Source organism: Furipterus horrens, unplaced genomic scaffold (genome assembly GCF_987537825.1).
Source record: "Furipterus horrens unplaced genomic scaffold, mFurHor1.1.pri manual_scaffold_10, whole genome shotgun sequence".
Classification (NCBI taxonomy): Eukaryota; Metazoa; Chordata; class Mammalia; order Chiroptera; family Furipteridae; genus Furipterus; species Furipterus horrens.
Genome location: NW_028327180.1, coordinates 1,360,930 through 1,420,372, shown reverse-complemented (window position 1 = coordinate 1,420,372; position 59,443 = coordinate 1,360,930). Strand labels below are relative to the sequence as shown.

General features: G+C 60.0%; 1 protein-coding gene across 1 annotated transcript; it reads left to right on the top strand.

The window, feature by feature from the left end:
- The first annotated feature begins 3,112 nt into the window (after window positions 1-3,112).
- SEC24D (SEC24 homolog D, COPII component) lies at window positions 3,113-55,640 on the top strand. Its single transcript, XM_090288383.1, has 23 exons — window positions 3,113-3,303; window positions 5,227-5,385; window positions 11,895-11,994; window positions 13,809-13,957; window positions 15,081-15,347; window positions 15,637-15,764; window positions 17,860-17,971; window positions 18,979-19,106; window positions 29,472-29,610; window positions 32,486-32,601; window positions 38,938-39,062; window positions 42,932-43,123; window positions 43,678-43,771; window positions 45,243-45,359; window positions 46,023-46,193; window positions 46,907-47,003; window positions 47,115-47,260; window positions 48,101-48,239; window positions 49,311-49,429; window positions 50,329-50,508; window positions 51,297-51,488; window positions 53,448-53,537; window positions 55,355-55,640. Exons 2-23 carry the CDS (start codon window positions 5,268-5,270, stop codon window positions 55,493-55,495), a joined length of 3,060 nt encoding a protein of 1,019 aa, XP_090144509.1. The 5' UTR covers window positions 3,113-3,303; window positions 5,227-5,267; the 3' UTR covers window positions 55,496-55,640.
- Window positions 55,641-59,443: the final 3,803 nt, after the last annotated feature.

The following is a 59,443-nucleotide window of genomic DNA, read 5'->3' as shown; positions in this document are numbered from 1 at the left end:
GGCCGGCTGGGGTGAGCCTCAGGTAGCACAGCAGTGCTGAAAAAGTCACGGCCTGGGCACGTTTCCCACCAGGGGGGTCCCAGGCCGGCAGGGACCCTGTGACTGTAGTCCCCCCGCCACGCGTAGTCTTAGTCCTTGGCGTTGAGTGACTGAGAGTGTGATTGCTCCGGGGTACGTTGTTTATTTGAAGTGCCCAGGAAAAACGAAAACTTGCACGTGGGTGTTCATAGCAGCATTATTCATACTATTATTCGCACTGACATGTATTCCAGCATGGACGAACCGTACACACAGGCTGCTAGGTGAGGGGACTGTCACAGAGGACCCTAGCTTGTATGACTCCACTTACAAGAAGTGTCCAGAATAGGCTCATCTGCACAGACACAAGGTAGGTCAGTGGTTGCCCAGGGCTGTGGGATGCGAGCTGGGGGCAGGGACAGGGGGACATGCTGTTCCTCAGTGCAAAGCCTGAAATGGCTGTTCTTTTGCTCAGTGATGAAAATTGTTCTCACTTGTGGTGATGGCTGTATAACTCTGTGAACATCCTAACAACCTTTGGGTGTACACTTTCAATGGGCGACTTGTTCATTCTATCTCAATAAAGCTGCCATTTAAAAAAGGAGACATGTCGTTCCGGAAGCAGCTTGTTGTCGGGCCTGATGAGCACCTGAGCTGTTGCTGCTGTGACTGGGGGCTGCTCAGCAGGCCTCTCGTGTACCCCCACCCCCACCCCACGCACCTGGGCCTTGTTTACTGTGCTTACTGGGACTCAACATACCGGGATCTAGGCCATTGCCAGTATTTAAAATACAACGCTCCTTCAAACCGTTTGCAGCCTTGGAATCAGAAACCTCCAAACTACGTAAGTTACGGGACATCATAACTCTGACTTTCCAAAAGCCACTTCCTGAGTACTGTCAGGAAATCCTTCTCCTTCTAGAAGTCTCTTGCAAAGCTGACTGCTTTCTTCTCATTTTAGAGTTGGAACAGAAAGACCCTACAGAACACGGAGCTCCAGCCCATGGCTTTCTTTACGACCTCACCTGGTGGTTAAGGCGTGGTTCCTGGGTGACCAAGTTCATTACACACAGAAGGGCAGAGGCTGACCTCAGGGGACAACAGGGCAGGTCGGACCGGGGTGGGCGTGGGGGCTGGGAATCCTGGCCACCCCTCGAGTCTGGTGAAGGCCAGCGGCTCCACCCCAGGAGCAAGGTCAGGAGGCTGTCACTTAAGGGTTGGGCGCTGGGGCCACCAGAGGGAAGCAGTACCGAAGCCAGAGTCCATTTCATTGGAAAAAGAGATCTGTGATTAGGAGGGCCAATCACTGGCGGAACTGTGTGATCCATTAATATTTTAGTTATTTGAAATCTTGACGATAAGGCTGTTGCGGGAGAAAGAGAGCCAGTTAAGAGAGAAGAGCAAATCGGAGCAGCACCCAAAGGGGGAAAAAATGGGGTGCAAAGACCTTTGGAATTAGAATCGGCAGGCATGTCTTCCAACCAAAGCGGAGACGTCATTTTCCTTTTCTGAGCCCCAGTGCGCCGATCTACAAAACGGGCTGAACTCAGCCTTCACTGAAAACGGAATTGCATATGCGTACCTCTAAAATCCCTTTCAGCTTTAACGTTTAAGAACCAAAAGATTCCCCGGAAACCACAGGTTACCCTGGTGCCCCCACGCAAGGGGAGAAAATGAATTTACAAATTCAAACTTAGTGGTTTCATAGGGACAACAAGCCCACCAGTCATCCCACGGTGTTCCTATTTCCAAGCGACTGCCCTCCTGCGTGGCGGCGCAGCTGAGATGTGGCAACGATTATTATTGCCCGTACAAGCTCTCCAACTTCAACAGAGGCCAGAGCTTCCTGAACACCATCATGTGTTTTCATCATACCTCTGAGGATCTAAAAACACATTTGGAACAAAAGTTTCATTGTGGGTTTTTTAAGCTGACCCGTGTTGAAGCTGGCTGTAGGCAGGACATCACACCTTCAGATCTGAGAGGAGGGTGGGTTAGGGACCCTGGTCGTTTCCGCCCTGGGACAGCCCAGAACGCCTGCAGGGCTCCTGGGGCATTTCAGCAGTGGTCCCGTCCTCGTGGGAGTTCTTACTGAGCATCTCACCACTAAGGGGGTTTGTCAAGTAGCTTATATATTCTTGTCGCCTGGAAGAAAGTATATTTTGGAAACAAAACATTGGTCTGGTTTTACTGTTGTAAGTTTGATCTGAGTGGTAGTTATGCTAAACCTAGGGTTGGTTGAAGGCCTATTTAGCAGTGGGGTGTGTGTGTGTGTGTGTGTGTGTGTGTGTGAGAGAGAGAGAGAGAGAGAGAGAGAGAGAGAGAGAGAGAGAGAGAGAGAGAGAGAGACGGAGGGAGGGACCAGGCAGATGGTCCTGAAAAGCTAGAGAAAGGCGTCAGACTCAGACCCCGGGCTCACAAAGGTGGCCTCTTTCTCAGCTGTCTCACAGGACAGCGAGCTAAACGCTGGGTGTGATGATGGCGGCAACCCCTGTTGGGGGGTGGGATCCGCCACCCTGCTTCCCAGACAGGGACCACGTAGACATCCGTTGAAGGCACACAGGCAAGTCTAGCAGTGCCCGCTTCAGTGAGGACAGCTGCCCCCACACTTTTCCGCTGGGACATCTTTTCCTCCCCACTTCCCCGCGGCCAGGCTGCCTCCTGCGCAGGGCACCGCGGACCGCGGCCGCCACCTGTGTGCCGGCGCCGGGTTCGCCCCGAGCCGGCCCCCGCGGAGGTCCGGGATCCAGCGCCCTCCTGCCCTGGCGGCGCGGCGCCTGCGCTGTCCCAGTTACTCCAGTGACACGTAAGGAGTGAATGGACGGACCTGCGGCCTGCGAGCCAGAGAATGAATGAACACTCCCTGCGCGCTGCCTCCATCCTACGGGCTCCGCCGCGGGGAGCTTGCGCTGACTCCGAAACAGCCCCGGAAAGCTTTGACCTGTTGACGGAAACCAGCCAGCCAACCACATAGGAAAGGCGACCAGAGAGACAGGGAGGATCGGCGGCCGAAGCGCCACCCTGCTTGGTGGCTGGCCCCGCCCCGGCCGCCCCGGCCCCGCCCCTTGGGCGTCCTCGCGCGTGCGCCCGCGGGAGCGCGGCCCTGGGGGCCGTCCGGCGCCGGGAGCGCGGCCGGGACTTTTGACGTGGCAGTTGCCAGCCGGGCTGAAGTCCGCGCGCCGCGAGCCTTTGGGGACAGCCACCCACTGAGGCGCAGCGCTAGCAGCGGAGCCGGGACCCGGGCGCGGGCACGGGAGCAGAGCCGGGCAGCGGCGGCTGACGCAGGTCCGGCGGGACGCGCCCGCACAGCTGGAGTGGGCGCAGCTGCGGGGGGCGCAGCTGGAGTGGGCGCGGGGCGGCCTGGAGGGCGGGCGCGCGCGCCCGGAGCCCCCGCTCTGCCCCGGGCCTGCCGTGCGGGGTAGGCTGGGCTGGAGGGGGGCGTGGGCGTCTCCCCGCCGCCCCAGCTCCGCGCCCGGGACGCCGCGCTCCGGCGGCGCTGGGCTCCGGGTCCTCGCCCCCTCTTCCTGGAGGAGGGCAGCGCGGGCAGCGCTTCGGGACGAGCTGCCGGAGGGACGCGGGCCGGGCCGGGTCGTGCGCCCGGGATGCGCCCGGGCCGGGCTGCCGAGCGCGCCGGGAGCGGAGCGCGGGCGTGGATGCTCTGCCCGCTCGCAGGCCAGGGGGCGTCCCGCCAAGTCGCCGCCGCCGCCGCTGACTCAGGCTTCGGCACTCGGCCGCGCGAGGAAGTTAGACGTGGCGCTGGCTGCGGAGGAAGCGGGCTCCTCCGGGCCCCGCCGAGGCACCGGCCGCGTCCTGCGCGCGCGCCGTGCCGTCCTGTCCCTGCTGCCCCGCGTCGCCCAGCAACAGGCGGCTGCGGGCGCGGCTCCCGCCGACTTCCCCGAGCGCGCGGCTGGAGACGCGGCGAGCGCAGGCTGCCACGTAGCCCTGTGCGCGGGCGGGGGCCCCGGCGGCCGCCCCTCTCCGCCCCGCCCCTCCACGGAGGAGGGCGTGACTTTGCCATATTTTTACTTGGTTGCTGTAATTTTGGAAACTTATAGTTTAGAGGAAAAACGAAAGCAAATGAAGAATGCGGCTTCCCGAGTACAGCTCTAGCCAGGCCTTAGCAGGTGTCACCCACCTGGTCCTTTGGAAGCTGTGGCCGACAGAAGGTAACAAAAAGACTGTCCCCGTGGTGGGTGAGGAAGCTGGAGAGAAATCGCAGAATCAGCGATTCGTATCGAAACGGGAACTGAGGCCCCAAAGGCTTATCAGCTAGTCCGAGGCGCACAGCTCAGTGTCGGCCGGTTTCGAGCGAAAACCCACTTCTCTTGCTAGCACTCAGAGCTTTTTCTGTCTTGTAAAAAAAAAACAACAAAAAAAAAAAATTAAAGAATAGCCAGTTCTGTGAAATGCCTCTTATTTTCTGAACATGGAAAAATGGAAAAGTTCAACAAATTGACGTTTGATTTCTGAGTAGAATCAAGATGGATCTGTTGCATGTGCGTGTGTGCGCGTGCCTGGCTCAACGCGCGTGAAATGGACTTTTTCTCCGTTTCTGAAATACATGTGCATGTGTTCTTAGAGATGTGATATTAAATCAGAAAGAAGGTCTCTCACCTTTGCCGGAGAAACCACCGACCGCTCTCAAATGGCTGTCGGCTGCCACCTGGCTTAGTCAGCTGATGACTCATAAGCTCGCGATCAGCTTCTTTATCTTATGCTCTGTTCGCTGGACTATTGATTTCTCCCTGTCCTCCCTGCCTGACTGAGGTGACCAATTAGGATAGCACTGTAAACACACACGTTATGAAACATCTGATTGCAGGCTCCTGGCATGTCGCTGGACTGGCCATTGACTGGCCCCGATGGTGGCCAGAGGCGTGCTCTGGGCCGAGATGGGGCCATGGGGACCAAAGGCACAGAAATAGCACAGGCACCTCGGAGACACTGTCCCCGAGACATTTTAGTCTTCCACTGACAAAGCAGCGGGACAGGTGTTGGGGTTTCACACCTGAGCACGTGCCCTGACGGCAGAAGGGAGTTCCTGAGCTCTGCGCAGCCACGGTGGGGGCTCTTCCGGGGAGATGCTGTGTGCTGACGTAGAATGGTCCCTTTCCTCTCACCAGCAGAGACGGTTCACGGCCCTGACATTTTTAATCGCATTAAGTGACTCAGCTTCTCTTGTTGACATCATTTTCTCTTCTGTTACAGGATTCTTTTGCTGAAGTGTCTCTTGGAATGAGATTTTCATAATGAGTCAACAGGGTTATGTGGCGACACCCCCCTATTCTCAGTCCCAGTCCGGAATGGGCCTTTCTCCACCGCACTACGGCCACTACGGGGACCCATCTCTCGCAGGCACTCCACCAGGTAAAGCCTGGGGCTCTGACTTGTATGTGACTGGTGCCCTCTCGGGCTCAATGCCATGAAGGCTCTCAGCAGAGGCTTTGGGAGCGGGGGACGGCCACTGTATGAGGCGATGGCTTGAGGTCACAGGACCACTTGGAAAAGGCTCTCGGGGAAGAAGCCTCCATCCGCAGTTTGGTCATTGCATGCGATACAAGGAGTTTGGTTCCTAACTGTAGATTTAAACAAAGAGGCTTCCTGAGTGTTTTATTTTAAACTTAGTCTTGCTTTTAATCAGTGGTGCGATGTTATTTGTAAACACTCAATAAAAAAACAAAATTTATATCTATATATATGCTAAAGTGGGTTAGGCAATAATATGATAAAATCAATTTTAATATCGGGAAAATATCATTAGATTTGCACACTAAAGTTTACTCAATGATAATAACAAGATAAACATGGCCTTGCCTTGAAATTATTATTGAACAGTATTGGTTGCTTTGAAAGATGATGCCCAGCAGGGAATCCTGGGTATAGGGACCAAAGTGGGGAAGAAGCAGGACTAATAGGGCAGGGCTACTATTGCTCTGGTTTCAGTTAACACCATGAAGCCACCTCCTTTATCGAGGGGTGACTCTGATGGACCAGGTTGCAGGGTCAGGAGTGACCCTGTTTCAGGTCTGCTGGTCCCAGCTTCCCTGGAAATAGTGTGTAAGACACTTACTGGGGCTTCTGAGAGAACGCTGAGGACTTCAGCCCAAGCCCTTGGTGGAAATGCACCGTGTGTCCATCAGTGAGTGTCCTCAGGGTTCGCGAGGCCAGACTCAGACACACACGGTCCCGACTGAGTGGGTGCAATGGCAGGCATGCCCTGCCGAGTCCCGGAGGTCCGTGGGAGCAGCCACACACCGCGTGCTGCTGAGGGTGCTCCAAGCCTGGGAGTTCCCTGTGGAAAGCCCACCTTGGGAGTCAGCCCACTCTCAGTTTTAAAAACCTCCAGATGAGGCATCCTCGTCTGGTTTGGGACCCCTCCTCCCTGTGATGGGTCTTGTCTCCCTGGCTCCTTTGGGAATGATTAACCCATCTTTCTCAAGGATCTCTCTGTCTGGTGGATCATTACCCCCAGGTTTATGTATAATGGTAATTATGTAAATTACTCTTTTTTGAGTGCTCACCATGTATCAGAAACTGGTCCTGAAAACTTCATGCGCCTTATCTTATTTAAGGCTGTGCTGTAGGTGATTAGCCCTATTTTACAGCTGAGAAAACTGAGTGGTTTGCTGTGACTTGTCTGAGGTCACGGAGTGGGCGGTGCAGGCAGGGCTCGGGCCCGGGGCCCTGGGAGCACACAGGAAACTCCGCCGCACACGGAAGCGTGACATCAGCCCTACCCACCCCCCTTTCCTCTCTTCACAACCGGCTTCTTAACCAGCTGCCCGCTTCACTTGGGGACTCTGTGCCCTCGCCTCTCAGTCCCCCCTGGCTCAGTGTTGTTGCCACTGCCCAGTGTGGATGCCACCCATGTCCCTTCTCCCACCAGGTCCTCGGTGGCCTCCGATTCCAGGACGCAGGAGTCACTGTCCTCGCCACTCTGGAAGCTGACACTGTTTATCACTTTCCTTTGTGCAAAACCATCTTCCCTTGTGGCTTCGGTGACACAATCCTTTGTTATTTTTCTTGGTGGCTTTTTGGACACCTCTTCCTAAGGAGCCCCCTCCTTCTGCGTGGCCATTAAGTGTTGCTGCTTTGTCTTTGTTCTGACTTCGCGCTCCTTCCTCCCGCTCTGGGGGTTCCCCCGCCCGCCTCCGTCTGCATGGAGGACCCTCTCGGACGGGCCTCCTCGGCCCGCAGGCCTCTCCTGCGCTCCGCACCCCAGTCTCAGTCGCCCACCGGCTATCGTAGGCACCTCACGCTCATGTCCTAGACGATCACAACTTAAAGAGAAGAAACCCATCCTGTGTCTTGTGCATTGGCAGCATCTTTCCTTCATTCCAATCGGACACTTTCACTATTTAAAAAATCTCTCCCCTTCACCTTCTCCAGCCCAACTGGTCTCCCAGAGCCCTCCGGATAATTGTCACATCTTTCCCACCTGCGTCCTGCCCCTCTCCTCCTGCCACTCCATCTGTCCAGTCACCCGCCTGTCACCTGGATTACTCCCACGGTCCCCGCCCACCACCTTCTCTCTGCAGGCCTTCCAGCCCTGGGCTGCACGGATTTAACCCCAAACCCAAGTCTGACTTTCTTTGGCTTAACCCGTTCATGGCTTCCCATTGCCGTAGGTCAGAGGGTCAGCTCCCCAGGCCCTCGTGGTTTGCCATCTCCTTTTCTCAGCTCATCGGCCCCAGTCCCACGCCTGTCGCTGCGGTGACGCTAAGCGATCAGTCCCCTGGAGGCCGGTTTGCCCTGTCCGCCCGCCTGTCCACCAGTGTCACAGCCGCCTCTGTCGGACTGAGTCCCTCCTCTTGAGCTCTTTCTCCTTCGTCCATTCTCAGGGGGACACCGGGCCGAGCCTCACGCCTCTTCACCTTCGGGCGTTGCGTGCCTTCTTTTCTGGTCCTTGGGGGGCTTTTGTGGCTTCTCTGACAGACGCGGCAACCTGGCTGTGGTTTCTGGAAGGACCGGGCGCTGCCAGCTCTTGCTGCGGCCTCCCCCCATGCACGCCGCCACCCAGCCTTCGTGTGTGGCCCGTGCGCGGAGCCACCACCCGGAATGAGCTTCCGGAGCGACAGCAGCTGCAGGTCCCCTGACCGCCGTCCTGCGCACTGGCCGGCGTGGGGGACGTGCGTCAGGCGGGCGGGCAGTGGCCGAGCCGGGGCCCTGGCACCCGGAGTGGGGGGTGGTGTGGCCGCCTGGGGCAGGGGCGCGGGCCAGACTTCGGGGTGACCTGAAGGGGAGTGCTGGCCAGGTCGGGAGGCCGCCTGGGTGGGGATGGGGGGTGGGGGCAGCACTTCAGGGCACCTGTAGGGGGTCAGCGTGGCCGGGTGTCAAGTGGAGCCGTGAGAGGCGCCTGGGTGGCAGGGGGGCCGCCCGAGGACTGTTTCGGGTTTATTTTGAGGGCGGTGGTGCCCGGGAAGCGGCTCACTGGGAAGAGGCGCCCTGGGCCGCCTCAGCACGGACACTGGGGGCCCTGCCTCCTGCCCGTAGGGCCGCGCTGTGCACGGCAGGACGCGCAGCCACCAGGTGCCAGTGCCCGCCCCCCACGCAGCCCCCGCTGTGGCTACGGGAAACCCCTGACATGGCCGGGCACCCCTTCAGGGCTGCCGCCGCGGGCTGAGGGGCAGGGACTGCTGGGGTCCTGGGCCGGGGCCTGGTGCAGAGCACGCGTCTGTGGGCGTGTCCCCCCCGAGTGCCCGTCCCCCCGAGTGCCCGTCCCCCCGAGTGCCCGTCCCCCCGAGTGCCCGTCCCCCCGAGTGCCCGTCCCCCCAAGTGCCCGTCCCCCCAAGTGCCCGTCCCCCCGAGTGCCCGTCCCCCGAGTGCCCGTCCCCCAGAGTGCCCGTCCCCCAGAGTGCCCGTCCCCCCGAGTGCCCGTCCCCCAGAGTGCCCGTCCCCCGAGTGCCCGTCCCCCAGAGTGCCCGTCCCCCAGAGTGCCCGTCCCCCCGAGTGCCCGTCCCCCCAAGTGCCCGTCCCCCCAGAGTGCCCGTCCCCCGAGTGCCCGTCCCCCAAGTGCCCGTCCCCCCGAGTGCCCGTCCCCCGAGTGCCCGTCCCCCAGGGTGCCCGTCGCCCCACGGTGCCCCAGCACACAGCAGTCCGCATGAGCCTCATCTTTCTTTATTCCGGATCCCACGTCTTCACAAATGGTTTTTAAATGCGGGTCTGGTGTGTGAGAGGCAGGGCCCCATCCCAGGCGCGCTTCTCCGCGGGGTGTTGCCGCTGTCAGAGGCCCGCTCCCAGAAGGGCTTGCTAGCGGGCAGCAGAGGCCACGGGAGCGTTAGAGGGGGCCGGAGGCCCAGGCGTGGCACCCACCCAGGACTCGTCCCCCGGCAGCCGCCGCCTCTCTCCCCAGGGCCATGCCTTGGCCCGCCGGGCGCCCAGAGCGTGGGTGGCCCTGCTGCGTTTGGAGCCCACGGCTGCCCGGCTCATCTGGGAGGCTGGGAACACAGGTGGCATCTGTCCTGCTCGGGACTGGACGGAGGGGCCCGCGGGGGAGCTGGGACTGGTCTGGAGAGCCTGGCTGCGCGCCTGCCGCCGTGGGGGCGCTGGCTCCGGGCTTCGGTGCTTGCTGCCGGCCGGGCCCCTTGGGCTCTCTCCCACGGTCCGGTTTCCCTTCCCCGTTCAAGTTCTCAGGCTGTCCTCTAAAGACCTGATTTCTCTTTGTCTCTGACCCCCTTCAAACACTGGCAACGTGGCCAGGGGTGTGCCTGCAGATAACACGACACCTCCCTCCCTTTGCCCCGGGGCTAAAGGCCAAATGCGCCAGGACTTTGCTGCCTGACCCCAGCCAGCCTGGGCAACCCTTGCTCGGCCCTTCCCCGCCCGCGGCCGTCCCGCCCAGCCCTCCTGCCCTGCTCAGCTTTGCTCCGGCCGGATCCCCTGAGAAAACCCCGCTCGCCCTTCACGCTTTCCCTCCGCAGCCCTTCCTCGGGGCTTCTCCCGGTTACCTGGGCATCAGGGAGCCCCACTGCTGTGGGAGCGCCCCGCGCACGCGCCGGCTGTTGCTCATGTGCTGCCCCCGCCCCGGGAGCCCGGGTCTCGAAGGTGCAGCGAGCGCATGTTGAAAAGGATGAGTTTGAACATTGCTGTCGCATTGATTTCCAGGAGCGAGAGGCACAGACAGGGCAGTCCCGTGCGACGGGTGGACAGCACCGTTCCGCTCAAGTGCGAGCGAACTGGTTTCCCATCGGTCTGTTTGTAGGGGCAGAAGTTTAGGCACGTAAGCCGCCCGCCCGCACGCGTGAGCACCAGGCAGGAGCGGCTCCGGGGCCTGGGGTGGGGTTGTCCAGACTCGGGCCTGAGGGCCGTCGATGTGCTTCTGTTTCCTTCCTTCCTACTGAAGACTGAGAACAGCTTTGGTTTATTGTAGTGCACGGAATCGGTCACTGTTTCAGCGTTGTTAGTTTTCTACAGATGTCCAAAATAACGCTTTAAAAACGAAAGTGCACGTGTGCGTGTAATTGCGGTGTATGCGTGTTGTTAGACTGTAAGTCCCTGAAAAGATGCGGGTCGGGCACGGCCAGGGCAGCAGACACGGGGACCGGGCCGGGTGGCCATCTTCCTATAGCAGGCGCCCGGTGGGTGCTCCCGGGCCTCCGCCCCCCGACCCTCAGCACAGCCCGCGGGGGCGTGGCCACGGTCACGTCCAGGTCCCAAGGGGCTCAGCTGCCGTGTCAGGGTCACGCTGTCAGCAGCGGGGAGGGGCTCCGGCCCGCCTGGCACCGCAGCCTCATGCTGTCCTCATGCGCTGGCCTCGGGGTTGGGGCTCCCCATAAAAACGTGGTGTTGCGAGAAGCAAGGCTCGGTTTTGTCCTAGATGTGCGGACAGTCGCTAAGTAAAACGGCCACTGCAGAGCTCACGGGAAGTTTCCCTCCGCTGCGAGGAGACGCCACTTCTGTGAAAGCCTGGATGATCCTCAGGGACCCTGGCCTGTCCCTCCCTGGCTGTGTCGGTTCTAGTCGTCCAAGCGCCTGAAAGCACGCGCCGGAACGTGTCATGGCGGCAGCACAAGGAAGTCCCGGGGCGACCGCAGGGTCTGGGCGCCCACTTTCTAGGGGCGATGCCCAGCGTGAACTGCCCCCCGGAGGCCCGAGGCAGGACGGAGCGGGCAGAGCCCACGCCCGCTGGGCGCGCTGTCCTCGCCCTTTCTGAAGGCCCGTGGCGTCCCGGCGCCCATGGAAGAGGACGGCGAGGCCTCCAGGGTGCCTTCCAGCCCGGCCCACAGTCTCTCTCGAGGGAAGGAGAAAACGCTGAGGGCGGGTCTCCAGAGAAGCCGCGATGTTCTCTCCCTGCCGGGAGCTGCTTGTGTGTGAAGTTGTGGCCGCGGCCCGGAGCACGTGGCGTCACCTGCGGTGACCGCGGCCCCTCGAGGGCTGCCACCAGGTGTTTGCGTCCCGGAACCGTGACCAGCCCCGAAGGCTGGGCTCCGGCTCGGAGAAACAGAAGTGCTGTTCCCTCTCTGCTTTTCCCGCGCTGTTACCCCCACTCAGGTTTTCGGGGGGCTTTCTATCACAGCGAGAGCAAGGGTACTTACGTCTTATCCTGGGCTTTTTCTGGGTTGATCTGCTGCTCCCAGGGGCCGTCATCATTGTGTGTTCTAGACGCGCGATGGTGGGTCCCGTTAAGGTGCCCCCACCAAAGGCCGAGGTTGTCACTTCTGATCTCGTTCCCACGGCGTCTGAACACGGTTCCTTCCTTCTCTGCGTGCCGTCGGGACGACGGGCCGAAGCCTGTGCAGGGCCTGGGGTGGACGGGCCTGGGACGGCTCCGGGACAGCCTGCCCGTCCCATGTCTGCCCCGCGCCTCCCAGTGTCTGTTTTTCACCCGCTGTCTCTGCGCTTGCGTCCCCTCCTGAATCCATGCCCTTCCCTTGCAGGTATGATGAAGCCAGCAGGGCCTTTGGGGGCTGCGCCCCCTCCTGGACCCCATCAGCTTGGCCAGAACGGAGCTCACGCCCAGAGTCAGCTTCCCCAGAGGTGAGTGGGGCAGATCCTGCGCTCTTTCCTGGGTTCTGCTGTATTGTCGCTCAGGCCCCTCTGAACTTGCGTGTTTATTGGTGAAGATTGACCTCTGGGTCCGGCCACACCTTTGAAAGGATCTACCGGAAAAGAGCCCTGCGGGGACCAGTCCCCGTCCATACACAAATCCATGAAGATTGCTGTGTCAGTACCTGAGATTTTGCTGTTGGGTTAGGTGCGTCTTATTTTAGGGTTTGTGTTCATTTCTCATTCCTTCAGGTCCCTGTGGCCGCTATTCCCCAATATAATTTTAAATCCCTCGTCTCTCGATTCCTTCATGGAACTGAGCTCTTTGCTTTATAAATATTTTAAAAGTTAAATCAGACTGTGAGAAAGACTGGGTTTGCTGTCCAGGGAGGGACTCTGGATGGGCAGGATGGTAGTGAACACCGCACGGATGGAAGTTTTGGGTTCCCGTTCATGATCGATTAAGGGAGGGTGAGTGGGAGGAGGCCTGAAGCAGCCGTGGTATGTGACGGACGGACGGTTGGACGTAGAGCTGGCCACCCTCACGGGGCTGTCCCCGGGGACGGGGCCTGCGCCACAGCTCCCCTGCCTGGACCCTGCTGCTGTGCGCCCCACGAGGCATCGCCGTGGGGGGTGTGGGGCTGGGGAGGTGCTGAGGCTGGGGTTTCTCCAGGGACCATGCAGAGGCTGCTGTGTCTCAGGCTGCAGGGGTGGGGGAGTGGGGCCCGAGCGCCCAGTGTGGACCTGACCCAGGGGAGCTGATGTCATCGAGTGAACCCCCTGACCCGGCACTGGTGAGGCCGACACTCCCGCCTCTCATTTGGCTGGTGACCGGCCAGCGAGGAGGCCGCCGAAGATAAATGCAGGAAGCAGGATGTGTCTGAGTGGTTGACGTGGGCTGCGGTTCGGGGCATGATCGGAGGTCAGAGGACAGACTTGGGACCTGCCCTGCTGCCCCTTGTTGGGGAGCCTGAGGGGGCAGCAGGAAGACTGAGACCCAAGAAGCGTCCTGGGAGTCTAGGGTAAGAGAGAGAGCTCTCGCCCCGAGGACAGGGTGGGGCACCAGGAGGAATGCCTGGCGTGCGTGACCTGCCGCGCCTCTCAGGGGCCTTGTTTTCAGAAATGCAGAGTCCCACAGCTGCTTTGAGGCTGAGAGGTGTGGGTCACTGGAGGGAGCCAGGGTAGACGACCCTTGTGGTCGGGATCCGGAGCGCGGCCTTGGCCCGCAGGCAGCCCCTGGCGGGTGGCAGCTGGGAGGGCAGCACGGGGCTCCGGCCTCAGGACGCACTCGCCGGCGTCAGGACGCACTCGCCGCCCTCGGCTCAGGCAGTGACCGCGGGCCAGGCGCTGCCCCTCCGTGCCTCAGTTTCCCCCTCGCACCTGTGACTAGTCGGTGTGGCTGTGAGGGTGCGGGGCGCCCGGGGGAGCCCCCGGCGGCGCCCAGAGTCTGCGGGTCTCCTGTGCAGCAGCAGCTGCCATGCCGTCTGCACGGACGGACACTGTTTCCTCCGCGGCGTCCGTTCCCGCCGGCCCAGGCCGCACCGGTGGCCGTTTGCTCCCTCTCGAGCTGGGAACGGAAGGTTGGAAATGGGGTGGAGATGAAAGAGTTGGGGAGGGGCCTGGGGTTCAGGCGGAGCCTCCGTGGTTCCCAGGGTGACGCTGCGTGACGCGGGGGGCTCACCCACAGCACGCCACTGCGCCCCCGCACGCCGGGCTGGGGGAGCCTCACCGGTCACTGACGTGCGCTGGCCGGCGCTTGCACCCGAGACTCCGCGGTGCCCTGAGCGTCCTTCCCCCTCTCTCAGGTTTCCAGGTCCTCCGCCTGTCCACGGCGCGGCCGCCGCCCCGGCCCCACGCGCGCCCGCTGCTCAGCCACCGTACCCGAGTGCCGCGTCCGCCCCGCCGGTCGCCCAGCTGGGCGGGCAGCTCAGCGCCATGCACATCGGCGGCGCAGGTGACTGCCCCGTCCCCAGAGCCCCTGTCTGCCTGTGTCCTGAGTGTGGTTGGTGAGGAGGGCTTTCTTCCCGACAAACTGGTGTAACGCTGGCATGCTGCCCTGAAGTCGGGGCTGGGACGTGCGTGTCTTCGTCCGTTTTGAGAGTGGCTGTGGTTCATTTGTTCTCTGGTCACGCTGCCGTTTACTTCAAGGTAATTGCAGGGCCCTGAGGGTACGTCACGTTCAATGTGGAACGACAGAGACAGAGATGCTGAGGCGCAAACACGCATGAGAACAGTGCAGTGACTTTGGAAACAGAGGGTCGTTTTGAGCTTGTGTGTTCACCGGGGGCCCCACGAGGAGCAGCAGCATGCTCGCTGTGCACGGGGGGTCCGATGCCGCACTCAGAGGGGGGGCTCCGAGACCACGAGGCAGCAGGGACACAGCCGCCGGAGGGGAGCGGGGTCAGTGTGGCGGCCGCCGGGGTCGCGGACGCTCCCCTGCAGTCCCAGCACGTCAGCCCTTCACCTGCGTGAGGAACGTTCCCCTCAGTCAGAGCGAGGGGTTCAGAACTGCCGGTGAAAAGCCACTCAGCACAGTTCCCCTCTCTCTCACTGACCCCACAGTGGGCGAGTCAGACGCAGGGAAAGTAACTGGCTTCCCAGCCGTTCCCAGTGTGGCTGGAAAGCCTCTTGGTGGCCATCCCTCCTCCCTGGTGATTTCCAGCCGGTTCTGAAATCCACAGGGTCGAGTCAAGCACAGGGCGCAAGTAACTTACCGAACGTGTGTGGCCTTACAGCGCCCGCTGCGTGGCGACATGTGTTCCACGTGGCTTTTAGGTGGTCTACCACATACCATTTCTTAATTAATGGCACGTATCATATAAAGGTCATGCACCCGAGTGAACATTCACCCACTGATTTTCTCACTAAAGTTACTCGTGGCGCTTTCACCCTCTGGCAAGTTGCCCGTGTAAAACGCCCGGGTAGCATCCGTGCCACTTTCCGAAGGGAGGTTTCGTCCTGTGGCAGAGCAGGAGACATCGGACTCGCTCCGTGTGGGCCCGTGTCCCCGCCCCGTGCTCTGCGGGCCCGAGAGCAGAAGGGCGGTGTTCGGGTGACCCGTGTTCTCTCCCCCGCAGGTTCTGGCCTGGCGCCCCCAGCCCCCCTGGTGACGCCCTTGAGCCAGGGTCCTCCACGGCCTCCGCAGCCGTCCATCCTGCAGCCGGGGTCCCAGGTGCTCCCACCCCCGCCCACCGCTCTCAACGGCCCTGGCGCGCCACCGCTGCCTGCTCCGGCGCCAGCGCCCAGGCCGGACGGGCTCCTGGGGCCCGCCCCTCCGAGCGCCCAGCTCCAGCCCCCGCCTCTGCCGGGACAGCCCGTGGGCCCGGGATACGCCCCGCAGCAGGGTGAGGCAGGCGGGCCAGGCAAGGCGGGAGGCCTTGGGCTGCCCTTCCCGGCAGGTCCGCTTTGCTCCGGTGACGGTGCCGGGCCCTGACACTCGCTTTCAGGGAAGGGGACTTTCTGAGCGGCATGGCACCTGCAAAGGGAGGGAGCGGGGAGGGTCACGCGTGGCTCCCTGCCAGTGTGTGGGGATGAGAAACACGACCTGCCTGGCCAGTCCGCACGGCACTGTCCCTGGGCCCCGCATCTGGGTTTGGGTTATAGTCACTGCTTTGTAAAATCTTTTCCAAACAGCCACCTACGGCCCCCAGATGCCGGGGCCGCAGCTTGCGTACCCAGGAAGCTTCCCTGGAGGCCCTGCGCAGATGGCCGGTCCCGCCGCGCCCCAGAGGAAGCTGGACCCCGACGCTGTGCCCAGCCCGGTAAGTGCCTCCTCGTCCTTCCCGAAGGACCGCTCTGCGCCACGGCTCTGGTTCTCAGATGCTCTCCAGTGTGTTGACATCTGTCTGTCCCTCCTGGCGGAAGCACAGGGCCCATCTCACGGAGGAGGCTGCCGGGGCCGTGGCACACCGGGGTCTCCATGAGGGAACCAGCCAAGGCGGGTTTCTCTTTGATATTCTGTGAATGTGGCAGTGTCTACTGATGTGCATGTTGGCAGTATTTATGGATGTTCACCGAGTCCGCAGTAGTGAGAGTATGTCCTGTATAAATAATTCAAGGACCCTTTTCAATAAGAGGAAGATCCCCATGGAGAGTGGAAGTACAAAGGGGATTGCATTTTGCATATTAAAAAAACAAAATTGTTTAACACAGAACTACGGCTATAATGTAATTCTTCTCCACCCAGGTGGAGGCTTACTCTGCTGTATCTGTGAGCTCTCACTGGGTTATTCTGCGTAACAAGCAGTCCCAATCTCCGCTTGCAGCTGCAGAGATTTTCTGTCACCTAAACCACCTGCAGGCTGCCGCAGCTGCGGCTGGGTCCATGCCCTTGTTCCAGAACCCAGGGCGCGGGGAGGCCCCACTGGGGACATGTTGTTTGTCACTTTTATGACAAAGGGAGAGAAGGAAGAGAGCTGATGCTATTTCTTTGGGGCCAGCGCCTTATAAATTGCAAATGGCTAAATTTAAAGATAAACTCTTTGGAATAATCTATCTGAAGACTACGAGCTACCTATGTTCAATATGGAGATTAGCGTGATTTTTATTTCACTGTCACATTCGATACCCCGCTGGGTGAAATGACGGTAAGAGATGTCGGTGCACAGAACCTGACCCAGTGTGGGAGGAGCCGGATCACTGCTGAAACGCAGGTGGTGTGGTTGCAGTGTTGCTGTGGCGACAGCGCTTTGTTTACTCTGCGTCTCGTCTCGGCCACGTGGCTCCACCCCTCTGTGTTTGCAGCCATGTTTGGAGCATATTCTGTATCTTCCATTTAAGTAGAAGCCAAGCCCTACGGTCTGAAGTGCAGACAGGACGTGTAGGTTCAAAGGCTGGCGAGATGGGGTCTGAGGTGCCAGGAAGCTGGTGACGTCAGTGCCAGCGTGTCGGGGCGGTGACACCGGGGACGTCCGGGGACGTGGGCTGGCAGCGCTCTGGGCGAGGGGAAGGGCCCTTGATGGTTGCGCACGGCCTCTCTAGGACCGTAAACGACCACGTGGCTTCCAAAGCTACACGCTTCAGCTTGACACGCGTCCTGTTTCTGCCGGTGTCCCCCTCTGTCCTCTCTTCTCTTTCTTACCCCCGGTCTCCTCTGTCCTGTGCAAAAAGGAGGCGGGCGGGGGGCAGACGGAGGAGAAGAATTCTCGGGGTTTCCTCATTTCTTCCGGCTCTGTCTCCACTAGATCCTGCTTGCTCTTTTCATCCTGAAGCAAATACCACAGAAAGACAATCTTTTTGTCTTCACTTTTTCATCAATAAATGTCTTCTTAGGGAAATACCAGCTGTTTTCAAATGAGATGACACATTGCGGGGACCTGTGTTCCCTTCCACTTCTCTGCTGTGGGAAACCCACAAGAGACCCAACATCTGTGCTGCGTCCCAGGGAGCCGGGGTGTGTGGGGGGATGGGAAGGACCCTGATGACCCAGCGGGGTTTGAGCAGGACGTTCAGGCTTGTGTGGGCTGTACGCTGTGAGCCGTTTCTTCCATGTTCAGTCACTTTTACCCTTTTAGAGTTTTCTTTACCTGCAAAGAGTATTTTTTTTTTTAAAGTTATTTTCAATTTGTTTTCCTACCAGATTTTTAAAAATACTTACCTGTGGCCCCAGGAAACAAATAGAATAAAAATGAGGTTCTCTGAAAGGCTGGGCTGGAGGTCAGAATATAAAGAATGGAATTGGGAGCCGCTGGTCCGAGGCCGAGACAGTCCGCAGGGCTGGGACTCGGCTTCCCTTGACAGTCTGCTCCGAAGTGAGCCGGAAGGCCCCGGAAAGCCTGCGTGTGTGTGATAGTGGGCGGGAGGAGGATGTTGAGGAGACTCTTGACTTGAACCTGCTCTTGGTGTTTTATTGATCAGATCCAGGTGATTGAGAGCGACCGAGCCGCCAGAGGGGGACAAGTGTACGCCACCAGCAGCAGAGGCCAGGTCCCTCCGCTGGTCACCACAGACTTCGTGGTGCAAGATCAAGGTATTTCCCCTCAGGGTGGCTCTGGCTGAGGCTTCCCCACTTTGCACCATTACTGTGAAGCTCCCATGCCGATGCCCTGCCGTCACGGCTGCACAGCTGGGAGCCTTCCTGTAGTTGACTCTGTAAATGCAGGTCTCCAAGGGTACGCAGCCCTGACGGAGAGCAGGGCTCCTGGGGTCTGGCCACGCTGCTCTCCGTAAGACGGGCCTGAGCTGGTAGTTAAGCCTGCAGTTCCCCGCGTGGCGTGGGTACTCGGCACACGGGTGCGAGGTGTCTGAGACAGCCGACACGGATACACCTTGGTTTGATCACTGTGTTCTCTTCATTGTAATATAGTATCGTTCTTAGTCATAATTTAATTTCAAGATTTATTTTAGGCAAGTGATTCTAGTGACTCAAAGTATTTTTCACGCCATGGACAGTGGTTTAATGCTCAGGAACGCCATGGAGTAAAGACCCTGCTTAGGACACCTTAAAAAGGGATTCGTGTGTTTCAGAACGCATTCCTCTTACAAGTAGAGTTCTCATCTCTAAATTTAACTTTCAAGTGTAAGAACAAACGTAGTCCAATGGAATCGTAGTTGACAGAGTGTCCTTTGCTGAGATGACATGGTGTCCCAATGCTTACCCTCCCCGCGTGGAGGTGCTGGTGGAAGGCAAGGGGACCGTCACGCTTCCAGGCTTCTCTGCCTTCGCCTTGTTTCTTCCGCTGGCCGAACGCCTCACACCCCGCGTGTTTGCTCTGTTAACCGCCCGCTTATGGGAACTGGCAGAGCCTCGCTCTCCTGTGTCTGCGGTGGAAGTCCGAGCGTTGTATCGGGCAGGAAGTGACCGTGTGCCTCGATTAGGCGTGGCAGAGTTGCACCGTAATACTTTCTTCTAAAGAATCGTGCAGGAGGTTTTACAGATGAGGCAATGCCTTATCCAGAAGCATCTTCACGAACATTTCAATGTCGCCGGGCCGATGTCCTCCGAGCCGATGTTAAGCGTGTCTCCGCATGTTTCAGGCAACGCGAGCCCGCGGTACATCCGCTGCACAGCGTACTGTTTCCCGTGCACGCCGGACATGGCCAAGCAAGCCCAGGTCCCCTTGGCCGCGGTCATCACGCCCTTCGCCACGGTTCCTTCGAGCGAGGTAAGGAGCTGGGGAGCCAGCCAGGCACGGGTCCGCTGCAGAACTCTCCTCACAGCGTTGTTCTCTCGTAAGTTACTTCGTGTTGTAAACAGAAACTGGGTTCAGTGCCGTGCACACGTGTGCGGCCACTCAGTTTGCTAGGAAACCAAAAGTGCCCGGCTGTGCTGCCCGGCCCCGTGTGCCCCACGCGGCGGGCCGGCTCACCTGGCCTTGGGAGCAATGCGGGTACAGAGCACGCCCTCCCACGGGGGCCCCGCGGTCCTAGGCCAGCCCTGGGGGCTCGGCGGCTGCTGAAGGAAGGGGACAGAGCACAGCACCCTTGGTCCCACTGCTCCTGCTGTGCACGCACGGGTCCCAGGCCCAAGCTCCTGCGTCAGGTCAGCGTGATGGGGGGTGGGGGGCATGAGGGATGCGCCTGAGCGCTCAGTGTGGCAGCGTGCTCAGTCTGTGGTTAAGTGGGGACAGGTCGGAAGTGGCAAGTATTTAGAGTTCCTGATGCGAGGCTGCTGTCCGTGGGTATTGCAGGCAGGACACCCCCTACACGGCCGTCCTTGCTCCCCGGGTGCTCCCGAGGGATGGACGCCCACCGCGCCCAGAGACGCAGGTGCCTGAGCGCAGCGGGTAGGGAGGTGACAGCAGCTTCGCTTCCGGTGGCGGCTCTGGCCAGAACCCTGCGGTGAGGTCCCTACGGCGAGGCTGACCCCGGGGTCCCCGTGCTGCACTGAAGGCCAAAGCTACACCCTCCACGTGGCGGCAGGGTCCCTGGGGGCCAGTGATCGGGTGTGCACCCAGCAGCCCCTGCACAAGAGGCAGGGCGTCTGTGACAGGGAATAGATCCGTGCCCGTCGTGGGGGCCACATCACTGGGGTGGGGGGCCCATGAGTGAAGAAAGAGAAGAGAGACGTGTGGCCAGTGGCTTTCACCCCCGTAAGGTGTCCCCACGCCCCCCCTGAGGGTGTGGGAGCGCGCACCCATGTCCCCGCTCAGGGTCGAGGGGCCTGGCGGGTATGGGTGCAGGGGGGCTCTCACAGGCAGACGCGCGTCAGTGCTCTGGCGGCCTCTCTTCTGGGACCGTCCCCGACACCCACCGTCCGTCCGAACGCCTCTCGGAAACCACGGTGCTTGCGAAGGTGAAGCAGACCAGCGTGTACGACAGAGAGGCCCGTGCGTGTACGGCACGTGCTTTCCCGTAACAAGGTGTTGAGAGTAGCTGGTCACTGTGAAAACTGTAAACATGCAGGAAGCCTGGAAGACCTTTGCAGTGATACCTGTCCACCTGCCACCGACCGTGCTGGCGCGGTCACATACCGATTCCCCCGTCCGTCCTTCCGTCCATCCGTGTCAGCGTGCCTCAGAGAGGCCTGCAGGCGTCAGGGCCCCCCCACCCCCACCCCCACCCCGGTGCTCCGGCAGGCTCGCCGCTCACGGGGCTTCTCAGTCGCTTACAGGCTATTTTTCCTCTCGCGGCAAAACTCATTTACAGGGAAACGCGCCCATCTCAAGGGAGCGTTTCACTGGATTTTGACAGGTGCACACACCTGTGTAACGCAGACCCCTGTTGAGCTGGGGACCCGGACTGTCCCCTCGTGCCCCTCCCAGCCAGCCCCCGTGCCCTGACGGCCGCTGCTCTGACGTGCCCAGCGGAGACTCGCTTTCCCACGTAAGGTCTTCACGGGAGCGGCTCCGAGGGCGTGTGCCGGCCGCGTGGGTTCCTGCCACCCAGCATGGCGGTGTCGGGAGCCCCGGGGAGTGGCCCACGCAGCCTGTCCCTTCGCCGTTGCTGACCCTGCTTCACCACGTGGCTTTGCGGGTTGATCTGCTCTCTCGGCACGGACACTCTGCCGTTTCTGGCCGGGGGCTGCGGCGGGTGAAGCTTTGTGGATGCAGGCGCATCTCCCTCGGGTCAGTCCCTGGGCGCAGACTGCTGGCTCCCGGGCACGTGTGTATTCCGTTCTGTCGTGTTCCCGAGTGGCAGCCCCACTCCCAGTCCTACCAGCGCTGTGACTTGTTTTCCTCCATGATAAGTGACTTGCTTATCTTTATGTGTAGTGAAATTTTAGGGTTTTATTTCTCATCTCACTGATGTTGCCGTCATGACTGCGATTTAGAAAAGAAAAGCCCTGAAAGATTTCCTTGTTTGGCTTTGTCAGAAAGACGTTGTTAGTACAGTTTTCTTTTTTAAAGTGTGTAATGTCGTTTCACAGAGCCGTTGCGAGCACGTCCCTGTGTTAGCAACGGCCTGTGAAAACAAACCTCAGCCTGCGGGCGGGCGCCGGGGACGTCCCTCCAGCGTTTGCTTTGGAGACGGATGCTGGGGACGCACCTCTGTCTTCGTGGGTTAGTATTTCGCGTTCCTCACCTTAGGTCTGTATGTGAAACCTGCTGCCACGTGCAGTATAGTTAACTATGAAATACTCAGCACAGGTCATCGGCTAGCTTCTCAGCTCCTTTGCTTCAGAAATGCAGTTTTACTTCTGATGCTGTATTCAGATCAGAGGTAGACATGGTATCGGTTTCCGCTGCAGAGGATAGAAGGTTGTACTTCAGTTAACTTTGCATTTTCTTTAAGACAGGAAATCTTTGTATTTTGCACAATTGCATATGTCTAATTATACATGACATTGAGTAAGAGCACCTATAAACCAGATGGCAGGAGCATTAGCTCCATCTGTGGCTCGATTTAGGAATATCTGTGCATCTATTTTTAGGTTACAGAGGGCTCTCATAGCCCAAATGATTTCCTTTCGTTCTGAGTTTGCTTAGTGCAGGTAAACTTTGATCCAAGACTTAACTCCCACGTGACTTACAATCCCTCGGGTATTTTCTGCTTGGTCCAAGCTGAACTTGAGGGGCAGGGAGGAAACAAGGCCGCTCCTGTCGTCTGGGACTTCAGAGAGTTTGTGAGAACACAGTTCACTTCTGTAGAATGTGAAGAGGCTCCGGTGGGGAGAACCGGACAGTGAGCTTGGGGTTTAGGGACGTGACCTTCGTTACGACGTAAGGAGCGAAGACATTTGTCCCATTATTAAATACTGTTTAAATTCTTCTTTCTTAGCGATAGTTCTTATTCTGATAGAGTCAGTGGAGGTGAGGATGGAAAGAAAACAGAAGGGACATCGGGGACTGACAGGCGGTCGGAGGACAAACCCAGCCCAGCCCGGGGCAGCGGGGCTCCGGCGCAGGTTGCTGGCTCGCGCCTGTGACGCCCCCGCCAGGCCCACAGGTGGGGTTGCGCTGCTTGGGGCGTCCGCGGGGCGCAGTCCTGCTGCCCACAGTGCCCCAGCCTCGCGTCCTCCCCTGGGGATGGTGGCCACGGGCTCTCTGAACCCACGTGGCAGGTTCGGACCACAGGGGGCCCTGAGTGAGCGCGGCCGCTGTTTGGTTAGCACGCGACACGGCCGTCCTTGGTCCCGCTGCCGTGGACCTGAGCTCCGGCACCTCGTGACCGTCTCCAAGTGTCCGTGAGGCCTCTGGCCTCAAGTCTGCTGACCCCAGGCCACCGCGCCGTCCTCCCTGGGGGCCGGGCCCGTGGCAGGCAGGGGTCTGGTCGGATCCGCGCACCGACCCACCAGGGGCAGCCAGGCACGTGGCGCTGGTGATCTCCGGGGACTTTAGGTCCTAATTAACGTTTTCAGCACCGAAGTCTGAACCATCACCTTCCCTGGCGGCGGCGGTCGGGTCGCGGCTGGGTCGCTGATGAACATGTCACCGGTGAAGCGAACATTTATCCCGCGTTGGTGTCGCCATCTCGCACTTCTAAACGACCGCAGACGCGCGGCCTCGCTCACGCCCGGCTCTGTGGGCGAAGGAGGAAGTCAGCCGCGGGCCCGGAGGGGCGCCCGCCCCACGGTAACGAGACAGGTCACGCCCCGCTGCGAAGGGCAGAGCAAGGCGCAGGAGGCCGGGGCCCCTAACGGTGTCTCGGGACCAGTACAGACCAGCTACTTTCTCCAGAGCACAGTGGCGTCCACGAGGTGGGACAGGGGCTGGGGGCCAGGGAGAGCCGTTAGCCAGGTCTCCGCTGTGCCGGGCCGCGACCTTGGCCGCCGTGGCTGAGGCGGAGAGTCGGGCCCTGACGGGGGTGACCCAGAAGGAAGGAAGCCCAACGCCCGCCTGACTGTCCCCTCGTTGCTGGGCACCCAGCGTGGGTGACCACCTGCTTATCGTGCACCCTGTGTGTCGTTTCTGCGCAACCCCGCCCCGGGGTGTCCTCCGCGGCCCGGGGCGCTTCCTCGGCGAGGGAGCACGAGCACGTTGCGGGCTGTGCGTTCCTCCCCCGAAGCCCAGGCCGAGCGGCTTCAGGGGTGCGTGTGCTCTGCAGTGAACCGGTCGCGGCGTCGTATTTTGTTCGTTAAGGGACTCAGAGACTTATAACTTGAGTTATTTTTAAGTCAAAGCTTTGAGGGCCTGGATCTGTTTTCCGGCGTGTGCGTTATAATCTTTTAAATTGCCAGCTTTAATGCCGTATTTTGTAAAGTATGAGCATACAAGCTTGGGAAAACGAAGCGCACCTACTCATACAGAGCCAGAGTAACGGGTGTTGCATTTAAGTGACTCTAATGCATGAAGTTACTTCAGCGACTGAGTTGTGTCCTGTGACGACCCGGGCCCTGCTGGACCGGGCTGTGAACACGCTCCATGAGGAAGCCTGGCAGCTGCAGAGCAGTGTTTTCCCCGTTCCGAGTGGAATCGACTGCAGACGGACGACGGGGCAGCCACATCTGTCAGGGCCAAAGTCATCAGAACCCCGTTTTAAGTTGCCCTTTAGAAGCTGAATTGCACCAAGCTTCTTTTCTCAACCACAAAATTGTTTATGTAAATCGTTTTGTTTTTTTTAAATTAAATGGACAAACAAGAATAAACAAAGAAGACACTCTGCCTGATTGGATAGGAACTCTTACCATCACCTTTATCTTTGTGATGCTGATTTGCTCTACGAGTTAACCCCCTCCGTAGGGAGCTGGATTTAACCCGGCACTCGCTGCCTTGGCACGTCTTCCGTGTGCACAGGAGGGAATGTCCCAGAAGTGGCGCTTGTCGGGGACACAGCAGACTGTGTGGCTCCAGCAGCCGCGGGGCCTCCATGAGCAGGAGGGGCTGCCATGGATGCACAATGGACGCTCACGTGCGAGTGGGAAGAATCAGCTGCTCATTCCCATTTTAGAACAGAGAGGTAGCACATGCCTGTGTTGGGACAGTAATTCACCATTTTCTGCTTTTGTTATTCAAATGATAAGCACCGGGCGTCACATGTCCATCACCAAGCGCTTGTGTTTCCTGAGGTCTTCACGGGCGTTTGCCGGGATGCTTTCTCCTCGAGCTTCCCCGCTCTCCTGCCCCTTTAGCCGAAGTCATTCCTGTTCAACCTCCGGGTTTCAGCCCGAGGTCCCGCCCTCTGTGGGGCCTGGCCGGACACCCCGCAGGTCCCCAACACCGCATGTCACAGTCTGCAGAGTGGCGTTTGTGTCCTCCTCCCGCGGGTCCCAGGAGGGCAGGGACCCGTGCTGTGTCCCCAAGACCTACAGCAGTTCCTGGGACATTTTTGTACTTAATAAACATGGGACACCTCACGGCACAATACCATTTGTAAGCGGAAGCAAAGCAGAATTCGGAGGACAGGTAACTTGGTGAGAGTTTCACCGTAGGGACCTGTGCGCAAACGCTTACGGAGCACCGGCTCTGTGCACGTGCTGCACGGACGCCAGAGGAGTTCCCCGGGGAGCCGGAGAGCTGGTCCCCAGGAGCCGCGCTGAGGCCAGGCCTGCGCTTCTGAGTCACCTCTCTCCAGGCGCCTGACCTTGGTTGGAATCGCCACGTTGTGTCTCAGAGAACATATTTGATTTCCCACACGTATGTTCTTATGAAAAACAGCCCTTTGGGGACTCTGCCGGACAGACGGCCGTGCCAACGGGGGTAACAGTCGCTGAGGAGTGCCCTGGAGAGTCAGAGTCTGCCCACGTTTAGCCTGGTTTTCGGTTTGCCCTCCCTCCACTGTTTGCGTCCTTCAGTGACATCACGTTATACCTGTGAGGACATACGTGTTCTGGGAGAGAAAAGGGGCGACATCTGAGACATACGTGTGAAAACGTGACAGTCCTTAAAATGTTACCGTTTCAGGAAATAAGGTTGGCGTTGTCCTTCTTGAGCGACACGTCTGCAAACTGCAGGGAAGGCAGAGGAGGCGCGTCGTCTGAGAGTCGGGTGGTGTGGGCGTCAGGGCCCCGTCACACACAGTCACATCCCTAGCCCACGTGGCGCGTCTTGGTGGTGCCACGGGTGGAGGACATCGCAGACCCGATCGTGGGAGTGAGATGTCATACCCTTTTGTCCTCATGGCTTAAAAAGCTGCGAAAAACTCTGATCTGATGACTTCTAACATGTCGCTCTGTTTCACTTCTCTTCAAGGAAAAGGAGAGAAAATGTATGTTAGCACATATCCATCAACTTTTATATTTTGATAAGTCATCTTTTTCTTTTGCTCATTATTGATATATATTAATACATATTCATTTCTCCAGATGCTTTTGAATTGGTCACACATTTTTTTAAAGATTCTTAAAATAACCTGTATTTCATGTTGTTTAATCTCACTTTGTTTTACTCAGAATATTTTTTAACCACGGTTAATTTCTTTTTTCAAGAAAAGCGTAGGTTTCCTCATTTTTGTGATGGCAACAGCTGGCCTACATTCCCTTAAACGCTGTTCGAGCTACACAACCCGAATGTGGCCGTGACCCTGAGTCTCTTCAGGGGAATCCGTCGGGTTTCATTTTTAGTTACACAGCGCCACCTCGTGGGCATATGTTCAAGTGTGTGCTGTCTAGATCTTAACCTTTTTTAATTTTATTTTTTACTTTTTAAAAGTATATTTGATCGATTGTTATTACAGTTGTCCCAGTTCTTTTCCCTCTGCCCTCCTGCGCCCGGTGCCCCCTTCCCTCCAGCAGTGCCCCCCTAAGTTCACGTCCACGGGTGGCGTGTGGCAGTCCTTTGGCTTCTGCCTTTCCTATATTACCCTTAATGTCCCCTGTCCATTTTGTTCCTGCTGACCTTCAGCTGCCCTTGTCACTCACTGATTCCCTGAGACACTGGTGCTATCGCAAGACCTGTGCGTTCAAGTTTTTTATGAGGTCAGCAGTTGCCCAAACGGAAGTGCGTGGGTTACCCGCTTCCCTCGAGCCTCCGTGTGGGGCCTCGTGGCCTGTGCCCCGGGGGCGCTGAGCGTCCCTTTGCTCTGGGAGTCCCATCTGTGACGGCGCAGCCTTGCCTTCCCAACTCCAGAGGGTCGTGTTTCTGGCGGTCTCCCCAGGTCTGCTCTGCCCCCGCGGGGGCCTCTGACTGCGCCCTCGGCCGCGGGTATGTTTCCGGTCCCTGCACAGAAGCCTCCCACGCAGGGACTGTGCAGACGTCAGGAGGACTTGGAAACCCCATAACACATTAACGTAAGGAACCCCTAAACCTCGCCTCCGCCGCCCCGGGGGTCACCACTGACACAGCCCCTCTTCTCCGTCTCAGAGCAACAGCCACAGGCGTTCGGCTCTGTTTCGTTTCTAAATCACGGTTCTGTTTTCACACAGCGCCCGTTTCTCCGTGAGTTATATTCTTGCTTGTGGTCCCAAAGGGACCGTGATGTTACTGTTCATGCCCAGAAAGAGAGACATTCTATTCAGTCAGAGCATTGTAACTAAAATCAGTCCCAACACAGACTTGGTACAGCCCTGGCCACCTAAAGACAAGCACAGGGTCAGAGTGGTGTCCCCCACCCCCCGCCTTTGCTCAGCGCCCCGTCTGTCCACGCTGCACAAGCAGATGCCCACAGCACCCGGGCCACGGCCGCCAGGAGGGTCTGCCTCAGCGTCTCCACGCGGCCTTGCCCCCCACTTAAGAGAAGAACAGGAAAGGAGGGGCAGGCAGGGAGGCACCAGAGGCCAAAAGACATAAACACATTTATAAACAAAGTCATAAAATCTGTAAATATTTCTGAAGAAAATATGGTGTAATGTCCTTGGTAAGGGGAAGAAAAACAAACTAGCCTTTGGGGGAATTTTTGTGAAGTGTGTTTTTTTCATAAAAGCGATACACACTGAAGTTGAGCTCGGGTCCTGCTCGCTGCTGCAGAGCAGATAAGCCGATGTCTGCCTGGAGAGGACAGAGCACACCCTGGACAAGGTGGTGCCACTCCACCCTCTCCCATGGCCCGCCGGGAAATGTAAACACTGGGAAGGCTTTTAACGTTCTTTGCTGTCACCTCAGTCGTTCCCTGCCCATCAGCCTGCGCCCCACGGAGGGAGGATACAGAGCGTGGGCGCGTGCCCAGCGGCCCCGTGCGGTCGTCCCGGGCTGCAGCGGGCGGCTGGACTTCCATTTCCCTCTCTGCAGGTTCTGGGAGCCCGGGAACGTTTCGCTGTGACAGTGGCACAGTGATGGCGGCCGGGCCTGCCTTTGAATCAGTCCTGTCAGGACGAGTCAGGCTGCGCTTGCTGCATCGGCCCTGCTTTGTCTAGCAGATAATGGTGTCCTATTTCGTTCCTCGGGGAGTCGATGACAGCCTGGGAACTCTGAAAATGAAAGGATGAGAAAAGTAGGCTTGACTGGAGTGCACGGAATTTGCAGACTTTTCCCAGTTTAACTCTTGAAAGCACCTCTTGGTCCTGGAGACCAAAGCTTTGGGACAGACGGCAACCACAGGCAGGAGTGACTGTCCCCTCTTCCTACGGGAACCCCGTGTCCTGCCCTGGGACCCCCGTCGCACCTACAGCTCTTTGTCTGCTTCCCCCCCTCCCCCTGTGTGGCTGCTTCTCCTCACCCGGTAAAGGACACATGTTTGCCACTTCATGCCTTTCAAGCAAAAGGTTTATATAGAAAAGTGCTGTATGCGCCTGTATTTGTGTATTTAAAGAAGATTCCTAGGATGTTTTAGACACCTGCTGTTCTTTTCAGCTTCTGACCGCTGGATTGCATCAGAACTCTGAAAGGCGGATTCCCCGCCACCTCGATCGTTTTTACCCTAACGTTTTACAGCAACACGTTAGCTAATTTAAGTGTCATGTTTACGTACACGGATGCCTTTAGAGACCCAGGCCTGCCTCCTACTGCACACACGCCCCTGAGCGGCGCGGCTCGCAGAGAGGCCAGGGCGCTGTGGGTGGGTGGACGGCCGTAACCACGCGTGCAACAGTCCGGCACCGGCCACGGGGCTCCAGGCTGCACGTGAAGTTCCACTGAGGCCTCGTCCCTCCCCTGCAGGGGTCCCGGCACTCCGCCTGTGGGGTCAGAAGAGATGGGGGAGGAAGTGCCGTCCACTTCTGGGTTCCTCCAGGCGAGAAACGGGGGGGCACGCAAGGCCGTGGGGAGGGAGTCTGGATTTTTAAAAAACTCTTTCCGTGATTCTTCCCTGCATCACCCCAAACCTGTTTGTTCCTCCTCCCTGCTCTGAGCCCTGACCGCTGACGTCCGGCCGCTCAGCGCAGGGTCAGTTTTCACACCGACGCCCTGGGCAGGCGCAGACAGTGCCTGGGTTTTCTAACCGGGCCGGCACGTGGCCTTCCGGTCAGCCCCGCCCCACCGCCACCCCCTCCCACTCTTCGGGTCTCCACTGAGAAGCAGCCTGCTCTGTTTACCTCTTTTTCTTTAAAGAAGAAGCTAGTTCGTGTGTGAGATCCTGTACGTCTCACGCTTTTCTAGAAATGTGAGCTTCAGGGAGGTTTTGCTTGGAAAGCCGGCGGAGCCGAGGCGCGAGGCCCGCTCGAAGGCCGAGCCTGAGCCCTCCCAGCTGGGGTGAGGGAGTGTAACGGGGCCACGCGTGTTGGTGAGGAAGCAGCAGTGGGAATGGTTATTTGGGGGTCTGGCAAAGCGTGAGCCGCTGCAGAGAGAGGGTTTGGTGAGACACTTTGTCAGCGGTCAGAGCGGCGGAACGGGCGGACAGCACCTTGCCGGCGACATGCGGAGCGTGTTCTGCCGTCGCCTCCGAGGGAACGGTGTGTGCGCCGCGCGGGAGGTCCTGCCAACGGCGTGTGGGTGCGCAGACCCGAGCTTTTCAAGTCCGACCCGGCTCACGTCTCCCCTGATAGTGAACAAAGCAGCACCATGCGTGATACAAGGCCCACCCTCCTATTTCCTCTTTGCCTTCACACAGCTAACCGTGCGCACACACGGAAACACGTGTGTGCATGTGCATGCTTATACAGGGCACCATGTGCACTCGTTTTACTTGGGATGCTGCCTCGCTTCATTCACTGGTCTCAGAGGGGCATCTGGACTCTCCGGGCGGACGCGAGGGCTATGGGGTCCCGGGTCCGTGTGTTTAGGGGGCCGCCCTTGACCGTGCGTCCGCGGCCTGTCGGCTCACGGCCTTGTTCCCTGCAGACGCCGCTGTACTTGGTCAACCACGGAGAGGCGGGGCCCGTGCGCTGCCGCCGCTGCAAGGCCTACATGTGCCCCTTCATGCTGTTCACCGAGGGCGGGCGGAGGTTCCAGTGTGCCTTCTGCGGCTGCGTGAACGACGGTGAGTCCGCGCCCCGCGCCTGGGACGGGGCACGGGGCCCCCGGGGAGGCCCGGGCTCTGCCTGCCCGCTGCGGGGGGCCTTCCGGGCTCGTTTCCTTCTGCCTCCCGAGCTTCAGAGGAGACACAGGCACGGCCACGCGGGGCTCCTGCGGTCCTGGGAGGCCCCGGGGCGCCCGGCGTCCGAGCGGGGCCTGGGCTGACTGGTTTCTTCCCAGGGAGATGGCAGCCCGTCTGTGCTTACAGAGGATAAACGGGCGAGACTGCCCTCTCTCCTCGTTGCTCCGAGTTATGCTCGCATGTGAGCGCGCCCGCAGGTGGGGAACGCTGTCAGAGGGGCTCTAACGTGGAGACGGGGCTTCCCCTCCCGCACCAGGCGTGACTAGGAGGCGCCTTCCCGGGCTCTGCGTTGCCAGTCTCATTCCGGGACGTAGGCAGTGACGCTGACAGACCTGCAGCCTCGCGGAAGGTGCTGGCAGCCGTCACTTGGTGACGTTCTGGTGTCCAGCAGAGCCACAGTCGGCTGAAAGTGTCCCCACACCCTCGACCTTCAGCGCTTTCCTGGAGGCCAGTGAGGAGGATGAGGGCAGCGCTTTCTGTTTCCCTGGGTCCTTACCCTGCGGGGACAGGCCACCTGTGGGCATCAGCTCTGCCGCCTGCACACTCTCTGCCTGGAGCCACGTCCCTGCGGCTGCCAGCCCCCCTGGTGACAGGAGAGCTGGGCACAGCGTCCTGCCCATGGCTGTGGTCAGGGCCCTGCTCCGGGACGGTCCTGGGGGGACAGTGGAGCTTGTCTCTGTCTCCCCTTCTTGCCCCGTCATGTCCAGGGCTCTGTCCACACAGAGGGCCCATGACAGGCTCCCTGGGAGTCCTGAGACCATTGGTCATTCTTGGAAATGGCCTTGAGGAATGAGGTCACTGGGTGACGGTCTTCTCTCAGGGCTTGGTGTCCCCTCGGCTGTCCTTCTCCTCACTCCAGCTGTGATGTGCGCACGCAGGACAAACCCACGGGCCTGCGATCTGTGCTGCCAGCCCCGCCCCAGTCTGTGCTTTCCCAGGACACCCCCCGCCACCCTGGTGGACTCTGGCTGCTGCCATGCGGTCCCTCCACCTGGGTTGCAGGCCTCTGTGACCCTTCCCTTCCCTGTGCTTTAGGGCAGGGGGGAGGTCACGGGGAGTGGGAAGAGGCCGTCCCCACGCACCAGCTCCTTGGAGTCATCAGGCAAGCCCTCAGGTTTCTGAGGATGGGGTCAGAGGTGCATCCAGGGTCCCCAGTTTAGTGTGAAGCCCCCGCATGTGCACCTGAGGTGTTGGCTTAGAGCCTGCAAAGGCCAGCTCCTTCCTGGGAGAGAGACCGCTCCGTCCTGTGTCTCCCTACCAGTCCCCTACCCCCACCCCCCATGGGGACCCCCACCCAGCAGGGTTATGCACACTCAGCTCAGAGGCCAGGCCCTTAGGTTGACATCGGCACCTGCAGGTATCATTTGGGGTCAGAGGGTCGGGGGCTGGTTGGAGTTGGAGAGAAGCCCCAGGCGTGGTCCCCGGCCCCAGCCTTTCCCGCCACAGTGTCTGGAGATGGCACAGCGGCAGCACGTGGGGCCAGAGGCCTGTGGGGAGGCAGGTGTCATGTGGCACATGTCAGGGGGCAGGGTGACTGGGATCTCATCTGTAAAACGTGACAATCTGAAACGCTAACAAGTATAAAATCAGTTCATCGTAAAGGGAGACTTTTCCCATGTTACACGCAGACGTGTGAGTGAAGGGAATCCTGGAGACTGGGGAGCGCTTACTGCACCGTAGCACCCTGACACAGCCGGTGAGGTGCCCCCCCCTCCCCCAAATGTCACGGAGTCACTGTCAGAGGCCTCGAGGCCACTTAGCCAGGCTGAGACTCACAGTGTCCCCCGTCCCAAGTCTTTACAAGACATTGACTTTTCCAAATTCAGGATCCATCTACGCATATGAATCCTGTAAAAGTTGTTTTGAAAGAAATGGCCATTGCATCGTGAGAAAATAGAAAAGTCAAGCCTCAGTGAGTGTTTTTAAGTCCAGTCTCTGTGATCCCATTGTAACCACATGCCAGTTCCCAACTGGAAAGGAATCCTGAGCTGCTGGTTCTAAAACAAAAGGCATTCCTTCTGTGGTTTCACAAGTGAAAACGCTGTTCTTTATGAAACGCTTAAAAGCAGAGCGTTGCTGGTTACTCGCCAGCGCCCTTGCGGCAGCCCCGCCGGTCCCCCAGCTGCCAGGCCATATTTGTGCAGGCGCGCGGTGCGTGACTCACGGCCGCTCGGGGGCTGCTGGCCGGTCTCCAGGCCTCCGCCAGGACGGACCTGCGCAGCATTCGAGTCAAATTAAGAGTCCTCGGCCGAGGTCTGGGTGAGTCTTTCCCTAATACAGTCATCTCCTGCTCCGAAGCCCAAACATGAACAAAGCACCGTGCAAGTCCCCATGGCCGGAGGCCTCTCCTCATTAGAGGATAAACGCCGTAGTCTGTAGTGTAGTCCAAGTAACCAGCGTGCGCTGCTTAGCTGTACTGAAACTGAAATAGAGAGAAAAGCCAGAGTTCCTTGTAAAAGAGGTAGTTAAATGGGGACAATTAGGTTTTGGCCGTGACAACTTCAGAACGCCAGAGCTTTCACCCCACGTCTCCCCAGCGTCCACATCATAAACGCTCTTTGGCATCAGTACCTTGTAGAAAGGATGGGGATTTTTTTTTTTTTTAATTTAAGAAAACTCATTCATTTCAAGACACGCTTTCTAAACAGTGGGTACTTGGAATTTGCCACATTCCAGCCTTAAAGTCCTCGCACCCCCCCCTCCCCTAACGCGCGTCTGTGCTGGGCGAACAACAGCTGTCCCCCCGTCCCCCCCGCAGTCCCGCCGTCCTACTTCCAACACCTGGACCACATGGGCCGGAGGCTGGACCACTACGAGAAGCCGGAGCTGTCCCTGGGGTCCTACGAGTACGCGGCGACGCTGGACTACTGCCGGGTGAGTGCGCCGGGGCTCGGGGCTGCCGCGCGGCGGCAGCGCGGGGGGCCCGTTCACGCGTAATGGGGCGTGACGTCAAACAAGGGACTCATGTTCACATGTAAAGGAGCATGACGTCAAACGCCAGGGGCGCACTTCACGCGTCCAGGCTGCTCTCGGTCCGCTCACGGGGCCTGTGCGTGGCGCCTCGGGGCGCAGCTCTGCCCCAGCGCAGACGCGGGACGGCGGCAGACCTCACACCGCGGCGGCCGCGCTGGCACGTGGTGCTGGGAGTAGAGGCGGACGGCAGTGGCGTGTCCCTGCCCCGCTCCCAGGAGCACGTGCTGGGTTCTGGACGCTGCCTCCGCCCGTCCGCGCTGTCATTGCGTCAGAAAAGTTTCGCTTTAGGGCGAAAGCTCGACCAGTGTGGCCCCCAGGACTTCGAGGCGCTTCTGCGCCCCTTTCTCTGCTGTCCCCCCAGGAGTGGAGGCTCTCGGGGTCCCCGCACGTCCTGGCAGCCTGGCCCCTGCGCCTTTGCCCGAGTCCAGAGATGCCGGTTTCCTTCCCAGACCCCGGACTCGGTCCGCAACCCCCCCAACCCCCGTCTTCATCTGCACAGGACGCACCTGCTCGGGGCCGCTCCCTCCGGCCGAGGCTCCGCGCTCCGTGCCGGCCGGACACGCCCGAGCGCACGGCCCAGGTCGTCCTGCGTGTGAGCGCGCGCGCGTGCGCACAGCTGCCGCTGGCGTCCTCGTGGCGCTGACCTACGCATCCCCCGGGCGTTTTTCCGGAGACTGGCCCACATACGTGTTTTGGCAGACACCCCATGGATTGTCACTCTTACCTGCGTTCCCTCCCCGCAGGTGCTGACACCCCTGGGGACAGGCGTCTTGTCCAGCTCCCCTGATGGCATCTGCCGCAGTGTCCGCACGGGGCAGGGTGGGCCGTGGGTCAGGGGGCGCGCACTGATGGCCTGAGCGAGCGGGTGGATGAACGAACTCGCGGGGAAGCGGCCGCCCCCCTTCCCCAGGGTCGCAGTGGTGGTGACGTTGTCACGGGCTCCTTGCGGGATGCGAAGGCCCTTCCGGGATTTGACAGGATCCTCTCGGGTATCACTGATTTCAGCTCACGTGTGAGGCACGTGGGTGGACTTGGAGAAACGGGGTCGCGCTGACCCCCTTCCTTCCCCCTTCCGAGAACGGGCGCCTCAGACCCAGCCCCCCGCCCGGAGTTCTCTCCCTGGGCTCGCTGGGCGCGCCTCCGGGCTCTGAGTGTGAATTGCATAGGACATTTTTTTTCAATTGCTTGGATTTAAAATTTTTTTTTCAATTAACATAGCTTTTGCATTTATTTTAGTGTTTTGCATGCTTTTTTTTACATTACATAGATCCAGTTATTAAAGGTTGATGCTTTACTGTTTAAAATGTAACATTTGCACATAGTTCAGGAAACATAATAACATTTTGGCACAAATGCTTTATTTCAGGGAAAAACACCTGGGTCCTAAAATAGCAACTACTCTGGGACCATTTGCGGGTCCCTTATGCTGTTGACTGAAGGGGACCGATTAGGCAGAACACAAATGTCCTCATTAAATGTAATAAAGGCCTCATCACTGGTGCTGGAAAACTGGCTCACCGCTCCTTGGAGCCGTAGCATAAATCTAACTGTGCACTGAGCTTCCCGTTCTCTGCCAAAACGGCCACATTATCCTGATTTTATGCTTTTTTAGTAGAAACTTAGGCAGAGAGTCAGATCTATTTCTGGGAACAGAAGTCTCAGTATGTTAAGCTCTGTTATCTGGAAATGTCCCAGATGTCCAGTTGACGGGAAATTGCAATCAAGCAGGCAAGGAACCAGATGAAAACTGTCCGTCTTGAAGAGTTTTTTTGTAAGCTTATTCTTCCTTTTATTACTCCAAGTGAAATGCATAATAAAAGATGCTATAAGTGTCTTCAAATTTAATTATGATTTAACTGTAAATGAAGTATAATAAGGAGTTGTCTTAGAGATTTGGAGGATGAAAAAGAGCTTATTTATACGTGTATTTTTAACACTGTACACACTTAAAGGAGAATTAAAAACCACGTTTTCCCTGATTCACTTTAGTTTCTCTTAACACCAGTTTTAGATGTTAAAAGGAGCACTCACTGAGCATTCCCCGTGTGAGGCTGTGTACCAGGTGTGTGCTGTGCGTCGCAGGATTCCGCCCTCACGTGCACCTGTGTGGCGAGCACCAGCCCCACGGGGGGGCACTGAGGCTCACGGGGCTTAAGTCCCAACACGGTTCACGTGGAGAGTGATGTGGCCAAACCCAGAAGCCCTGTTCTCCCTCGGCGCTCCGTGGACACGGGACACGTATTTACAGAACCAGCAGAAAGTCCCCTAGGAAAAAAACCCCTCTCTGTCACCTCGTGAGTTTTTCACTTAGAAGTTCACGGACTCCATCTGCATGTAAAGATTCCTGGGGTGAAAACTCTCCTCCCAAATCAGCCTTTCATTTCTAGACAAAAACGCAGTTCCTCCAGGCAGTTGCACGCCACCTGGACATTGGTTTGGATGCCTGACCTGCCCGAGGCCGTCTCTGGCCCGTGAGGGGAACCGGAACCGGCCGGATCACAGACCTGCTGACCCTGTCAGCCGGAAGGGAAAGAACCTAGTTAGGATGTCAGCCCCCACGGGTGCTGTGGGTGGCGTGGGCGCAGAACGACCCCAGAGTCCGGGAAGAGGGGCACATGGCGACTCCTGGTTCCGGGGGCCAGGGGAGGACCCCGAGGTGTGGCGCTGGAGCTGGTCAGTAAGCCTGAGCGAGGGGTGGGGGGCGGGGAACGTGTGGAGGCCGGCCGTGAGCAGCGGGTCCAGCGGGGGGTCTGCAGCTTGCTGCCCTCCGGCCAGGCCGGCGCTGCTGATGAGGGCCGTGGGCCCGGGATGGGGGCCCGCATCGTGGGAGAGTGTGGTCCCTGCCTCCAAACCACGTTCTGGTTCAAATCTCTTTAAAGCACTTTGCCCAAGCAAACACCCTTTGGCCAAATTCCTGGCCTGGCCCACTCGGCTGTGGCTTCTGGACAGACAATGTTTTGAAAAAGGCAAGGACTGGAGGTGGTTGGGGGGTGTGGACTGGGAAGTGGCGGGAAGGCGCGCTGGAAGTTGCTTTGACACGGACTCTGCTGTTCTGCTCTGCTGGGCTTGGCATCGTGTCTGACCTCCTGGGCTTTTCACTCATCTGCGCAGTGAGCCCTCTGGGAGCCTTAAAGGCCCGCCCCGAGCCAGGAGCCTGCGCACGCCCGAGGCAAGGAGGGCGCTGCTCTGCCCACCCCTGCGTCCTCTCGTTTGCTCACCTGTCGTGGCACCGAGTGCCCTGGCTGGCACCAGGCTCTGAGGCGGCTCAGGCATGGTGCGTGCCCTCTCCTCGGGCAGCGGCCCTGTGCCCTGCGCTGGGCCCCTGACAGGTCACGCCAACAGCAGTCTTCACGATGAGAGGAGCGGGGTTGGAGGCAGCAGGTGTCAGAAGTCAAGGCCGCGGTCCAAGCAAGGGAAGACGAGGGCCACTCCCCAAACAAAGATAGTCACCACATGAGCCAGCAAGCCCACTTCTGGGCATAAATCCCAGAACCACTGACAGCAGAGTCTCAGGGAGACGCTTGTACCCCCACGTCTGTAGCGTGTTACGCACAGTAGCCGAAAGCTGGAAGCAGCCCGGGCCTCCATCGGTGGATGAGTGGGTCCACACACGTGTTACACGCTCAGGGTGGAGTATTTTCAGCTTTAAGAAGGAAGGAAATTCTGACACTTGCTACCGCATGGATGAATGTCAAGGCCATCATATGAAGCGAAGGAAGCCGGTCACACAAAAGGTGGATACCGTATGATCCTACTTACATGAAGTCGCTAGAGCCAGCAGATTCAGAGGCGGGCGGTAGAAATGGAGCAGGCCAGGGGCTGGAGAGATGGGGGTGGGGAGTTGTGCTCAGTAGGTGCAATTTCAGTTCTGCAAGGCAAAAGGCGCTCTAGAGGTGGACAGGTGGAGGTGATGGCTGTACGACAGTGTGAATGTCCCTCGTACCATCCAACTGCGCTTGAGGGAGGTCCAGACGTAAGTTTTGTGCCTGCTCATTTTACTGGAATTCAAGATAACTTAAACAGAGAAGGGGAGGGTCTGAGCTTGTGTGCAGGACTCGAGGAGGCGCCGCTGGCTTCACAGTGGGGGCAGGGCCACCGAGAGTGATTCCAGACCCAGCCTGTAGCAGAGCAGCGCGTGTGTGTTCCTTAACAGGAAGACCAGCGTAGCGGGAGAAATGTCATCCTAACTTCTAGAATGCCACGTGTGGGCACTAGCAGGACCTGCATGTGGGGGTGTCCCGGATAATGCGTGCGGTCTGGAGCACATTTGAGGAGCTGCCTGTGGGGAGGGGCTGGTCCCCGTGAGTAAACGACTGTGATTCTTGTGTTGGAGTCTGGCTGGGAATGCGAAGGGGCGTTCTCGGAGAAAGAAGGAAATGAGAGGCAGACGCAGCGGCCAGGGCAACGGGAGAGCAGGAGAGCGCGGGGACGCGGCTGGACGTGCGCTGCTGTGCCCCTGGCCGTGAGGGGAGATAGGCTGGGATGGGCGGGCGCTGCGTGCTGGTCCAAGTCACCGTCTGGAAGTGGTGACCTGGAAGCGTGCGCCTGCGTTCCGCAAGGTGCCGAAGAAAACCAGATTCACACGGGGCCGTACTTGCTGAGCGCGGCTGGGCGAAGCCTGCGGGACTGAATGGACGGAGCGATGGGGTGGGGATGCCCGCCGGGACGTCATCACTGTTTCTGGGCCTGAGATGACAAAGTTCTGGGTGGGGAGGAGGAGGGATGGGGACAAGCGTGTGAAAGAAGCAGCCCCTGGGACGCAGTGATGGGAAGGGCGGGAATCCAAGGCATGTTTCAAGCCTCGGAGCTGGCACGTGGTGACGTTGGTGACGACGGGGAAGAGGGGAAAGGGGGGGGAAGAGGGTGCATTTAGAGCAGCGGCCGTGCAGCTCTGCGCAGGAAACAGGCTGTGGGGGCACTTCCCATAGGCGTGCGCACGTGGCAGACTCGGGATCAGTGTGGAACGGGTCACGAAGGCGCTTTAGTTTATTTTTAAAGATTTTGTTTATTTTTTGGGGGGTGGAGAGAAAGAGAGGACTAGAAACATCCACGGTGTGGTTGGCTTTTGTGCTCCCGCAACTGGGGACCTGGCTCGCAACCTAGGCCAGTGCCAGGACTGGGAATTGAACCCGTGACCCTTAGGTTTGCAGGTGGGTCCTCAGTCCACGGAGCGGCACCAGCCGGGGCGGTGCGTGAGTTTAATTGAAGGAAGTGATTATTTTCATGCGCTGGGCGGCAGCGTAGGTCGGTTATGAGTTAGGTTGGAGGACTCAGGAGTGACCTGCAATCCGGTGCTCACCCGGAGAGCGCAGGTCCTTGTGTGTGCTCGCTGGCCTGGTCTCGGACGTGGTGACGCACTGAGGTTTTCAGCCGGTGATTTGTAAGTCCCGTAACTTTTTCCCTTATTTCAAATGAAGAGCTCTTATTAGAAGAATGTTACATCTTGCCTTACTGTACTTACAGAACGAACCAGGAGATAATCTGGAGATATTATCATCTCATTGTATGATTATAACAATTAAAATACAATATTTAGAGCATGTTTCTCGTTTACTATGAAGTTGCACTCGTGCCGACTCTTTACTTCCTCTGTTAGCTGAGTCACTGGCGCGTTTCCCTGTGGCCCCGGAGAATCAGTCCCCCACAGCCGTTTGCAGACCAGCCAGTGGCAGGCCGCGGCTGCAGGGCATTTATGCAGCAGTACCTTTGTGTTACAGTGACTATTTTACAGACGGAGAAGCGGCCAACTCTTCCACTTTTTCTCAGAAACATGTCAGAAATAGGCAAGCATTCAATAATACGGTGCAGTTTTCCTGTGTGACTTCCTGTCTGTAACGCTGAAAAGGCTCATCACGGAAGAGGGTTGAGAATAGCAAGATGAAGGTAATGAGGTTTCACTAGTTTCAAAAGAGGCACTAAGTATCCTGTGTACCCCCTTTTTGGCACGATTTGTCAGGGTTGCGGTCACATTTCTTGCTCCGAGGCAGAGTGTTACAAGCAAGCCGGACCCCTGACGGCACTCACCATGGGGCGCGGCAGGGGTCGGTCTTTGGGGCCCCTGCTTCCCAGACCCCCACCCCAGGGGGCACCGGCCTTGCTGGCGCTGAGAACCTGGCTCAGTGGGGGCCCAGGCGACAGGAAGCCGCTGACGCCCTAGGAGCGGCGCTGTGTGCTTGCACTCGCGGGTGCGTGTGCGCGCTTCTAACGCTGGCCCGTGGTTTGTCTGCTTCCCTGCAGAAGAACAAGCCCCCCTCCGCCCCCGCCTTCATCTTCATGATCGACGTCTCGTACAGCAACGTCAAGAGCGGGCTCGTGAAGCTCATCTGCGAGGAGCTGAAGACGCTGCTGGAGAGGCTGCCCAAGTAAGGAACCTTCCGCACCGCCGTGACTCATGTCTTGGGGGGAAAGCAGGCGCCGGTGGTCCCCGGGGCTCTTTGCCAGCGAGGACACTGGGTGATTGTTTATTCCTCACACAGCACCGTTCTGGCACCCCTTAAAGTCAGAGCGATCGTTTGTACGGGGCAAAAGAGACGCGCGGGTGGAGGCGGTGCCGTGGGAGCGCGTTCGCGGTCCCTTCCCAGCCGTCAGGGGAGCCCCGTGCACGTGCGGGGCGGGGCTCGGGAGGCCTGCGTGCGGCTGGCTTTCAAAGCGCGGCTTCCCCGTGGGGACGCATGGCTGCTGGCCCGGTGCAGAGTCCTCGGGGTGCCAGGACCCCGCGTGCCCCCACGATGCGCTGTCCGCCCCGAGGATGGCAGGGGGCAGTGCTATCAGGGATGGCGGCCTTTCCCAGGGCACAGACTCCGGCCCAGGATGGGAGCAGGGACCAGACCCTCCTTGGCAAGGGGAAGACGCGCCCCGGACCCAGGCCCGGAGCTGGCGCCCGCCCCAGACTCAGCCTCGGCCTCCCCGCCTCTTGAGCTCCAGCTGTCCGGTGGGGGACGCCCCGGGGTGGGTGCCTGCAGCCCCCGGGGCTCCCAAGTCCTCAGAACGTGGGAATGACTCTGGACCTCCAGGAGCAGTTTTATTTGTAGCCATGACGCTGAAGTCATCATATTCCCGAGGATGGTTTGGAGAAGCAGTGGGGATGTTCATGAACATGGAGGGGCTTTTAAACAGGATGCCAAAGTGAAGGAGGAGCCGTGGAAGGGGGGCTGCGAAGAAGGCCCCCGGCCAGAGCCAGGCAGCCGGAGAGCTGTGCGCCCCTGGCCCTGCCCCGGCCGCCCGGGCTGCTGCGGGGCCGAGTCTGCACGGCCCCCTGACTAGCCGGTGAGGAAAGGGCTCTGACCTCACTGTCCCCTCTCACACCGGTCCCACTGGGCTGTCTTCCTCGCCACCTCGGCCCCGTCCCTTTGACCATGCTGGGGGGAGGGCAGGCCCCACTCCTCCCACAGGGGCCGCACGTTGGCTGTGGCCCCGGAGCAGGCGCGAGGCTCCGAAAGACAAGAGAGACAATAACAGGGCGGTAACAGGCTCCCCTGGCTGCTCCCTGCTTCTTTGGGGCTGTTTCTCTGAGAGTTTGTCCTGAGGCCAGAACACCTTTTCTCCGTCTTTTAAGACACATCCGTGTGTCGCTTCATATTGTTGACGGTGAGGTTGCCATCACTGGGGCTGACTTCTCTGAACCGAGGCAGGCAAGGTGCCCAGTGGCCGTTTGAGGCGGGATGCGTCTTGAGCAATGAGTGGGGGTGTTTGTGGCGCAGCCGATCCTGGGACAGGGGGGCCCTGTCCGTGACCCCTTCCCTCCGAAGTCACGTCTCTGGTGTTGCCGGGCTGCCCCGCTTCTCCGCCTGACCCCTCCGGGACAGGAAGGGGCAGGTGTGAAGCGCTGCAGATCAAACCCTCGTTTTTCCTCAGTGTTTGCATTTAGTGCTGTTGTAGCTAAAATGTTTAAAATGCTTGACTGGGGACATCTGGCTCACCTGGTCGCTAACATGTTCAGTGTTGCTCCGTCCGTCGTCGGCACAGGTCAGGGGACGGTGGAACAGGTCTCCAAGGGAACTGGGGGCAGAAAAGTGGGACCGCGGCGGGCTGCTACGCACGCTGTCCCTCGTGCCTGGGACGCCGGCAGAGCTGATGCGCAGGACAGGCTGCGGTTCCGTTCCCCGCTGGGTGTGATTTAACGGGGCATCTGTCAGTGTACTGACAGAAAGGAACATTTAAGATAGTTCCCTGTTTCTCAGATTTTAAAACAAGTTCCCATGAAAATATGTACTACTGTTTTGCAATAACGTGAGATGCTCTGACGAGATGGGATTTTTACTGTTAATGTGATTTTAAGTGAGGGTGCTCCCTTCCTGTCACTCACAAACATTCAAATCCAGTGGGAAAACCAATCTAGATTCTTGCCTGTTTTCTTTCTTTCCTGCTTTTTGCCTTGGCTGACGCCAGATTAACCATTAAAAGACAATAAATGCCCTTCGTGATCTGCTAGACATTTTTCACCTTATGTAACGGAAGGTTTGCGGGGAAACTGGCCTTCAGATAAAACCCCATGGGCACGTTGGCTCCTGTCGGCGGCGTGAACTCTCCAGCGGGCTGACGTAAACGTGTCGGGGTGAGGGATGGGCACGACCGGACACAGCACTGCACCCTGCTAATCAGCCACAGCGTTTTAGCCTCACAGGCAGACACGGAGCCTCACCCTCCCCATGACCACCCGGGACAGAACCCTGACCCCCACGCTGTCTGGGCCCCGGGGCAGCGCAGGCCGGTTTTCTGCCCAGGACTCAGCAGGGGTAACTGGACGGCCCTGCCCCCTGAGAGCCCAGTGGGTGAGCCGCAGGGGTTTGCGGGGAAGGCCCTCTGGTCAGACCGGCGGGGAGGCTGCCTAGGGGAAGCCTGTGCGCTTGGTCTGGGTGAGCAGTGGGTGAACAGGCAGCGGGGGAGGGAAACGTGGGCCGGGCTGGGGTCGTGGCCCGCGGCTCGAAGCCCTGCGGTGTGGGGTACAGAGGGGTGTGTGCGTGTGTGCCCACAGTTACAAAGGGTAGGACCCCCCTTTCTGAACATGTTGCAAGAGCCCGGACTAGAAACACTGATGGAGTTGTTTTGGAAGGGATTAGGGGGCTGCCCGCCGTTTGTCCAGGCCGCGGTGAAGGACAAGCCCCGCAGCGGGAGAGGTGGCCGCTGGATGGCACAGGTGCTCGGAGGTGCCGTGGGCTCAGCCCCGGGAGCCCCAGACACTCCCTCCCGGGGCCCCCTCCGCCCTTCTCCTGTGCTCAGTCACTGCTCGTGCCGCAAGCGAGGCTCCCACCCCGAGCCAGCCACGCTCGCCTGCGGAACCGTGTCCTCTCACGGTCCCTTTTCCGGCATCTCAGGGTCAGCGCGGACGGCCTCCGTCTCCTGGGGCCTCCGTAGCCACTCAGCCCTGCGTTACATCCGCCACTGCGAGTCAGGCCGAGCCTCAGGACTGCGCGGCTGTGTCCTCTTAGGGGGAAGGACAGACACACACCCGCACGCGCGCCAGTAAACATGGAGCTGGGTCCGGAGCACTCACTTCTGAGTCCACTTAGCGCGGACTTGAGTGGGAGCCTTCGGGCCTTTGTGCCCCCGCGGGCTGCGGGCCGTGCCTTGGAATTCCTCCGGAAGCTTCTTACTCTTTGCTGCGGGTTTGGAGCCGTGCCCGTCGCTGGGGTTACCGATGACCTAGTGAGAGCTACTCCCTCGGTTCTGCCCTGGGACTTGGGTTATACACTTACTCATGTCCGAGGCGCGCGGCTCTCGGCGCAGCCCGTCTCCTGGGGGGTCTCCTGGGGCCGCAGGAGGGGAGTCGCACAGGAGGGCGGGCGGAGCTGCCCTGTCTGCTGCGGGTGCCCTGGCTCCCGTGTCCCACGCTCCGTCCGTCTGTCCTCTGCCCTGACGGCGGCTCCGGCCGGGGCTGCGCTTGTAAGAACGGAAGGAGCCTGGCTTGTTTATGACGGAGGCGCTGCCGTGGGTTGGGAACAAGTATAAGAAGAATTGTGAGATCAAAGAAGTACGAGCAGATAGTTTTCTAATACCTGTTGGATTTTCTACTTAGAATTTTGAGAATGTTTTTAAGTCAACTGACTTATTTTCATAGTATTTCCCTCCCTGACCACCGTGGCTCAGTGTTTACAGCCGGTAACCGGTCCGTTAGACCCAGATGTGATGCGTGTCTCCAGGGGCTTACGGACGTGTCCTCGCGGAGTTGTGGTAGGAGGCGCTCCCTTGTAAACTTAAGAAAGGACCCCAAATGCCATCTTTCTCCTCCCAGGGAGGAGCAGGAGGAGACCTCCGCAGTCCGGGTTGGCTTCATCACCTACAACAAAGTTCTGCATTTCTTCAATGTCAAGAGCAACCTGGCCCAGCCGCAGATGATGGTGGTGACGGACGTGAGTGAGGTCTTCGTGCCCCTGCTGGACGGCCTCCTCGTCAACTACCAAGAGTCCCAGGCTGTGATTCACAAGTAAATGCCCTGGGTGCCCTCGTTTCGGGGGAATTCAGGTGTCTGTTTTTGTTCTGATTCAGTCACACAGTATCTTGGCCACTGGCAAGGAGTTCGAACACAGGGATGATAGAACTCTATTTTTTATGTTAGTTCTGTATCTTTTTAATGCAGACCGGTCTTTAGGGACTTAACCCAGTGCTCACACTCAGCCCTGTCAGTCCCCCCTCTTTGCTGGACGGTTAACCCAAGGCAGAGTGTTCCTGCTTGTGGGGGGCTGTATTCAGCGATAAGGATGGTAATGAAAGAATTATTTGAGAGTTTTAGTCTAAGAGAGCAGTAACTTAGTGAATAGAGAAACTATCTGCCAGGAGTGTGATTCTGTACATGTTCCGACCAAACCGTAAGTTTCGGTGCCAGACGGTGCCAGGACGGGCTGCCCGCGGGTCCCCCTCCAGGGCCGCCCGCGGGGGCTCGGGGGGCCTGGACACCGCGTGTGACGTGCGAGGGGCCGGTTTCCTGAAGTTCGTTACACACGTGCTAACACGGGGCCCTCGCTCCCCCGCGCCCCACAGTTTGTTGGACCAGATCCCCGAGATGTTCGCCGACTCGAACGAGAACGAGACGGTCTTTGCGCCCGTCCTGCAGGCCGGCATGGAGGCCCTGAAGGTGAGCGGCGGCCCTTCCCCGCGCGCCGGGCAGGGTACCGGGAGACGCACGTCGGCGCAGGAGATGCCGCCCCGGGGCACGCACGGGCGCTGGAGGCTGCCCCGGAGCCCACAGAGGTCCCGCACGACAGGCCCGCCCTGTTCTGCCAGGGTTTCCGGTTTAAAATATTTCCACAGCATCTGAACTACCAGATCTAAAGAGAACCCCTCCGCCTTTCACCAGTGACAGGCAGGGGGGCTCCCGGGAGCGGGGGCGGAGGGCTGGGGGGGTGGGCAGGACACAGGAAATGCCTGGGCTTCGTGAGGCAGGGTTGGGACCTCGGCCTACTTCCAAGTCCCGCCCTGTGTTGGGGAGCCGGGGCTGTAGCCCAAGACACGGCGTCATGAACTGCATTCCTGGAAAGGGGGTGGGGGCTGCGGCCATGAGTCCGCACAGCAGGGCGTTACAGGCGGCTGAGAGGAGTCTCAGCCCCGCGGACAGGCGTCGGGGATTGAGAGAGCGTCCCAGCGAAGACACGTGAGACCCGCTACTGCAGAATAAAATTGCAACACTCCCATGAGCAGAGAACGTCTAAATGGACAGAGAAGTTTTTATAGTGATGTCCTTAGGAGAATTGGGGGCCACGGGACAGGCAAGAAAAATTGGGGAGAAAAAGGAACTTTTGAAAAGTTTATACCTTTCTAGCTACTCAAATGAAAAAAAACAACAGGTGCTTGTATTATAATAACAGTGACAGAAATGAAAAAAGGTAGTCCTAGAATTTCCCGTTTTAACACGCCGCTGTCGGTGGTCCTGGGAATTGCACCTGGACCCACTCGTGGGGACTGTGTCTTCGCTGCGCAGCGCGCGCGGACCCCTGCCTGCCTCCTCAGCGCTGCTGGCTACCGGGTGTGTCCCTGTGTGTCCCTGTGACCCTCCCCAAAGCACGTCAGGATGGCACTCAGGCTAACGCTGAGTTCTCTGCATTGTTTAAGGAAGCATTCTCAAACCCAAGCACCTTATTATCAGTAGCAAAATGACCCCCAGACACCTGGCGGCTGACCCAGGCACATCAGGGTGTCCCCATGTGCAGCTGCAGGCCAAGCAAAGGACGGGGGGGGGGTGTTCCAGGCTGAGGGGACAGATGTGCAAAGGTACGGAGGTGTGTGAAGCCCAGGGTGTGTTCCCGGGAAGCAAGGGAGCTCCCGCGCAAGGGACGGCGGGCGCCGGAACGTTGGAGATTAGCCCGGGAAGACAGACGCAGACGGGACGGGGCTGGGAAGCTGTCCTTTCCTGGCAAATCACGTGTCCTCTCAGAGCCTCGGTCTCCCTGTCTGCTCGGGGCGGGACGGGACGCAGAGGTCAGCGAGAGGGTTAGGGGCGAGGCACGCAGTCTTCGACGCAGAGAAAGTACTTATGTTTCGAGTGATTTCCTGATTCCCTTAGACTAGACCCTTCCCACCAAGACGTGCCCGTGACTTTGTTCGCGCAGGCCGCAGACTGTCCCGGGAAGCTGTTCGTCTTCCACTCCTCCTTGCCCACGGCGGAAGCCCCCGGGAAGCTCAAGAACAGAGACGACAAGAAGCTGGTGAACACGGACAAAGAGAAGGTGCGGGCAGCTGCCCTCGGGGGTGGGGGGCCGGGCCCAGGCTCTCTGGGTGAGGGCAGAGCGCGCGGTGCTCTGTGTGGGTGGGAGGGGCGCCTGGAAAACCCAGGCCTTGTGCGTCACGGCCACACTCAGGCTTGCGAAGAACTGGAGAAGTCTTCCGTCTCTAGACAACTGCTGTGAAATACAGCTACGTTCAAACAGGGTCTCCGGCAGGTGTCCCGAGTCCTGTGTGTTCGCCGGGGTGTGTGGGGGGGATGCGTCACAGGAATGGGGGGTGGGGAGTGAGAAGGGAGGTGAAGGCAGAGGGAAGACGGGCGCCGCTCCCTCCTGAGCGCAAGCCAGTGCCCGCGGGCAGGATGGCACCGTGAGCCGGGACTGGGCCGCGTCCAGGTCTGCGGGGGGCTGGGGGCCGGCCGGATCGGCTTCTCAGAGCTGCTGGGGCAGGCAGGTCGGATGGAGGTGCGCGCAGACACTGGCTGCCAGGCAGGAGCCCAGCACACACCCCGCCCCGAGGGCTACGGGTCCCTTCTCCAGCCAGTTCATGGACTCAAACACCGTTTCTCTTCGTTTACAAAAGTTCGGTACGCGTCCTATAGGAATTGAAAGTTAAAGGCCAAAGCATTCTGTGGTTTTCATTTTCCTCTCGTGCCTCTCCTTCCTCAGACACTTTTCCAGCCCCAAAGCAGCGTCTACGACTCGCTGGCCCGGGACTGCGTGACCCACGGCTGCTGCGTGACGCTCTTCCTCTTCCCCAGTCAGTACGTGGACGTGGCCTCCCTGGGCCTGGTGCCGCAGCTCACGGGAGGGACCGTCTACAAGTACAGCAACTTCCAGGTAAGGCGAGCGTCTGCTGCCCGGGGTCTCTGCGGCCCCGGCCTCGGTGCCAGGCCCCCGGGCCGAGCGGGCCCCTCGTGAGCAGCTGACAAGGGGGACGTCAGGGCCCGTGGAGGCGCCTGCCCCCCTGCCCTGAGCCCCGGCCGAGCACAGAGCTGGGGCAGCCTCAGAGGTGCATCTCCGTGGTGGGAAGAAGATACGTTGTATATAAAACTGACGTTCAGTATACTCAGGAAATTGTTTTAGACGGACGAAAAATGTGTTCTAAACTGTTACGATTCGGGGGGCAGTGCGTGATACCCGTCCCCTCCAGCCTGCACCGCGAGAGGCACGAGAGGAGCCGTGTGCGCTGTGACGGGCCCGGGTCTGTGCGCAAGCGGCCTCGGCCATGCTCACTGTGACGCTGGGTGCAGCGGGCGCGGGTGGGCACGGTGGCAGGCTCCCGCTGGGGGCACCGGTGCCTTGGAAGCGTAGCCTATTGAGGGGCAGGAAGCGTGCTGGCCGCCTCCCCGGAAACAGGGAGCAGAAGAGGCCCCGCGATGCCCGCCGGGCCCTTCTCCCAGCCTCCCGGGCACAGTCACCTGCCCTCCCCTGGGAATGCCCGGGCCCCTTCCGGCTCCGCGGGAGTCCGTGTCCGCTGAGAGTGGAGCGGGCGGCTGCTCTGGGCGTCGCGGTGCCACCTGGTGGGCAGCGGCCGCACTGCGTCTCCGCAGGTGCACCTGGACAGCCAGCAGTTCCTGAGCGACCTCCGCAGCGACATCGAGAAGAAAATAGGGTTTGACGCCATCATGCGGGTCCGCACCAGCACAGGTAACTCTGGTTTGCGCTGGTTCTCGGGCCTCTGTTGTGTCCCGGTCCCCTCCCGCCATCGTGACAGCGGTGAGGGCGCAGAGACGACGAGGCCCTGTCCTCGGCCCGCAGGGTTCAGGGCCACGGACTTCTTCGGCGGGATGTACATGAACAACACCACGGACGTGGAGATGGCGGCCGTCGACTGCGACAAGGCGGTGACGGTGGAGTTCAAGCATGACGACAAGCTCGCGGAGGACAGCGGGGCCTTGATCCAGGTACCGCGACAGGGGCGCCCGCCGGGGGCTCTCGCGTTTGTTGCTGACGCCACGTTAGGAACTCAGCTGCGTCCCCAAAGGTGGGAGCTGTGAGGCCAGGGCACCGCGTGGTGTGCACTCTGCGCAGACTCAGGCGCGGTGCGGACGTGCCGCTGCAGCCGCATCAGCCCGTGGGAGCGCGGCCTGGGGCCCGGGCGTTGGCATGCAGCCGGGGCTCCTGCCCTCACGCTCAGCCCCACCACGCTGTGCTCCTGCCGCAGGGCCCACGCCGCGGTCAGCACGCTGTGTCCTGGGCAAGGATAAGCAGGACTCGGCCTGGGAGGCAGTGACGTGAACTAGGAGCCTGGGGAGTTGACGCAGGAAAACTGTCTCTAACGGTCACAGCTTCCAGGCCTGAGCGTCTCCCTTAAGAACGGGGGGATTGGGATTGTTAGGAAGTGGCTATGGGTTTGCGCTCCGGAGGCGCAGACACATCATCGGCGTAAACCCGCGCGTGTCGCCGAGGGCGGGGCGGGCACAGTCAGGAGAACACGCCGGCGTCTGGCCAGGCCCGAGTCCCTGGTAACAGTCCGCGCTGTGAGCAGCACCAAGGAAACGCACACAGGCGTCCGTCTGCATGCGAGCAGCCCCGTTATAGTCTCGGCTTAAACCGGCGAACTGCCACCCAGGAACAGGGGTCCGGCTGGGTCATCATTCCGTGTTATTGCTGTTCAGCCGTCAGCGTTGACAGACGCAGCTCTGGGGGGGTGGGGGTCTCCCGGCTGCCCCCGCTGCGTGCCCGTGGCCGGGCGGCGAGGTGGGGGGCTGCCACCAGACACACCTGCCGCTGTCGCCCCGCAGTGCGCTTTGCTCTACACGACCGTCGGGGGGCAGAGGCGGCTGCGGATCCACAACCTGGCGCTGAGCTGCAGCTCCCAGCTGGCCGACCTCTACAAGAGCTGCGAGACGGACGCCCTCGTCAACTTCTTTGCCAAGTCAGGTGGGCTTCGCGGGCCCAAGAAGCGGGGTCCCCGCCTGGGACGGCCGTCCCTCCGCATCCATGGGGGCTCGGGGCCAGGACGCTTGAGCACCTCAAAACTTGCGGAGCTCAGGTCCCTCGTACGAGAGGCCGTAGATTTTCATGCAGCCTACACGCCCCTCTCGCAGCCTTTAACTCGGCTCCAGAGCAGGCGCGACGCCTGATACAGTGTGGGTGCCGAGGAAACCGCTCTTCTGCTGTGTTTCAGGGCATGACAACGAGGGGTCTGCGGGTGTTCAGGACAGACCCAGCCCTTGCCTAACTGCTCAGGGCACGTCAGCACCAATGCCATTTAAAGAAAAGTATTTCCGACCCACAGCCGGATGCGTCCGCGGATGCGGCACCGGCGGATACGAAGGGCCGACTGTAATTCGGGAAAACCTGTGGGTGAAGCCAGTTAGGAGCAGATAAGGGCTGCGGTGGTGCAGCCTTTTGGGGGGCAAATTCAGAATTCATGAACACAAAGGCGCAGGGGACGAGTCAGCTTCTCTAACCCTAGATTAGTAAAGAGACGCCGAGTCAGGCCCCACTGTACAGTTTCATTTCAAGCGTCCTTGCTGGGGTGATGCGGGGCTCATTTTGGGGTGTGAGGGCGCCCTCTGGCACCGGGCACACTGAGGGTGCTTATCCCAACGGTGGAGACTGTGGACTGGCAGGGCCGGAGGTGGTGTTCTCATTGGTTCCACTCCAACCCCCCAAATCCCCGTGGAGGCTACGTGGGGTTTAGGAGAACCTGCAGTCCACCCTGTAGGGGTTTGGGGTGTCAGGACATGGTTAGCCAGTCTCTTCTCCGGGTGTGCAGTCCATGTCTAATTCTCTGAGGGAGAATTGGGGCCACCGCCCTGCCTTTGGCGACAGGCAGGTCACCGTTGTCCGCTGGCTGGGGCGTCACACTTCGGCGGGAGCCATTGGCTAGTGACGTGAACACCCGCGTGGGCTGAGCGGTCTGAGGCCACAGCGCCTCGTCCTTCTCTAGCGTTTGAAGGGACGTTCCTGAGCTGACGCCGCCCCTTCTTCCGCGCGTGCCGACAGCTTTCAAAGCGGCGCTGCACCAGCCCGTGAAGCTCATCCGGGAGATCCTGGTGAACCAGACCGCGCACATGCTGGCCTGCTACCGGAAGAACTGCGCCAGCCCGTCCGCCGCCAGCCAGGTGAGCCCCGGCCGGGGACACGCGGAGCTGCCCGCCGGGGGCTGTGGGTTCCAGGCTCTTGGCACGACCGAGGTCGAGGGCACCATCTGGGGGGTGACCGCGCGTTAGAGCCAGCGTTAAAACTGAGCGACACATGTGCACGCACGTGGGGTTGATGGGGGCTGCGTCACGTGTGAGCAGGGTGTTCCACGGAGGCACTGTCATGACACACATGAGGCCTCTGTCCCCTGTGGGGATGGGGGTCTGTGAAATGGCCGTGCGTGACGCGCCTCAGGTGTACCCACGAAGTTGACAACAGCTACTGGCAGTCATGACTTCCTAGTTTACAAACGTAAATATAACGTATCAACGTCCGAGTTCTTTGCATTTTAAAAGCTAATGGGCGTGAGGGACTCCAGGCGCCGGGCGCTGGGGACCGTGCCGCAGGCCTCGGCCTGCTCCTGGCACTGCGCAGCACCTGACTCGGTGGCGTTCGCCCCTGGGGGAGGGTTCAAGGCCACGGAAAGCGGGACGTGCGCGGTGTCTGAGGCAGGAGCAGCGCCCACCTTGGACTCAGGGGGTGGGTGTGGGTGGGGCCGGTTAGGAGGCCCCGCACTTGCTCTCATTGAGTCGCATGTATGTGACACTAGACACTTCACACATGTGACAACCGTGGCCGTGACGTGGGTGGGCTGTTACTGCATTTTAAGATGAAGCCGAGGGAAGGAGTATTTGCTGGGCGTCGCAGGCCGGGTGAAGGGCGGGTGGGGCTGTGTCCTGGGCGAGGGTGCCAGGCCTGTGTGGGGTCAGGGGATGGGCCCCCCTCTCTTCACGGCCCCAGGGTGGGGCTTCTGTGTCCCAGAGGAGGCGCGGGGGCCGCAGGGCGGCCGGCCTCTGACACCAGGGTCTCTGTCCTGCAGCTGATCCTCCCGGACTCCATGAAGGTGCTGCCCGCGTACATGAACTCGCTGCTGAAGAGCTGCGTGCTGCTCAGCAGGCCCGAGGTCTCCCTGGATGAGCGGGCGTTCCAGCGGCAGCTGGTCATGACCATGGGGGTGGCGGACACGCAGCTCTTCTTCTACCCGCAGCTTCTGCCCATAGTGAGCGCGCGTTCCCTTTTGTTCTTCTGCACGGGCTCAGGCGGGACGGGGGGCAGGGGCCCCCGAGCGAGCGCACGGGGGTGTCAGGCGCTGGGATGGGCTGAGGACCCCGATGCCCCGACTGGCCAGGCGCCCGGCCCCTGCCCTTTCCCGGCCGCCGACCCCTCCCTGAGCGGGTGGGTGGGAGTCAGCAAACGGGCCGCACGAGCAGCCTCAGGGGTGGGAGGACCTGCCTGAGAGCGCGAGGAGCCACGTGTGCCCTGGATAATGCCGCTCACGTCCCTGCTCTACCGAGGATCCCGGGGCTGCCGGTCCCACCGCCGGGCCCCGCGCTGTCTCCGCTCCCTCCCTCCCGCCTTCCTGTCTCTGCGCCCGCGCCCGCCGCGCCGGCTCTGCCTGGGGACCTGTGTGCCAGCTGTCCCCTCCCTGTGGAACGCTTTTCCCTCCAGCACCCAACCCCACCCGCCCCTGCCCCGCCCCAGCTCCTTCTCCCGTCTCCTGGGCCCCTGGCCGCGGCCTCTGCCCTGAGTGGGGCCCCGCCCCCTCCGCCCCTCCTCCTCCTCCGGTTTCTCGGATAGCGCACACCCCATCGAACCCTGTACCCGTTTTCCTTGTTTGTGGGCTCTCCTTCCTTCCCTAAACCATTGGCTGCGTACAAGGGAGGGGTGACGTCCAATGCCTGGGTCAGCGCCTGGCTGCAGAAGGCGCTCGCTCGTGCGCGCCGCGGGAGGGCGGGGAGCAGGGAACGTGGAGTGGCCGCTCCTGACTCTCCCGCCCCCGCCCACCAGCACACGCTCGACCTCCAGAGCCCCGCAGTGCCGCCTGCCGTGCGCTGCTCCGAGTCCCGCCTTTCGGAGGAGGGCATATTCCTCCTGGCCGACGGCCTGCGCATGTTCCTGTGGCTGGGGGCCAGCAGCCCGCCGGAGCTCATCCAGGGCATATTCAACGTGCCGTCCTTGGCGCACGTCAGCACCCACACGGTAGGTGGCTCTTCATTGCGCTTGTGGTCCTCGACAGACGTGTTAAGTGTTTCTGTCCCCGTGCGCCCACAATTACAAAGAAGAAGTCCTGTGTGAGAACGAGAATTCTGCGCTTGGACAGACAGCAGTGAGCTGGGGCGACCTGTGTGTAGTCAGCCGTCAGCGGCGGGCCGGCTTATCTGGGTGCTCGCCGCGCGGCCGTCCCTGTGCTCCCAACGCTCTGTGCTCCTGGTTACCAGTCGGGGCGTCGGGCCACTGAGGCTGGGGACCAGTTCTCCCGGGGCGCGGGGCACTGGTGGGACTGGAACCCGCTTGGCTGGCTCGGGGCTCGCCCTGGGCCGAGATGTTTCTTCGTCCCCAGCTGCTGCCCGGTCGGATCAGTGACCCGCAGGATGATATTCCTGCAAGAGCAGATCGCGCGGCCCTTTGCTGCCGCTGTTGCTGAAGGGTTTGTGCTTGGACGTGGAATGGATACGGGGACTCTAAGTACATCAGGGTCGCCCAGCGGCAACCTGTCTGGCTGAGAGCCTGCATTTGTCAGGAGCGTCATCTGCAGACCCAGGCTGGGGTGGCCGCTGTCCTCCCTGCAGGGTGCTGGCGCCTGAGGCAGCGGTCTGTCCTCCAGGCTGCACCGCCTCTGATGGCGGCTCATCTTGTTTCTGGTCGGAAGGAAGATACGTAGGTAGCATCGCGGAGGGGCGGTGGGGTTGTGATTCCAGGCTAGACGGGCGGCCAGTTTAGGACGCTGCGTTCCCACTATGGATGTCAAAAGTACATCATTTAAGGAATTCAAGCTGCCCATATCCCATGAAGGGACTTGTTTTAAGATGAAGATTTAGAAATGGTGAGATTTCTGTATGCAGTTGGAATTAAGGTATCATAATAATACAATTTTAAATAATCAAAAAATAATTCCATAGGCAAAGAGGTATGGGTCTCAGGAATGTTCATATGAAATTTAAGGAGCATCCTCTGCTTTCACTGCGTGCTGACGAAGTGCTGGTCAGTGCACCTCTGGGGATGGACGTGCACGGGGGCAGCTGGCCTCCCCCGTCCCTGCGGCCCCCCAGGCCCCCTTCAGCAAACAAACGGGCGAGAAGGCCCAAGCCGCCTTCTCTGGGGAGGCAGTTGGTACGTGGAGCCTTAAGCGTGATGAGCGCCCGCTCTGCGCCACTTGTTGGCTAAAAGGGTCTGGCCTGACGTCAGAGAACACGCAGGAGGCAGGCCGTGAGCACGGTGACGGAGTCCTGCTCCACTGTGAGCACCCCCCCTCCCCCCCGTGGGAAATGCTGGCTGAGGTCCTGTCCTGGGCCGTGTGGCTGCGAACGGTTCCGTTCCGACTCGCCTTCCTGTGCCTGACGCCCGGCTGCCGCGTGACGCTGGGAGCCTCAGCCTTCCACCCTGTCGCTCCGGGCGGGACAAAGGCCAAGGCCTCCCGTCCCCAGGGGCCGCACGCAGCTGGACGGGAGCCTTTTGGGGACGTTAACCAGGTGGCAGGGAAATCTGAGAGGCGGCGGTCCCTGTGAGAAGCCAGCGTCGGGCATAAGGTTGACGGGCAGTGCTGGGGTGGGGTCCTGCACCGGCCACTGAAGGGGGTGCATCCTCCTCTCCGCGCCCAGCACAGCCTGGCTGCCGTGGCCTGGGAGGGACAGCATGTGGCGCGGGGGCCACCGACCGCCTGGGCCTGAGCGCAGCCGCTGTGTGGGCCGGCCGCGGCGCGTCAGAGCCGGGGCGGGCGGCCTCGCTTCCACACCAGGGCCCCGCTCACTGGGGGAAGCGTGTGCAGTCAGAAGGGATAGCTTTTTCACATTTGTCACGTTCTGGTACATGAACTAAGTCAACAGTCAAATATAGGGTTTAGCAGGACGTTTCTGAACCTTAACATCCTAACAGTGTCGCCGCTGCTTCTGCCTCCGCGTGACAACAGATCGCACTAACACGCTGCTCCCTTCCTTGCAGACGGTGCTGCCCGAGGCGGGGAACGCGTGCTCCCAGGCCCTCAGGGCCGTCATGGGCATCCTCCAGCACCGGCGGCCGCGCTCAATGAAGGTGGGACCGAGGCCTCCTTTTCTTCTCTCTTCACGTTCTGAGTTTCGTTCCAGACCTTTTCAGGGCACGTCCTAAGTCTTTAAAGGACAGAACGCTCACAGTAACCTCTTAGGTGTACCTACCTCCTTACCGGAGACAAACATGCGAAAGTAAACGGCACCCGCGCGGGCAGCCGCGGCCGCGACAGGGAGTGAGGGCTTGGTCACCAGGAGATCCCTTCCCGGTGGGGTGGCGCCTGGTGTCATCAGCGGCTCCAAGGTGACTTTTCCTTCGGGGCTTAGAAACGCGTCAAGACAGAAGTCGCACTCAAACCATTTTTAAGTTTTATTTTTACAACTTCAGATTGATGGTCTCCGCAAGGTTCTGTTAGGGTGGCCCTTCTTAGCCCTTCCCAGGCCTTTTCCTGAGTTTGCGCAGAAGAACGGAAAACGCCTCTGACCCAGGGGAACTGGGCCTTGCTGCTGGGTCCCCCCCCTCCCCCAAGCTCAGTGTCGGTCTCCTGTGGCTGGGAACGCACAGGTGACACCAGACTGTCCCTCCCAGGTGCAGGGCACGCCGCTGGCGGCAGCCTCCCGGGACCAGGACATGGCACGGCCCCCGGGCTGCCAGCCTGGGTGAGAGCAGTGTCACCTGGGGAGGGCCCTGCAGGCAGGCGTCTGCTTCAGGCAGACGGGGAACCGCACTGATGAGGAGCCTCACAGCCTCTGGGGTGTCAGGGGGCACAGAACTTTCCAGGACAGTTTTCACGCCAGTGTTAGGACAGGACAGAGAGACGGCAGAGAAGTCCCAACCCAGACATGTTCTTCATGTGACACTCAGTGCCCGGGACACGTGCGCACAGTGCACACGGCGGCGGCCCCACCCCGGCCCGGTGACACAGGGTGACAGACCGACAGGACAGAAGTCAGCCAGGCCTCGGAGCCCCTCCTCCCAGGACATAGCCCCGCCCCCCTTCTGCCTGCGGAGGCAGCCCCCCCCCCCCCCCCCCCCCGCGGGAGCCAGGTCAGCTTTCGCTGTGAAAGCCTCACGGGGACCAGGGCGCAGACCAACGGCAGCTCCTCCGCTCTGGGGCCCGAGGACTCCGGCGTCCCTGGTGCCGCTGGTGTGCTCGCTGTGGGAAGAGGGGCAGCCGGGGCTCGGAGTCTGCGGGCCACCTGGGCCGCCCCCCGCACTCTGTCTCCAGGCCGCGTTTCAGTGGAAGTTCCTTCTAGAAACATATCCACCTGTCGTCACTCCCACACGGACTCGGCATGCGCAGTTAGCGAGGTTTAGGTTTTCCCAGTGGTTACGGGAAAACCACTGTGCATTCAAATGCTGCGCAGCCCAGGTGGGAGTGGCCGCGTCCAGTGTGTGACAGCCACGTGAGGCTGGTGGCACCTGTGCTGGACAGCAGAGCCCAGGGAACCTGGAGAGCAGGGACCCTCTCCCCGCGGCCCCCTCCCAGCCCCGCCCTCCACACCCACACGGCTAAGTCAGGCCCAGGCGTCTCCTCTCCTCCGGGCCCCTCACCTCCCTTCGGGGCTCCCTGGGCTTGACCCTTCCCGGGGCCACGCTTCCCACCCGAGCCTGAGCTCACCGTGATGCCCCGGGTCCCTGAGCGCCCACTGACCGTCAGCACTGTGTGGCCCGTGGCCGGGGCTGGGCAGCCCCGAGTGGAACCTGTCCCTGAGCGCTGTGCTGGGGCCCCCGGCTGCACTCCGGGTGACAGCACCTCCCAGCACCCTCTGCGGCCACACACATCAGTGACGTGGGCGCAGAGAAACTGGCCCCGCCCAGAACACGGCCGTAACCAGCTCGCGTGTCGCTCTTGCCCCCAGCTCGTGGTTGTGAAGCAGCGGGAGCAGCCGGAGGTGGCTTTCCGGCAGTGCCTGGTGGAGGACAAGGGCCTGGACGGAGGCCCGTCCTACGTGGACTTCCTGTGCTGCGTGCACAAGGCCGTGTGCCAGCTGCTCAACTGACGGCGCCGCGGCGCTCGGTCCGCAGGAGACCGGCCGGCCGCTCCCGGGGCCTCGCTCTGCAGGTGACAGACGGCAGGCTGCTTCCCGGTCCCTTCCCAGCGGCCAACACGACATCCACGTTGGTGCTCAGGGGTCAGCCAGCAGGGGAGCCCCGGCTTCTGACGGCACCGCTGGAACCCCGGAAACGGACCCGCCCCAGCGCACGACTGGGAACGTTCTCAGCTCTTTCTTTGTGCCAGACATATAAATTATTTTTCCAAATGTATAGCTTTGGGGTGAAAATTGTCTTGGTTGCTCTCCATTTGCAGTGAGGGGAAGAACTTAATTTTTACATTCTATTTTTTAAAATCACATAACCCCACTGAACACGCTTTCCAGCGTGCGGTCTGCACAGCAGACTTTTTATGATCTCGGAATCTCCCCGGTAGAACAATCTGCGTCCTACCGTTTTTTCATGATGACGCGTTGTGTGTTCCAGCTCTTCCCCAGGGGTCTGTGTCGTCTGCACAGCTGTCTCTTCTTTACAAGACCCTCAAGGGTCCTCTGTACGACTGGAGGGGGTCCACCTGTATGTAATGAGCCCAGCTGGTGTCAATAAAGCCCCCTGTACGCTCGCTGGGCCGGCGGGCTCGTGCTTCGGGTGGCAGGGGCCGCGGCTCGGGGAGGCGGGGTCTGCGGGCCCCACCGCGCGCTGCCGTCTCCCCCGTGACGGCGACCGGGAGCCGTTAGGAGCGGTCTGGCCGTTGCTCCATGTTCGGTTAGGTGGGAACCTGCTGCTGTTAATACCCTCGGGACACAGAGGGTTTAGCCTGCAGGGAGCTGGCGGCCGACACGCTGACATTTGGGCTTATAGTTTCTTAAATGTTGCTTTGGAATTATTTTTATGAATACAATATTCTTAACCATGCTTACGTGCTTTAAAAATCTGGTTTCAGTAACACAGAACAGTAGAAAAGTTAGCTCTAATCTCTTTTCAGTTAATTTTAGAGAGGACGGCGGTGGGGAGGAGGAGGACCTGCGGAGGGAAGCGGCACTTTGCTGTTCCAGCTGCCCCCACTTCCTACCTGATTTAAAGACAGAGGGCGCACATAGAGGGGCAGCACAACGGGGTTCCCCGGCCCTGCGTCCCCCGCTGCACAGGTGGGTGGCTCAGTCGCATCCACGTGGGGCGCTCATCCACCGCTGCCCCCACTCCACACTGGTGCCACACATGTGAAGGAGGAGCGGTTTTCCCCCTTGTTTTAGTAAGTTCGGTTACATGGTATTTATAGGGCAGGATTTAAAATATGCACACAGCACTTAGCAACATTAATTTTGAGCCACGAACATTAATTTTAGTTCCACCAAAGGCAGAAAACATAGGGACAGTCCCCACGAACACCTCAGACCCACCATCTTCCCTCTGGTGACCCTGAGCAGGAGCCGAGCAGTGACGCTCACCGGGCCCAGGGCAGGAGCCCCCGGTCCTCCCGTCTCGGGTCTCTGGGCCCTGCGGTCACGTCCAGCTGCTCACGACGTGCTCTGAGCAGCTGGCCTTTTCTTGAGACGAGCCCAGCAAAGCCGCCCCGGGGACCAGCGCGCAGACGAGGTAAGTGGGAGCCCGGGCTCCCGCCTTCGACACGCAAACAGAACGAGCCTCAGAAACGCACTGTGGTGTCACTGCGAGTGCCGCTCACCCCGGCCCGGCCGTGAGGGCGCGGCTCCCGGGGGCACAGCTCCCAGGCGCCTCTGGTGTGTTTGGAAAAACTGACCTGCTGTGATTTCATGTTTATCAGCGTCTCTGGTCACAGAGGCAGGAACGCACGCTGACCGTTCTAACAGCACTGCCCAGCGCTGGGAGGAGGGTCCCCGAGAAGAGCTGCCTGGACTCCATGAGGCGGTTTTTCCTCTGTGCGTGGCAGGGAGCAGTGTTCGCAGCCGAGGAAACGGGGGGTCTCTTCCAGAGGGTTCAGTGGCTCCATGTGCAGGATAGATGGTCTTCCTGGGAAGCCCTAGGTGGACAGCTTCACAGCTGACGACGCGTACTTGCCACCCGAGCTGAAGTTCAGTCCCTGTCACCCAGCATCGAAGACGGGAGAACGCTAAGGCCTGCATGGAGCCCCACCGCCCCGACAGGGTCGCTCCAGGAAAGGCCTTGCCTGTCGGCAGAGGCTGTTGTCAACAGCGCACAAAAACAAGCAACTCCAGCCGCAGGCACCGAGTCCCACCTGGGCCGTGACTTCGTAGGGGCAGTAACGGCTGCACGGACAAAATGGCACAACCCGGGCTGTGTGTCCTCTGAGACCCAGCAGTTTTAAGCTGAGGGCCGTCATGGGTTCGGAAGTGAGTGGCTGGAGCTCGCGCGGAAGCAGCCCTTCAGCTGTTAGGACGGGCACGCGGCCGTGAGACGGGACTCGGGGTCACAGCACGCTCCCCAGGCAGCGCCCACTCACGGCCAATGCGGCCTCACAGGGGCCTCCCGCAGGAGGTGCAGCAGGCAGCCCGCGCCGAGGCTCCTCTCGTACCAGTGTCCGCCGCTGAGCTGGTCCGCTCCAACCGGGGACGTGGCCTGGCGGCCACCCAGACACCACCCCTCTCCCTTGGTGCTGTCAGTGGGGACCACTCTGCACCCCGACTGCCTCTCCATGGGTCTAACTGGGTCAGCAGAGTGGGGATCTGGGACCCCCCTATCCCCCAGCCAGGACATCTCTCTTCCAGCTGACACCACCAGCTCCGCCCCTTTCTGTGCTTAGTGACAGGAAGTCACGGGACTGGGGTGGGGCCTCCGCAGCCCGTCTGGGGGACATGGGAGCAGGAGACAAGTCGCCACTGAAAACAAACACCGACATCTGGCCGAGAACAGCCGGCCTGCAATTATGTATCATGTTAGGGGTGCTCAGCGCAGAGCCTGGAGAAAACGCCGGGTTACTCCAGGATGACCAGCCTCTGTCCCCGATGCGGGACCAGAAAGGGAAGCAGCTGAAACCGTTTCTGGTGCCTCCCAGATAATTCCGTGAAAGCGTGAGGCTTGAGTGTAAATGTAAAGCTGCTCAGAAGTCCGGAGCGGTCAGAGTGCGGGTCTTGTTCACGGGAAACATGTCCTCAGTGAGTCACGATCTACTGTAAGACGGCGCGTGACCTTCACGGGCAGGAAGCGAGGGCAGAGCGTCGTTTCCTGCCCTAAAGACGCCGCGTTGCACCGTCCCGGGGGCAGCTCTAGGCTCCGCCTCCCCAGCCGCCCGCTCCCGCCTGCTGTAAGTGGGGGGCTGTGGCCCCTGAGCTTGCAGCCTGCAGAGGCCATTCCCGACTGTAGGACGGCCATGTACGCACCTCGCAGGGGACCGGGCCAGACAGCAGCGCGTCCTCCCTCGGCTGGTGCAGGCTGGCCCGCAGCGCGTCCCGTCTGGGGGCGGGCACTTCCCAGCAGGTGTTTCTAAGGACCCAGCTCGGGGGCTCCACCCCTCATCCCCGGGTCAGCTTTGACAGCTGTCTCTCCAAGTCCCTTGTCATTGCTGAAGGTGAAAATGCACCATTATTTCAGCAGAACTCTAGCCAACTGGGACACACCACGTCTCCACCGAGAGACGTCAGGCCGTGGCCGTCTGCCCCACGCAGGGCTGCCAGCCTGAGGCAGCTCACCCCACCCGGCTCTGAAGTCCTCAGCCCTGTATCTGCGATTCCGTCCTTGTCCTCAGAGACCCATGGGGACGGCCTGCCATGGGGGACAGGACGGCTGGGAGATGCACCCCCTCACTGGCAGACACCAGCGATTCCAAAGACAGAAAACAGACTCAAGTCTCAGGTCTCAAGTTTCATTAGAAGAGCCAGACACAAAGTAAAAAACACTTCTCAGGGACACAATGACGTTTCAGTCACAAAATTCACTGAAAGGCTGAGTCCCGGACAGAAAGGCATGAGCATAAACCTCGTCCAAGGAGCCGTCTGCCGGCCCAGCCCCCGCACACGGCC

Excerpts from the sequence above, each read along its gene's own strand:
- SEC24D (XM_090288383.1), top strand. The coding sequence starts at position 5,268 with ATGAGTCAACAGGGTTATGTGGCGACACCCCCCTATTCTCAGTCCCAG. Across the intron at positions 47,261-48,100 it reads ACAGCGGGGCCTTGATCCAG|TGCGCTTTGCTCTACACGAC; the intron begins GTACCGCGACAG and ends GTCGCCCCGCAG. Across the intron at positions 51,489-53,447 it reads CGCACGTCAGCACCCACACG|ACGGTGCTGCCCGAGGCGGG; the intron begins GTAGGTGGCTCT and ends CCTTCCTTGCAG.